The sequence below is a fragment of the Plectropomus leopardus genome, chromosome 23 (genome assembly GCF_008729295.1).
Source record: "Plectropomus leopardus isolate mb chromosome 23, YSFRI_Pleo_2.0, whole genome shotgun sequence".
Lineage (NCBI taxonomy): Eukaryota > Metazoa > Chordata > Actinopteri > Perciformes > Serranidae > Plectropomus > Plectropomus leopardus.
The window spans coordinates 5,470,270-5,531,217 of record NC_056485.1 but is presented as its reverse complement, the minus strand read 5'-3'; the positions used below and the strand labels follow the sequence as shown (position 1 = coordinate 5,531,217).

Genomic DNA, 60,948 nt, shown 5'->3' with positions numbered 1-60,948 from the left:
CATTGATTGCAGGCTTTCTTTTTTTAAAAAAAATCAGAATAATATGTATTGAAAGACTTACACCTACATGTTTGGTAGAAATGCTTGAAGATTAAAATAGATCAAGATAGATGTGGAAAATATATATTAATGTGGTTATCAGTTATGACCTTGTTTGCCCATTATTATGATCAGTGTGTGAAATTTTGTCACCAAACACTGTCACCAATCATCTTGCACTTTACTTAATAATATTTTGGCCTGTAGGGAAGCCTATTTTCACCAAGAAAAGAAAAAATAAATATAAAAGTTATGCATAATGAAGATCCAAATTTTGACATACTAAATCCTAATACTCAGTTCATTATGAGTCAAATTTTAGACTTAGCATCTCATAATTTTAATCTTACTATGAGTACTATTTTATGTTTGTTTTTATCTTTACCATGCATGAGTTTTCATCAGTTTTCCCTTGTGGAAAGTTCTTCCATAGGCTGCAGTAATGATACAGTAACTCATATCAGAGAAGAGCAAATGTCTAGGCTATTCCTAAACATTGCATCACATAACAGCCATAGTTTTTATTTTTTTATGAGGAAGATATGCAGAACTACTCTGCAGAACTCTTGTGTTTTTACAATAAAAGATGAAATTAAAAATGACACTGAAAGCGGGAGTATTCTCCCCAGAATAAAACTTTTAAATGAGCTACATTTGACTTACATTAGACTATTTTAAGTAGAACTGTACTGCAGTAAATCTGACTCCACTTCAGTGAAATTTCAGTAACAGCTCTTCCACCTCAGTCGGGTAAGTAGCCCATCAAACTGCATAAAGAACATTAAACCAGCGGTATGCCAAAAGCACTTTAAAATGTGTTGCTTGAGGAGCGGCTTGGAACTCCTTTTTTCTTTGTTCAAAGTAACACCAGACAAAAGAAAACCTTCAACAAATGTCTCCTCACAGAAACCTAACAGCAGCACTTGATCCTCTTTTCTTTGACCACGGGGACAATTTTAATTAACTATTGTCCTTGAGTATATGGAATGAATGTCACTAAAGCACAGGCTCATATCTCAGCACTGTACTGTGTTGTGTTGTGTTGTTGCAGTAGATGGCATATAAAAAAATATCAGGGTACTTTAAATAAATATAGGTATGATATATAAATACATTAAAATATAAAATATATGCAGAGTGAATAAAATAACATTACTGACAAAAACATCTCTGGAAAACTGAGGACAACTAGACCTTTGAAAAAGCAAAGTGGATTTATAATGTCTGAATTTGCAGCATCTTTCAGGAAAATGGTGACTTTTAGTAGACATGCAGTTATTAAAATTAACCCACATTTATATATTTCTTACTTTATTAATGATAGTGTGATGTCTTTTGGTAAAAGTTTTTGAGGCTTTATCCTCTCGGGCTCATTTACCACCTGTTACCTCAACTGTCAAGTGAGCTAAAATAAACAAACAGGATTTCTAGGGTGGATTTCAAAATAAAAGAGAGACCAACTGCGCTCTATGGTTAAAAGAAAATCGATATTGAGAAGAAATAAATTGAAGCAGCGTTTTCCTCCAAAAATGTGAGAATCACAACATAAGATAATAATGAAATTAATGTTCTGGCCATTTCAACACTATGATAGCCTAACACTGCTATAAATATGTAACAAATTTTATTCTTTTAATTTGAAGGCGAATACATAGGCTTTTTTTCTGAAAACTTGACATACCTCCAGCAGTCTGCCCCAGTATAAACGGTAGCTAGACAGTTAGCAGGAAATAAGCAATTAAAATACAGGAGAATTAATTCAAAATAAAAGTTTCATACATCCATACATACATACATACATACATATGGGTTGTACATATAATTACTATTCGATAAACACCACGAATTAATAATTTACTTATAAAGTAAAGAAAAAGAAATTGAAATAAATAGTCTTAGCATATAGCACTTGAAGCTTTTTTTGAGTATTACAACTTGACAGGATACTTTACTGTGCATGAAATCACATTGCTGTTGTTGTTATTTATTTTAGTTGAAAAAAAAAGATCAAAACTCATGAGAGTTAGTGATTTTAATAATTTATTGTCCACATCATAATATCTTGACATACATAATAATGTCATCAGAGTTGGACAGCATTGTTGTTGACTAAATGAAAGACATTTCCACTATAAATTGATGCAAAAAACAAAACAAAAACGATACACAATATTCATCAGAATGCAGGCAATTAATAATTATATCTGTTATTGTTTTTTATCACATTGGACTGCTTTTGCATGAAAGGGGAGAGAGGAGATGACATGCAGCAAAGAACCAGAGGTTGGACCTGTACTCAAGGACAAGGACACAGCCTTTGTTCAGGGACACCTACTCTTCCAGGTGAGTTATTCGGTGTCCCGCATATTTGACAGTTAAAATGTCCAAAATGTAATATGTGTTGCCTTCAAAGTTGGAAAAAAAACCTTAGCCCTTCACTCTATTTTCATTATCTCATTTGATTCAGTGGTTACACTTTTGAGGCAAGAGAGTTATAATATACTATAAAATGTTAGCGTGAGCGACTGTTTTATCTTTGTTCCCATGCAGATTTTTATCGATAATTTGACGACAAATATTCCTCCAGCAATTTGCGTCTCACGAGCGCATTATCCCCGTTTTATTTTGAAAGGTAGAGCCGGAAGTTTAGGTATTTATCGCGTGCAACTTGACGGTGGCCTGTCATCTGACTCTTTTTCCTGTTGGAAGAGAAAAAGTTTTGAAACCCCACCCTCTTTACTGACTGTAAGCACAGACGTAGAAGTGGTTCGAGGTCCTGGCGAGAGAACACTGACCGTGAAGCGGAATATGATAATAAGTAATGATGGAGTTATTGCGCTGTTTGGATACCGACGGTAACAACGACACCACGGAGCCACACCAGGCCACGCGCTCAACTCCAATTAGGAACTAACGGGATTTGTGTACATTGCAGGTTCTCTGTGGAAAGTTAAGTCAAGCAGGTTTGGATAGCTCTTCCTGTTGTAAAGTCGGCGGTTTCTACGTTTTTGTGTTGTGATAAAGTCCAGCTCGTTGTGTGAGAACATCGTAAGTATGGATACCCTCGCTCAAAGGGATGCGGGATTTCCTGCGCGAGCGCCGCAAAGTTGCGGTGAGACGCGGTTACTGGAGATTTAGGCTTTAAAAAAAAGTCGGACTGGTTAGCCCTGAAACTTGTCGTAAAACACTGGTTGGCTGGACTGAATGCTCCTTTCCTGCTATTCTTCTCCGCTTCGCAGCGCTTCCTGCTTGTGGTGGCCACTGCACTTAATGGCTAAAAATACATAAAAACTCAAAATGGACAGCTAATGTTGTGGGAATTTGGAGCACTCGAGCATTTTACAAGTCTTGGAATCATTTTTATTTTTGTCCTCGTTTTTATTTTCTCCCAACCAGAACTCAACAGGTGGCAATTTTAAATGAGGGAAGAGAAGAGCTCATTTAGCCTTAATGAGGTGATTCAAGAGCCTCTTAAACACAGGCCGGTGAAATGATAATGTGTTCAAACCATGTTGGGAAACCACACAGCACATCACTTGAACAGAGAGCTGAGACAGCGCTGCCTTTTTGAGCTTTGAAACACTTATCGCACAAAAGCAATCTCCCAACTGATTCTGTATTTTCAAGTGCTTCGCATGTAATGTCAAGACGAATGAAAGACACTTTCGGCTCAGTTATCTTTGAATCCTCTCCTGCTGCCCACTTGTTGGTTGAGCTTTTGAACACATTTCACTGGTCCCTGATGAACCAACAAGAAAGACAGGAAAGGGAGCGAGGCGCAATAAAGTACTCCTTTGTACTTTATTTTCAAACCCTTGGGGTGCAAAATCAGATCCAGTTTAAACATCTGCTTGAGGCTCCATGGAGCCACTGAAGAACATATTCAGTCGTGGCCCGCTGTCCAACTGGAAAAATTTGGAACAATCACAAAAAGGGAACTTCACCAACCCTGTGTGGACCGCCTTGTTTGACTATGAGGCGTCCTGTAAAGATGAGCTCACCTTGCGTAAAGGTGACCTGGTGGAAGTCCTGTCTCTGGACTCTGAGATATCAGGGGACGAGGGCTGGTGGGCGGGGAAGGTCAACAACAAGGTGGGCATCTTCCCATCCAACTACGGCTCCTTCAAGCCAAGCGGATACGGGAAGCTTCCGGGCAGTGGCGTGGTCGGCGAGCTTGGACCGGCCGTGGTGAGCGAGTTCGAACCCGACGTGCTGGATTTCCGGGAGCTGTGCCTGGAGGAGGTCATCGGGGTCGGGGGCTTTGGAAAGGTATATCGCGGTACATGGAGAGGCCGGCTTGTGGCTGTGAAGGCCGCTCGCCAAGACCCGGATGAGGATATCAGTGTGACGGCGCAGAACGTCAGGCAGGAGGCGCGTTTGTTCGCCATGCTCAATCACCCCAACATAATTGCTTTGAAAGGCGTCTGTCTGCAAGAACCCAACCTGTGCCTCATCATGGAGTACGCCTCCGGTGGGGCGCTGAGCCGGGCGTTGGCGGGACGTCGCATCCCGCCGCACGTCCTGGTCAACTGGGCAGTGCAGATAGCCAAAGGGATGTTGTACCTGCACAGCGAGGCCATCGTCCCCGTCATCCACCGGGATCTCAAGTCAAACAACAGTAAGTCCTTTAAACACTGCAGTGCAAGTCATTCATCCGTCAAACCTTGTCAAGTCCCAGTGTGTCAGTGCTACACTGATAAAAATAAAGGGCACAGATGTATTTACTGGGTCCATTGTGTGGCAACATTCCCCAGGACAGTGATAGAACATGGTGTACTACATATAAAGCTGCTGAAGGCTTCACTTAGTGTTTACAAGGCCACATCTAGAACAAAGACAACATTTTTAACTCCCCCAACATACTGTACAGCATGTGCTCCAGTAAACTTAGTAAAGGCAGCGTGGAGGATTTAATAGCACCTAGAGGAGAGGATTGCAACCAGTTTAGACTTCTCCTATGTGCCAAGCGTGAACTCCTGGTTAGAATACCCTCAGTGTTCTGGAGGTTGTAACCGGGAGCCAAATTATTTTTCTCTGATAACTCCAGATCCAGATGTTCAGGAGGTTTTAACCAGGAGCTGAATTATCCGCAGAGGTCTTTTCCTCTCTGAAACAAACGAACCTGGTGATTTAAAGCGGTAGAAACACTTAAAAAACAGTTTCACTTTAAAGTAGTTGTTTTGAGATGCTGTTCGTTTCTTTGTGGAGGGGCTGCTTACTACAGTGGCTGATGCTGAAATGTGAAAAGGGCAAATTGTCCTGTCTAGAGCCAGTGTTTGGTTTGTCAGTTCTGGGTAGGAACATGGCAGTGCAACATGGCAGCCTTTGTGGATGAGGACATGCTCCCTGTGGAGACATAAACGGCTCATTCCAAGCGAACAAAAAACAAAAAAGATTTCTTTGTCAGGCGATTAGACACTAAAGAAAAAATACTTATTGTATTTGATTTCTTTCAATATATCCTCCTGCATACTAAACACTGGACCTTTAATTCAAACATTTCAATAGCCTGGGAAATTCAATTATATCTCTACTTTTAATTAAACTATAATTGGTACAGTCCAAGTCATTGTCTGAGGGTAATAGATCAATTATAGCCCAAGATCATGACAAAGCCTTATGAGCTAAGATTAGATGCACAACAACAACACATCTTTTTGGATGGCCGCCCAGGCACGTGACTCTCTCAAATGTAGGCCAAGGCTCCAGAGATGCAAATATGTGTTGTTGATTGGACAAAATGCCATGCTTTGGTAGCAAAGGTCAGGAATTCAAGAGGAGGCTTTCCGTCTCAGCGCCGTCACAGCTCGCTCTTTGGACTTTGATGCCGTCCGGGGGTCATCTGGGAAGGTCTTGCATCAGTGTTTCGGGCCCTCGCGGCAGACACGTACACACTGAACCTTGTCATTAAAGCCACACTGCTGAGTAGTATTGCTGATAAAGCTTTCTGGCCCCCCTCTTTTGAAGCAGAACAAGTGCCTTTCTCAGCTCTAACAGAACATTCAGCTGAACACTGAGCCACCTGAATTTTACAGCAGCCTCCCCTCCTGTTATTATCATTCTTGTGATGCAGTGTATAATCCCTGTTAGTGGTTGTATCTGTTGTACTCCAAAAGACTTTTAACCTTTCTTTACCCATCCCTTTAACTGCAGATCCTGATCGCCAACATACACCAAAATAGAAAGAGATCATGGTTACTCCTTGTTTAACCGACTGACAAAACATTCAGTGCACAACAGTTCTGAGAATGTAACCTTGGTTAGGTTCACTAGAAGGTTAACTCCCATGATTCATGCTTTGCAGGGATACTCAACTTGCTTTGCTTAGGGCCCACTTTTGAAAAGTTACAACAGCCCAATACATGTTTCTGAGATTTTATGACATTTGCAGGACTTCAGGACATTTCTAGAAGTTAAAGACATTTCTAGGATTTTAGGACGTTTCCAAGATTTTAACACGTTTCTAGCATTTTTTTGACATTTCCAGGACTTTAGGACATTTCTAGGATTTTAGAATATTTCAAGGGTTTTAGGACATTTCCAGGACTTTATGAAGTTTCTAGGATTTTAAGATATTTCCACCATTTTAGGACATTTCAAAGATTTTAAGGCGTTTCACGTTCCAAGGATTTTAACACATTTTAAAACATTTATGATTTAAGGACATATCTATTATTTTAGCACATTTGTAAGAATTAAGGACATTTCCAGGATTTTGGGACATTTCTGGGATTTCAGGACATTTATAGGATTCAAGGACATTAGAGGCTTAGGTAGGATCTCTGTTTCAGGGTTTAGCGGATCCTCAACTGACACTTTTTTGATGAACAAGCTCTATTTTGATGCTGTTTTATGCACTCTGACTAAGCCTTAAAGGGATAGTTGTGTATTTTAGAAGTGGGGTTGTCTGACATACTTATGGAAAGTCAGTGTATTACATACAGTAGCTGGTGGTCGACACGCTCCCAGTTTACAGAAACAGCTCAGCATCACCATGCTGTATAGAGAAGTCAATATCAAAACGTGTTTAAGCCACTTTTAAAAAGGCCGACTGAAAAATGCTAAGTCATCCTATGTGTATGTTGTTCTGAGAGTGTTTTCAAAATGAAGTTTCGTTTCATTTGTGTCATGCAACAGCTGCTAACGGCATTTTCTGATCCAAACAGCTGACAAGTGGCGGATGACAAATGAAGTGCCAAAGTGAAATCCTCCACTGGTTCTTTTTTTGATAAACAAGCTCTAATTTGATGCTGTTTTATGCACTCTGGTACCTTATGTGTACTAAAGGCACAACAACAATTCCAAGTGTGAATCACTTTATTTCAGTGTGAATTAGAGAATGGGTTGGGGCCACCCGGCACCCTGTTGGGGGCCTGATTTGGCCCGTGGGCCGTAAGTTGGGTGTCACTGGTTTAAAGCTTTCCTAATCTTTTTTACTTTGGAACAAGCAGTACATTTTTCTGTCAGTCTTTCTCACTGACCAGTCCTTTTTCCATTCCCCTCAGCATCTCACACTTTCTTTCACCCTTCACTTATCTCCACCCTCGTGTCAGGTTCTTTCCCGTTAAGACCTCTCAACGGGAAAAAATGTCTCCTGTAGCGCCAAAGAAAGTTATGTCAATATAGTGTTTGTATATGAGGCAGGCCAAACACAATCCCTCTCTCTGTGCGCCAGGAGATCATATCGCTCTCCTGCCTCTTGCTTTTTTTAATTCTTCTCTGAATCTTTGTCCCTGGCCTGCCCCTACATGTCTCCATACAGCCATAACCTGGCTAAGCAATATCCTGTTGAGGTGGTGGTGATGGTGGTGGTTGGATTGACAGGTTTTTTGCACACATGCATATTGACTTGATTTCAAAACCATGGTAAGAGGGCAATGAGCAATGAAAGAAGAAATTACCTAAAAAGTATCAAGACAATACTAAAAAGTACAAGAAAATTACCTGAAAACTGCTAAAAAAACCTCAAACAAACAAACAAGGAAATGATCTAGATTAGGGGTTAAAAAATGATAATAAGGGGTGCCCAGTGGCTCAGTGGATAGAGCAGGCACCCCATGTATAGAGGCTGTGTCCTCGCAGCAGCGGCTCCAGGTTCAATTCCGGCCCTGGCCCTTTGCTTGCATATCACTCCCTCTCTGTCTCCCTATTTCACACTTGTGCTTTCCTATCGATTAAAGGCAAAAAACACCCCAAAAATACATATAAAAAACCCCCCAAAAATTAATAATAAATTATAATTGTTTTGTAACTTAATTAACATCATTTTAAATAAATTGTTTCCCAAGATTTTTTTCCCTTACACATTTTCCCTAGCTTTTAAAAAATAATTTTCTAAATATGCAAATTACTTCTGGAACATTACTTGTCAAGTTGCTCATAGCCTTTTTTTCCCATGTTTTTTAGAGAAATCACACCAATTAACTCAGAATTTGAAGTTTTAAATACTACAAGAAAATATAAGAAAATTGATGTTGCTTTAGGTTTTAGAGAGGACGGACGCGTCCTAAAATAGTGTTTAAAAATCAGATGATGGCTGACAGTACAAAGTGTACTAAAGCATTGAGGGTAAACCTCGGACTGTGATGTAAGTTCCTCAGAGTAGTGGTGCAAGTTCTTCTTTCAAGAGTTGGTGTTTTGTGTCAGCGCTCTGCAGTCGTACACAGAGAAATCTGTTACAGAAAAGGCAGATTTTTCCAACTGTAGCCTTTAAGGGATAGTTCAGATTTCTTTAAATGGGTTTAGTACTTATCCATAGACAGTATATTACAAACAGTAGATGTCAGTTGTCATGCCCCTAGTTTGGTGAACAAACAACAACAAAACCTAATTGTAGCCACCTTAAAAAAGTCTCACCTAAAAAATTTAAAATCAGTTTAAGTGTATGCAACACTGAGAGTATTTTCACCACTTTACCTTTTTGTCAGACAGCCCATTGCAATGAGGAAGCTGTTATTGACTTCACTTCCTCATTTATGCTCTCGTCAAAGCCACCAGACTGCATTGAGAAAAACAGTTATTATAGCTCGCTGAACACAGGAGCTACTGGTCTACCGCTGCTTTGATTAGTTAGTTTGTTTGCTTAACTGTGTGACTTTGGTGAATCTGAACTAACCCATTTTCACACAAATGTCACCCAATAACACAGACAAAATAACAGTTTGATGCAGGCCTTCACCATCAATGTGTGATATTAAGGTAAATCAGTAAAAATATAGTGTACTCATAAACTGGTATTGATTCTGTTTTTGGTAGGACTTTTTTCAGTTGGCTAAAATACTTTTTGTTGCCGGCCCCCATCCACAGCAGTACACTGCTTGACATCAATGCCAGCTTCTCCAAACTGGAGGCGTGCTGACTGACATCTACTATTTGTAATCTACTGTCTATACATAAGTACCTCCTACAACCCCACATCAAAAAAACTGAACTATCCCTTTAAGTGGACCATCATCCAATAGGGCAAAAGACATGTATATAATCAGAAATGTGCAAAATATTGATAGTAGAAATAGAATTCAAGTCTAACTAAAACACAAGCTGGAGAAAGTGACCATCGGCATGTCCCCTTTTTTTTGGCTGGCTGCTACAGTGATGGATTAAGGTGAATAGTCATTATCCCTGAAGGGCTTGTAAACAAGAGCTAAAAGTTGTAGCTAATGACCAGTGGAGCGCTTTAGCCCGTTTGGAAGATGCTGATGAAACAGGATCACTGAAGAAAGTGCATGGTGGGGCACTTGGGTCAGAGCCAGGGGCCATAACTGGAATTCCATTGAAAGTAAATACAGAACACAGAACACAGAGCAGAGGAGCCTCTTTCTCTCACTATTGTGTGCATACATCAGGGGACGAGAGTCTGAGCCCAGGGACTTTTCACACCTTGTGCACTCAGTCGTGTTTTTGTATCCGGTAATCTAAATGGGGTTTGAGGGCTTCACGCAGCTCTGCAGGATACACAGAATCCTTTTAAAAGTTCTACTGAAATTAAATTGCATGTGGTCACAATGCTTTCCATTTTTATCAAATTATTTTCACCCTCATTGGCTAACACAGACTGACTGCCAGCGTCAGCTGTTCAAAACCTCAGACTTTGAACCTCAACCCACATCAGCTTCTCAGTTATTGCCTACTTCTTATCTACAAAAAAGGCACACGTCTCACCATGCCCCTAGGTGGGATGAATATAACTTTTAATTTCATGAATTTCATTTTGGAAGACTTAAAGGTTCTGTATTAGGGTTTGACCAATATTTCAGGACTGACACCGATGCCAATTATTAGTAGTTAATGAGACCGAACTAATATTTGGAACCAATATGCATTTGCAATAAAACTGAAAATCTTTTCACCAGAGACGTTTTCAAAACAACTTGGCACAACAGGGCTTCAGGGCACTTGGTCCTTAATTTTTTTGGAGATAAGTGTAATGCCTTTTTCCTGTGAAAGCAATGTTTTGTTGACTATAAAACTCCACCAGACTTTCCTTTAGCATGAGGATGAGTAGATAATGACTGAAGTTTCATTTTTGGGTGAACTACCCCTTTAATGCACAGACATGAAGTTGATCTTGATTGTCTCATTTCATTTTCAGAAAGTAAGCAAAAACACTGTCTGTAATCAGTTCAACACAATATAAATATATTTATCTCACTGCTAATGGAGTTAGCACCTTTAACTGCTTACTGCCAATTCAACCTTAATGATGAGAACTGTGTCCAGAAAACACATATGCTCTGATTATGCATAAAGCAGCAAAAAAAAAAACATTTTTGGCCACTATAGGGGCAGTGGAACAACATGTAAACATAACACTGACATATCTTAGTCTTAGATAATTGTTGTGGTTGCTTATTTTACACATATGGCAAATTAGTAACATTAGCATTATTTTGGAGGGATGTATCAAGTTGCCTGGCAAATGTTTACTCTTCTGTTGTCTCTGTTTTGGTCTCCTCCACCCTCCGAGACAGATATCCGGCTTTTTAGCTCCTAAATGTCCCGCTGCGTTTACCAGCTAGTTACTAACTGTGTCTGTCTGTAATTTATTGCTCCATAGTTTATATAAAAAAATAATTACTGTTGCTTTAAGTTTTCTGCTATTGAAATATCTTGCTATCAGTAACAGTCCTCAAAAGCTCATTCAGTCCAGCTGCTGTCCTCACACTGTCAGTTATCTGCACAAAGCCTTCATAGATGCAAAAACAGCTATAGGCATCACCGCACGCCATAAAACTCTGCAGAGGCTGTAGTTAGAACTGGTGGGGAAAGTGCCAAACTAAGCACTTGCTGGGCTGGAACTCACAGGCCTTTTTTTCAGGAAGAAGCCACAGTTAGATCTTGGATCAACATGTCTTTTTCCTTTTTTTTCTCCTTTCCACGAGTGGACAAACATCTGATACATCCCACTACCAGCATGTTTTCATTCAGGGCCCCCACTGCTCCACACTGCAGCATACTCAAAACATCCCCTGTGTGTGTGTGTGTGTCTGAGTGTCCCGGCGACTGGGTGTGTGATGTTTGCATGTGTGCGGTGAACTGCACTCCTGTTACTGCTGCAGACACACACCATCATACCCTTGTTCAGCAGGAGGAATCATGAGGGCAATTTAGGCATTTTAGCTATTTTGTGATTGCACAGAGTGATTTTGTGAAGGGAATGGGGGGGGGGGGGGACTTTGAACCAGATAAAGTCTGAACATGCACCTGTGTTTTCTTAAGGTATTACCATTTAGCATGTGTAGTTTAGGTTATAAATGAGCCATTAGCAAAGTTTCACGCCATTAGAGAGAAAGAACACGATAAGAACTCCTATCTGCAGATGGAAATTTAGCAGGGAAGGATGTCATGAAAACTTAACTTTTGCTGTCAGTTTGCCAGTCAAATCTTTTAAGACTGCTGTGCTTCACTTTAGCAGTGTATGCATAAGAGGCTGTGTTATTTCATGCAGATATGGTTCTGATTTAGAAGGCATGGTTCTTATTCCCACTATACAACGAGGGTGATTTCAGCAGTGAAGTGATCTTGGGAATTGTAGTTTGAGAAAATACATGATTTTCATCTGTTGATGGCTTATCTTTCCTTTTTTTTTTGATTATTTTTTTGGGCTTTTATTGCCTTTAATTGACAGGACAGTGTGAGTGTGATAGGGAGAGAGAGAGGGGGAGACATGCAGCAAAGGGCCGAAGCCGGATTCGAACACGCAGCCGCTGCAGCTAGCACACAGCCTTTGTACATGGGGCGCCGTTATTATTATTATACATATGTACACTTAAGCGTATATACTCGTGTACATCTGTCCATGTGTGTCGATGGCTTATCAAGCAATTTCACTGTCACTGATAAATTTCCCAATGTCAAAATAAAACCATGAGAAGTTGCTAGAGTTTTGGCAAGCTCCTGTAATCTTGTGGTTGGTGTAAAGAGGTCATAACACTAAGTCTGAGCTATCTTAAGTCTTTTATCGTCTTGATATTCCGACAAAATCAAATATTATTGTATAACCCGTATTCCGAAAAGCAGTGGTTTGCAAATCCTTTTTGACTTACATTCAACTGAGTGCAGTCCAGAGACAAGATATTTAAGGTTCAAACGTGATGCCAGCAACGGATTCCAAAACGTTTGGACAGGATCATGTTTGCCACTGTGTTACATCACTTTTTCTTTTAACAACATTTACTTAGTGAATGGGAACTGAGGACACTAATTGTTGAAGTTTTGAAAGTGATTTTTTTTTCATTCTTGCTTCAGTTGCTAAACAGTCTGAGGTTTCTGTTGTCATTATTTGTGGTACATAACGTGCCACACATTTTCAATAGGAATCAGCTGTGGCAGGCCAGATTAGTAATACTAAGCCACACTTTTGCAAAATGTGTCTCATTGCATTGCTAGAATAAGCAGCGACGTCCCTGAGAAAGATGTCGTCTGGGTGGCAACCATGTTGAGTTGGTGTTTAATTTGGCATGTATCTGATCTACCAACTAGCACTTATTTTAGTGAGAAATCTTAATTTTTGGAACGGTTTGGCACTCATTCCCATGGCCTACCCTCAATGAAACAACAATTTATGTTTATGGACTATATTGATGCTGAATTTGCAAAAATACTGTCAAAATATGACACCTTTTATCTTGTGGTATGTGTTTTTGCAGACATTTAAGTAATTGTTAGAATGTCATATTTCTTAAAGGGAGTGTGGTGTAGTACTTTCCGTCAGGAGCAGGATCAGAAAAATAATCTCAAAAGGAATCTAGTTGTTGTCAAATAGTGACCCTGCAAGACCCTCAGTCTTTGCAAAATTTTGTAGTGTCTGACTAAAAACTCACATTGTCTTCATATGTGAGTGTCAGTTGCTAGTCTTTGGAAGTCTTTTTAAAGTCTTCAAGTGTATGTTAGGCATTAGTTATGAAATGACCAAAGTGTGGACCTTTGGGCACATGGTGAAAATGTTATATATGGAGGCAGTTTTTCTATTTAATTAAAAGAAGAAATCAGCAGTTGGCATGAAAATAAAATATAAAAAACAAAATATGAATAGAAATGAGGAATTCTTGGGTTATCACTGTGAAATTGTGTAAAAATGTCCCGTCAGAGTAGTGAGATCTTTCAGTAACAGTGAATACATTATAATGTACAATATACTGTACACCATGGAGATTTTAGTCCTGGACACTGCAATGAATTACCCATTAAGTATCTGCTTTCAAACTTTCCTGAATTACTCAACTAGCCCAACACTTTTGATCCATGAAGAGCAAATTTATGCATAGGTTAAGTATTTTTATTCAGCAGGAGACGTAACCTCAAATGTCAAGTGTAGCAGAAAATGCACCGTCATGAAGTTACCCATCCATAAACATGGCTGCATCTTCAGCAGCAGTTTGCTGATTGGCAGATCCGAGGGATGCCTGGGGTGTCCTGGCGGGGAGAGGGAAGGGGTCACCAGGGGTAGAGCTCAGCTGCATTGCTGCTGGCTCAGACTGAGTGTCAGTGGGTGATAAGGCAGAGGGGGGGTCGAGGTGTGCAGCCTGGCCAGCTGCATTGTTTCTTGACTTTCTTTCTTTCTACTTTGGAAAGGACAGACAGAGCCTAGACACCATAGGCTCACATTGGATTGAAGAGCAGAGTAGATCTGGAGATTTAAAAGATTCAAATATGCTTGGACAGAATTCAGCTTTAGGTTTTTTAAGACAGTATATTTTTAGATTAAAGCTTCCAGACCGAATTTTTTAGGTCAGTATTATCTAGAATTGTGACCATTCTTAATTCTTCTATTCACCTTCTTTCTTAGAGTGAAATGAGACGATCACTATCGACCTCATATCTGTGCATTAAAGGGTCTATGTACAATATACAGAGCATTAACCCTTAGGAACTGTTTGACACATTTTAAGCACTTTTCATAGTTACATTCATACTGTTAAGTGCAAAAAATGCATCATTGAAAGCCATTAAAACTGCAATTTTTAATCACATATTTCTGGGTGTCATTCTGGGCTTTTAATTGGAATTTATCATTTTTATTATCTCCAACCTAGTGACATAATTTTTACCATATTTGGCATATAGAGAAAATTCATGCTATTTCCACTAGGTGAAAGAATGTTTTTGGACAACGTCACCTTTTTTTCAATTTTTTTTGTCATTTTAAGTGCATCTTTTTCATTAGTCTTATTGCCACTTTCTTCCAACTTTTTAATTAAACTTAAAGTGTTTTAAGTGCGGATTTTCAGTAGCGAGCAGGTACATTTTCATAGATTTTTCTTTTTCTTTAACCATAGGCCATTTTCTTTGGGGGATGAAAAGACAAAATTTCAATGAAAACTATTTATTATAATAATATTAGAAATATAAATGTGAACTATCCAAGTGTACATTAATGCACTCTAATCACAATATTGCATTGACAGCAGACAGTGTAGTGATTAATATTTATCCAGATTTTATCTATATGCAGACATCTTAATAAGTGACCATGTTCTAATATGTAGCCTGTGTCTTCACACATAATATTCACTATGTATGTACGTGCGAAATAAGATGCCCACACAATGACTGCACACCCACGCTTAGTCATGAAATCTGCAGTGTTTGTGTGTGTGTGTGTTTGTGTGTGTAGTCGGAGCAGGATGAGTGAGGGGGCAGAACAACAACTGCAGGGGAGGAGGAGAAAAAAAAGAATAAGAATAGCAGACACTGGAAGGTCAGAGCTCACAGGAAGTAGAGAGGTTTCCAGAACTCAGCCGGAGTGCAATCTGTTTTTTTTTTTTTTCTCCCTCTTCTACAGTCTGAAACCTCATTCTGAGCCCAGCCTCTTTTTCGCCACACAGATCACAAGACAGTTCCCATGCTAATGAGAAGAAACCTACATATCTGTTTGTGGAAGAGAAAACGGCTGTGAGGATTAGGAAACATTTGTTTTGAGTTCAGGAAGGAAACCAACGTAAGGGATGTTGTTCACCAGAGTTGTTAAATTGTTGACTTTGTCATAGCTGGTGTGTTTGAGATGATTTGGTGGTAGTTTCAGTTGACCTATTGGTGCTTAAGTAAGGCACAAGGGGAAGTATGTTTTTTCTTACAATAGTTTTGTAATATACTTCTTTATTTCAGTTGAAAGTTACTTAACCAGACAAACAAGTCGCTCCGAGGCTTTATCTAATGTGATTTAATTAAAATCATGCCTTTGAAGCAGCTATGCTTCTGAGATAAAAGTTCAAACTCCGCTCTGCTCACCACAGACAATTTTGGCCCCCGATAAGAACATCATATTAATGCCAAAAAGCACATTAATTTTAATGTGAGGTCACCACTATCACACACAGATGTGAAGTCATATTATAGCCCCTTTCCACTGAAGGAACATTTCTAAGAACCCAGGAATCTTTTTAGCATTTCAGAAACCTGCATTTTGACCCAACTTATCAGGGTCTGAATTTAATATCTGAGCCTGCAAAACATTGGCGCCCGGATTTCGATTATGGTGTTGAAGTTTAAAACTATATCAATATGAAGAGTTACAGAATACCGATATTATTTGTTTTCTTATTTTACAGCTGATATTACTTGATGTGACTAGATGTGTAAGGACTAATACTGCTGCAATTAACATATAAAGTTCCACAACAGTCCAGCTTTAATGTACATGTTAGGCACTTCATTGTTTTTCAAATAGGCTGGTTATCCTTTTCTTTTCCTTTGTCTCAACATGTGCACTGAGAGGAAATGCAAAAGAGTGATATCACTCACCGCCAGATCAGATGTCGGTTAAACATGCTGAATCGGACGAGCATTTGTAACTATAATCGTATTAGGGTGATCATGACCACCCCTGCACCACTGCTGCAAACGGCTCTTTGTACCTGGTTGTGTTTTATCTGTGATTTTCCATCCTCAGAACATCAGCTCTCCCTCCCACCTCTACCTTGACCTCAGAGCTTCTGGGGTCAAGCCAGTAACGACCCCCTGTCTGAGTCTGTAAGGAAACAGCACTAATGAAGGTTAAATTTCAACACATGAGCACTGGTTTGTTAATAAGTGACTGTTTTCAGGACCTCACAGCCTTTTTACCTGCCACCAGATAATTTGCACAAGGTATCATGTATAAACCTGATTGCGGTTACTTGGCCACACACACAGTTACACATTACTACGTTTGAGGACAATGTTGTCGGAGTTGTAATAAATTGTAGTTAAAAAAAAAACAGCCCAACATTCAAAGCAGTACAGTTTGTTATTGACTTAAGTGATGATATTAGACGGCATTGACATTGTCAATCTGGAGAGGTGAGACCTGACAAACCTGATTAACGTTTGCCAACCGCAAAGCATGAAGTGTCATATGAATCATTTTAAGTGTGTCAACACACTGTGGAGATATAGTAACTACGTAGTGATAATAACACAAACAGTACGAAATACAGGTTTAACTTATGGAAGCGCTGTGGTGTAGACAGTGAATGTGAAATCCACTAGAACCTGAATCACAACTTTATCTTTACATACATCAAATAAGGAAGAAATGCCACCTTAGACTGATACAGAGCCATCTATTCATAGTTTTCAGTCGGCTGTGGCCTGGTTTTTTAAACTCTGCCTAATTCTTACACTCAGTGAACTTATTGCGTGCTCCTGAGCTAAGACGAAACTCCAGCGTTAGTTTCATCTTCTGCACTGTGATTATGCCCTATCATGCTGTCTCTCTCACTCTCTCGCTCACTGGTTGCATGGTCAGAGGTTGCCAGACTGTCTGTCAGCCTATGGCCTCGTCCCTCAGGGGACAAAGCTCCCGTTCTTCCTGGGGAAAGCCCCCACCCTACCGGAATTCTCCCTTCGCCTACGGGTGCAGGGCAGGGAGGGGGGAGCGGGAGGAAGGTAGAGAGAGCACAGAAAGGGTTAGGTTGAACCGATATGGGTATTTAAAAGCCGATAATGCCATGTAAATTTGACTATTTCCATTAATAGGATTTGGACTTTTGTTAAATGTTTAGCTTTTTCTGCAGATATTTTAGGCTCGGTCTTATTTTGTGGTTAGAAAAATGAGCACAAAATATCAGAATTTTTGCCATATCAATCCTCAGACACTCAGTCCAACTACCAGAGATTGGAGGGGTTGGGGAATGATAGCACAGATGAGAAATATGCAGTGAGAGAAGGCGATGGAGCTCCAGCATTAGATTATAGAGAAAACATAATTAAGTGAGGTGCAGAGTGACGAGGCAGAGCGGCTCTGTGAAGCTGACTTTTGCATCTGGCATGTTATCGTGACAGGGCTGGACGGTTAGAGAGAGAGAGTCCTGCAGCTGAAAGGTCACAGCCTCTATCACTGCATGTACTGTATGTTCAGCACCAGCCACATGTCCTCTCAAATGTCCTTGAGCAGGACGTTGACCCTCTACGAGCTTTATTCCTGGCATGTCAGGTGCAGTAGATGTTTGCTAATCCCCCCGAGGTTACTGTACTGTACTTGTATGCCTGTCAAGCTTTCCTTTCTCACGAGGCAAAAATGCAATTTACAAAGATTCTTGGTCATCAGTTATTTCTGAAACAATTGGTCCTTGATGGATACTTGGTTTCAGACAGAAGTAGGTAAAAGCAGACTTCTCTTATCTTGCTGGCAATTATCCATTTTGCGAGCTAAAATGACAGGTGGCCGCCATGTTTTATCACATGATGTAGTGTTAAAAGACCTAGGCTAAAGCTAACAGGTCCCAGGCATGAACTCAACATACTCAAAGACCTCTAAATTAAGAATAGCATTGTTCTCGTGTTGCAGTCTAGAGCTAATTAGTCCTAGTTTTAAGAGTATGATATAGAAAATGTGAGATCATACTGTTATTTTTTCCGAACACTATGTCTTAATTTTGAATTTGAAAAAAAAAAACAACCCAAAACTACAGCTCCCGGGATGAGGACTCATCTACCAAACTTTAAAAAAAATCTTTATCTGTAACCCTTCATTCTAATGGAACTTAGTTCATGATGAGGTTCTTGACCCTCTAATACCTAATTTCCAATGCAGGGTTTGGCTCAACTTTGGTACCAGGTCCTTTTCTTTATTTCCACACTGCTGTGAAATCATCTTCACCACTGAATCTTTTACCCAGCAATCAAACAGAGGCATGTCTGCTTGTTATTTATATGGCACAGTGTACGGCTAAGTGTACAGCATAGTGTACAGTATAGTGTATTGCGTAATGTACAGTGTAGTTATGGCTTAGTTTACACAGTAGTGTACATTGTAGTGTACGACATAGTGTACAGTGAAGTGTATGACATAGTGCACAGTTTAGTTCCCAGTGTAATGTACATTTTAGTGTATGGTATAGTGTACAGTGTAGTGTGCAGCGTAGTGCAGTTTAACGTGAAGTGTAGTGTACAGTTTAGTGATTTGCATAATGTACAGTGTAGTGTATGGCTTAGTTTATATCGTAGTATACGACATAGTTTACAGTTTAGTGTACAGCATAGTGCACAGTTAAGTGTAACGTGTAATGCACAGTTTAGTGCACAAAATAGTGTACAATGTAGTGTTTGGTGTAGTATACAGTTATGATGTGCACAGTGTAGTGTTCAGTGTAGAATACAGTGTAATGTACAGCATGGTGTACAGTGTAGGGTACTTTGCAGGCTGCCAATTTTTAAATTCTTGATTAAGTAAATAAAACAATCACAGTCACTATTGCCTGTAGCTTGGCTGTCTAACAACGGTGAATTTGTGTAGGAAGTCCCCAGTCATGATCCTAGTGGTTTTATCTCTGGCCAATCAGTAGTCTAGTGTTTAACTCCATTTTTGCGCTCAGCTTGCATGGAGCCTGTTATTTTAATCACCACCCTTCTGCTAACAGTCATTCGTAAGCATTGGCATGCCAGCCATCTAATTTAGCAATTTTATCCTTTGCTAGCCATGACTTTCCTAGAAATAAAAAGTTATACACTTGAAATGATGTCAGAGCAACTTCCCTGAAACTATTTCACTTCATTTGCAATGTCACAATATTTGTTATCCAAGGGTTGAACTGATTTTTCACATTAGGCTGATTTTTCCCAGCTGTTATGAAATCTCAATAATCTAGTTTGACATGTGAAGAAGGTTGTCAATTTAAATAGTGTGTGTTTGCTCAGGATGGACGTGGTTATACTTTATCAGTCAGATAAGCTCATGTTAAACCAGCCCTGCAACGCACCACACAAAAATCCCTGACACTGGGATTCTTGCTAAGCTAACTGTTGAGTTGAGTCAGTCGCAGCACCAAGCTCAGGCCGCTGCTGGTAGGAGTCATGTCTGCAACTGACACACTCTTGTTTCTGAACAACAAACAATACCAAACAGAGTCCCGTTGCCATAGAAATCTGTCACGGTGTTTTTGTGGTGACATTGTTGGTTTCGTCTCTCTATCAGGAAGACGCTCTGTCTGGGCAAGACTGATCGAGTCATGATACTCGCCGTTATCCTTTTGAGGGAGAGGTGGATTTTCCGTTGTGTTTGCCACTTTTGTTCACACACCTCCTCAAAATGTGATACCAGGTGAGAGATAACAGAGGACACAGATACAAATCTTGTGTATCCCTCATGTATTAGCCCTATTTAAGTTTTAGAAAACCAAGTTTATTAAGTTAAAACTATCTTTTTTTATGTCTCCAGCCACATTGATCTGAAGTTATCCTGTTCATTGCACTTCATTAAACGTTTTAAACTTCTTAGTTTTGAAGATGTCAGCTGCAGACTCCATGTTATTTGGGTCAGTGGCTGATCAGGACAGTGTGTTGCCACATACCGTCCAGTAAGCAGCTGACTAATGCGGCAGTCGTCGTCAGTGTGATGGTGGTTGTAGGAGGAGGGAGGCTGAACAGGGCTGAACTGTGGATGCACTCTGCCTTAGCTCAGGAAGTAGAAGAAGAATGTGGTATGTATGTGTGCTGAGACTGCGAAAACTCTTTTGTCAGTGCGTGGATTTGGATGTACATTTCTATGTCTAGTTGCGTGTGTGTGTGTGTGTGTGTGTGTGTGTGCATAGGTAAGTGCTGATGACCAATATGTGTATGCATGAATGTGTGCGCACAGGTAGGCTCTATCCATATCCAAGTGCAGAGACATTTGTATGCATTGGTTCTGTATATCTATTATGCATGTATGTATTATGAAACTGTCAAAACCTTACCAGATATCTGTGTGTGTGTCTGTGTTTGTGTGTGCATTTCACAGAGGAATTGTGGACCAATCAACTTTTGAAGAGTTATTTGATGCAGTAAAACCTCTTGTAGCACCTGCTACATCATGAGGTAGCCAGTTCCTATTGACAAGCACATAGCCATAGCATCATGTGACCTAAAAAAGCCAAAAAAAGTGTTTACACTGCATGAAACATGCCTGAAATACCACCTCATGCGAGCATAAAAACTCATATGCGATTAATGGGAGTTTTTTTCTAAATTGATTACTTTCCATTACGCCTATTTTACACTCCTAATTTCAATTTGCCTAATTTTAGGGTAATGGAAACCCACCTAATGAAACTTCAGTAACTGCATGTAGCTGTTGTTCTCCAAGAAATACTTACATAATAATTACAAGTTGTTTTTTTTACATTTCTGTTTAAGTATAAAAGTTATTAGCTTAGCTTGCTCTTTCTCTCTGCTCACAGTCCATTAAGCTAGGCTAGTTGGCAGCAGCCCTCTGCAGAGGTTAACTAAGCTGTTTTCAATATTATGCTAACTTCATTGTCAGTAAAAGTAGATACTTATGCTCTTATTAGTTTGGAGTTGAGAATGGTTAATGCCACTCTTTCTCAGGTCATTGTAAACGTAGCCTAACAAAGTTAGCTCTTTCCCCCCTGCTTCCACACTTGTTAAGCTAGGCTAACTACATCCTGACATTTCATCTCACAGAAAGCATTTGAGCATATTTTGTAAAAATTTGATCCATTCTTTGAAAGGTTTTAAAAACCAGTGCTTGATGAACTATTTTTTTTCAGCACACAACTTAATATTGCTTGAAAATGTCATACTCTCCCTTTAATTGGCTTTAATGAGCTGAAAACAACGTGCCAGCTGCCCTCTGAGGTGGTTAGCTAAGCTGTTCTATGTATAATGCCAACGTCATTGTTAGTAAAATAATTATTTATGCTTTATTAGTTTGAAGTGCTTATTTCCACCCTTTCTCGTGCTTTTTTGAACTTTAGAGAGAACAAATTTAGCCGTTTCCTACAGCTTCCAGTCTTGCTAAGCTAAGCTAATCATGTCACTGTAGGCTACTTAACACACAAGCCCTAGACTGATGTGCTCAGCTGTTGTTCTCCAAGAAATACTTACATCATGCAACTGCAAGTTGCCAGTTTATATCTCTCATTGACTGAATTCGACGACCCACGCGTATTAGTGAATTTTAGAGGCGTTGGCAGTTGTTATTTTAAACTTTGTACAGAGCCAAGATTGCCGTTTTCCCCCTTGCTTCCAATAGTTATACCAGCAAGGCTAACTAACTTTCCTGACATTATATAAGCATATCTGTCACTAAAATGTTGAAATATTCATTTAAAAACAAATGCTTGATGAAATCTTTTTCGAGGACAAAACTTACTTTTGTTTGAAAATGTTAGGCTTTTGCTGTAATTGGCTTTAATAAGTTAAAAACAGCATGCGTCAGCAGCCCTCTGAAGTGGTTTGCTAAGCTGTCGTCAATGTTATGCGAACTTCATTGAAAGTTAAATTTGATATTCATGCTCTTATGTATTAACTTGGAGCGGTGATAGCTGGCAACAAACGTAGTCTGGGAATTTGTGGCCAAGTGGCCCTAATTTAATAGATCAAATTAAACAGTCATAACATGTTCTTCAATCAGCGAATCATTTATTGAAAAGAAAAAAACACGCACAATCTGTCTTTGTTGTTCGTGTTAGGCTTATTTGTAAAATGACAAAACTAATTTTCTAAGGTTTTCCTCCCCTTGTTTGTGTGTACAGTAGGCAAAAACAATCAACAGTGTTTAACCCTTTGAAACCTCGGTGGACATCAGTTTTTCTTGTGCTGCTTTCGGATGTCTTTCAGTATTTATAAGTATAAGTATTTGAACCTTTAAAACGTGAACACAAAGGTTTAATTCTCTTCCAAAAAGATGGGAAAAGGCAATGAGCATATTCCAAGAAATTGGTAAAAGGTGACAAGAAAACAACCTGAAAATGAATTTTTAAAAAGAGAGAGAAAGAAAGAAAAATATTTGAAAATTATCAAAAAAAAGGGAAGATGTCCAGAAACTATATTCATGATTATTAGAATTATATATGCAAAATATGTTACAGAATATATATCATATATATTTTTAGCATTTTTTGTGTGGTAATTTTTAAATCTTAAGTTGCTCATTGCCTCCCTTACATTTTTTTTTAAAAAAGAAAAGAAATCAAGCCAATTTGTCCAGGTTTTAACGGGTTAAAAACAGAGATTTACTACAACCAGGAGACAGGAGAACACGGGTCTATTCACAATATATATTCACACAATATTTACAAAAAAGTATTTTAACATAAAGACTGATTTTATCTATACACACAATATCACCCAAATGTACTGTATTCACACTATATTCGTATGCGTGTAAGCAAGCACCTGCTGCTTGCTCACCCTCTTTCATTTCTGCCTCTTTGTCCTCATCATCACCTGCAGAACGCTTAAATAAATCTGTTATCTTTGCACACTTTGCAGCGTCAGCCAGCAAAGCCTATTTCTGTTTTTTTGGCGCACCTTCTCTGCACCGCAGGCTGTGGGTTTTTTCTTGAGTGCTTCTTTTGACAAGACACTCTCAGTTTCATTTGTGATGCGGCTGCTACCTGCTGATACAGATTGCACTGGCCATGTTGCTGCAGTCAAAACGTATTTATTGTATTTATACAGTTTAAGATAACAGGGACAATGCACGTTAATACACATTTCTGTAATTGTGTCAGTGGCAACTACAGAAAAACACATACAATAAATAAAAGCAGGAGCAATAGTACTGAACACAGGACAGAGTACACTGGAAAAACAACACATAAAGCATAAAAACAAAGCACACTTTAGATTTTATATAAGTTGCAGAGTATGGTCACATATGTGATTAGATGATCTATTGAATGTCTTTACATAGGCTATATAATGCCGAAATTTGGGGGAAAAAAGAGTGGCCCTCAAAAGACTGGCTCACAGGGAAAATTATCAAACTTGCTGACAGTACCGGACAAAGCACATCTGGGGCCCTGGGCAAGCTTCCCCTGGTCCCTGACAACCTCCTGCCAAAAAATTAAAATTGAAAGAACATATGTATGTATAAAATTATTATCATCAGTATTATCATTTGTATTTATTACAAACAAGAACAAGAGCTAAAGAGAAATCAATGCAAATAAAAACAGTAAGAAATACGGTATAAATTGGCAAATTTTGTTTTAAAAAATTTAGTTTTTTTGCTAGGTTAAAGATTTAACAACATTAGATTATTATTATTCTGCTCTTAACTAGTTCAAAATAAGCCTGTTATTAGGTGTGTGCAGAATGATATTGTTCAAAAAATACCAGTATACTCTTTAATATAATAAAAGAAAAAATCATATGGTTATAATGGCAATACTACTTGTTAATATAATATAATTGTTAATATAAATACCGTTACGCACCACACCAAACAACTGAGAACAAATTTGTTATTGGTTACTGTTGTTCTTTACAAACGAAAAAAAACGAGATTATTTTTGTTATTTTTTTTTACTGAATATCTGAAGGCAAACTTTAACACCTATGCTAACATATAAAACTGTAACAGTTATTTTGTTGCAATTGTACGTTCTTGTAATTACTAAAATAAAACATAACAATGGAATAAACATCTTATGTTTTTCAGTATTTTATCATGTCATCAAGAATATTGTTATCACAAAAATACCCTGAAATATCATGATATTATTTTAGGGCCATATCGCCTACCCCTGCCTATAAAACATATCTTAAAATATAAAAAGTAATACATCATGACTGACGCAGACACACTTTGAGCCATATTTGATAATCTACAATATGTCAACAATTCAGGTCAGGTGACTGATCAGTCTTTAGATGGTCCAGCTGACATAGCACACCCTTTACACCCCTGGAATTCAGCCCAAACATCTGTGTGTAGCTCAGTGGTGTGTATTCATGCATGTCCTTCAACTGCATCTGTGTGTGTGTGTGTGTGTGTAGAGATTCCTTATACTTTGTGTGCAGCTTGATTTATTGCTTAAAAAATGGACACAGAATGTAAGTGTGTCTGTGTGTGCATCTGTCGGTGGGATGAGTGCTTTATATGTGTACTTTCTGCTTTCTAGGCCCAGGCGGCCACTTTTAGCTGCGCCCCCCCCCGTCTCCCTCAATCATATGATAGCGATCGACATTCGGCACCTTTCTCTGTCTCTGTCACCTCTGCTCGCTCTACCACAGCGCCTGTACCCCCCCTCCCCACGTCTCTGTCTCACAGTGCCTAGTGCCATGTGACCCCTCTTAACCTCACTTTCCAAAAATAGCGCTCTGCTTATGGTGCAAAATGAACAAGCAAGCGACAAAATCGGCTCCTGTTGTTTTTTTGTTTTGCTTTTTAAAAGGAAGGGCCCAGCCACTGGAGGCTAATTTGCAGATGCCGGCGTCACTTCCTGGAAGTGGGGTCACAGCGCTCGAGCGAGCGCCCAGTTGGAAATAGGGGTGACTGACCGGGGCTTGTTTTTACCAGACACTGACTGGCAGGCGGACAAAAGAAGTGGAGTAAGGGTTCAGGGCCTGTTGCAGTAATTATCAGCACCCCCCTTCAACACCAACACCCCTCCCTGAGGGGTCTGCACAATTGACAGAAACAATGACTCAGCTACAGAACAGACAGAAATTGATTTTCTGCAAAAGGTTAAATGAGCGGGCACTTTTTTCTCTCACTGTAGAGGCTGTTTTTGTTTTGGCCATTGGCTACTTTTGCCATTTTGTTGTTTGTGCCTTCCTCTTGAGGCAGAAGTCAATGTGAAAGTTTGTGATGGACTTACCTTGAAGCCATTTATCCTGCTGGTAGAATAAAAGCAGGCTGTTGAGGTCTTCAAGTCAAAGCCTCCATTGATTGTGTGTCTTTGCACCTGTCATCATCTCAAAGACAGAATGGACAACATCACATGTTGTCACATGTGTCAGCATCTGTGATTTTAACACAGTAATACTGGATTTACAGCTCAGGGGCCAAATCTAGCCCCCGATAGAATGCTGTGCCCCCACCCCCTAAAAATACCTCAAACATTTTCTAATCCTTAAAAATAAAATGGTACAGTGATTGACACTGGGAATTGTTGTTGTACTTTAAGTATTCATAAGGTGCCAGAGTGCATAAAACAACATCAAATTAGAGCTTGTTTTTCAAAAAGGTGCCAATAGAGGATCCACTGCACCCCTCAGCAGAGGTCCTAGCTTAGCCCCTAATGTCTTAAAGTTCTAGACGTTTCCTAAAATCCTAGAAACATCCTGAAAACCTTAAATTGTCCTAAAAACTAGAAACATCCTTAAATCTTGGAAAACTGTCACATCATAGAAGTGTCCTTAAATCATAGACACATCCTAAAATCTTAGAAAATTCCTCAAATACTACAAATGTCTTAAAATCGTAGAAATGTCCTAAAATCTTAGAAATGTCTTAAAATCCTTGAAATGTTCTGAAATCCGAGAATCATCCTAAAATCCTTGAAACATCCTAAAATCCCTGAAATGTCCTAATATCCAAGAAATGTCCTAAAATCTGAGAAACGTCCTAAAATCCTCAAAGTGTCCTAAAATCCTAGAAACATCCTCAGATCCTCAAAGTGTCCTAAAATCCTAGAAACATCCTCAGATCCTCAAAGTGTCCTAAAATCCTGGAAACATGTATGGTGCTGCTGCGACTGGCCCCCGGCCTCTTGTCATTTTGCAAAAGTGTCCCCCAAGAAAAGCAAGTTGAATATCCCTATTTTAGCATAACTGGGTGCTGAAATTGTCGTGCAAGAATGTTATGAAAGAACCAAGTCTCCCATCCTCTTCAACGTTCACACTCACACACACAGAAGACAACACAACCTCTTGTGATGCATTCCTTTGTGACGTCAAACGCGCTGCCTCTGGGCTACGAGGCACAGCACAGGATGTCTGAGAGAGAGAGAGAGAGAGAGGGACAAAGGCGTAGATCACAGACAGAAAGAGAGAATCGCTCATATGTTTAGAGAAAGATAAGTTCATATTTGCATGGTTAAAGAAAAAAGGGCCTAGAAAAAGTGGATTTTTGTGTCAAAAGAGGAGGAAAAAAAAAAAGGAAAAGAGCGCCGAGCCCAGAAAGTCAGAAAGTGACTGCAAATAGCAGGAGTCCTACTTCCCTATAATAAGTCAAATTCTTTGCTGCTTCTCCTCCCTGTGTTTGATGGCCAGCCGTGCCCTGAGCGATGCCCGGCCTGCCAGCAAAGGGGAAGAGAGGCATGGCTGCCGATCATACCGAGACATGTGATACAGAGTCACACCGCAGCAACCGACATCCTCAGCATTATATTCTATTTTCATAGAAACAAAGCCTCCCGACGCTGTGCGGTTGCATAACACTGGCTGGTTACCAAGATGTGTTTACTTATAGGTTATTACATTTTACAGTGTATACTTTTCTCATTGTGGATTTCTGTGTTTGCGTCTATGTTTAGAAAGCCATTCTTGAATATCAGTCATCTGTATCTGATTGATCCGTGCTGCAGCTGTCAGGTGTGTCCCTCTCTGTCAATAAGGGTTAATTAACTCAGAAAAAAACACACCGTTCTCTGCAGATTTAGGGTTTAATGAAGTCCCAATAAGCAAAAAACAAACTTCACCAAACACTTTGATGCTAGACCACCTTCCCCCCTGCATGAAATCATTTTTGCTCAGAAATTATACACGACTGTATTCTTTGTCTTTTGTGAATGAAACAGCATGATAACCTCTGGGGCTCCAACCCCAAATGTTTTTTCAAAAGCCCTTAATCTTTAAGGTTTTTAAAATACAGTCAACTTTGTGTCACTCATATAATAATATACACCCATGTTGTTTAATGCAATTTCCTACAAACTAATAGAATATAGTAAATGTTTTTCTGTTTGTCTAATTTTTAATTACATTTTTGCCTGTTAATAGGTGGTAGGAGTTTTTCCATTATTTTTCCCAAATGATGCACAAATTTTTAAGGTGAAAATGGCTTTAAAAAATCATGTATATAGCTGCTGTACATGGGAAAAAAATTCTCCTCAAGGTTGTCTGAACCTCGACCCTCTTAGATTTGTGCTAACCTCAGATGTTTTAAACATCTGGCTCCGGCCCAGTTAGGAATCCTAACAATACTGGTTTTGACTAAATATTGTTCTGGAAAGACATTTTAAGATCTAAAACTTCAATTTTAGTTCCAACTTCAAGGCAGCTGTTGATCTATCTGGGGTTAAGACATACGCAATGCTTAGAATTCACTGTAACCACACCAACATTTCTGGGTTTATACTGAAGTCTGAAAGAATTTCAGAAGGTTATAAACCCTCTAGTTTTCTCAAATCAGCAATCCCTGCAGAACTTGACAAAACTTGTATGTTTGAAAAACTGTCTCACTGTCTCTGCAAGAAATAGTTAAATATGCAGAGTGCTCAGAGTCGTGGATCTTTTTACACAGACAAAACATAACAAACTACATCGTCATTGGTCCATTGAACTGCAACCACTTATAGGTTTTGTTCACATAATTAGTGAAAGTGGTTGGATTGACTTTCTCCTGCATTGAAACTGCAGTATCGTTCTTGTTATGTAGCCCAAGTAAAGTCACACAGAAGAGTAAGGTTCGCCTCTGACATAAATGAGAACTTAAAGTGGCCTTAACACCATCACGTTTGAACAGGCTGCTTCTGTTTGCTGTGCTCTGTCTTTTGTGGCAATGAAGGCATATTACACAGTACTTCTTTGTTGCAACTTTTTATTCTCCGCACTGAAAACATGATAACCAGCACGGTATTGCCTGCTGAAAAAAGAGGCCGCAACCTTTTATGAAAGGAAATAAAAAAAGCATCTGTATCTTAATGATTTCTTCACCCTTAAAGCAGCATTATGCATCTTTTAGTTGATTGTTAAGTCTCATTTGCAGGTCCTCAAATACCGACCCGTTTGGTTGATGGTTGGACTAAAGCACCCACCCAAAACGTTAGGAATAAGACTTAACAATCAAAAAAAAAGTTGCATAATGTTGCTTTATGTCAATTTAAAGCAAGACAGACCTAAAACTTTTTAAATCCAGCAACATAATAGATGTTGCTTTCCTCCATCAAATGGTAACATTAAATTGACTTGCACTTGTGTAGCACCTTTCTAGTCTTTCTTTTGTTGGAAGTTTAAATTTACTCAAATAAATATTATGCTATACAAATCTTTTGCTTTCATCAAATCAGCTACTGCTTCTGTTACCATTCATCCCTGCATTATTAAGAACTGATCCACTCACACACACACACAAAAAAAATGCTGATAAAACTTAAAAATGCTGTAAAAAGCTGTTCTACCTGTATGGCGTCCCTAAGTGTTCAATATTAAATACATAAATAAATAATTATTAAATAAATAGTAATTTAAAATAATCTAAAAAAGCAATGATTTGTGGTTCATTGGGGGTTCATTAAATAATTAATACTCAACTTGTTGTTATTAAATTAATAATAAATTAAATAATTAAATATTTTTTGTCTGAGTTCATAACCATTCTTATTCCAAAATGCCATAATAGCATGTCATGCATTAACACTTTAATTATATACCACTTATTATTTAACACAGCAGTGTCAACAACTACTACCAGATTTAGCCAGCTAGCTCTTTTTCTTTTCTTCTTCTTTTTTGTTTATGCAAGTAAACTGTGTGGAAGGATATGTTTAAATGTATTTTATCACAGCCAAATTGGATTACAGTGGCATAAGAGACAACAGTGCTGAAGCTCAGTCTAACATGAAGAAAACTGCAAAATGAGTTTTTGCTGTGATGCATTTTATTGTATTTTAATGATTTAACATATTTTACTGTTCCTTCCCAAGGTTTACCTGTCTTTCTTTCCTCTCCTCCTCCTGCAGTCCTTCTGGCTCAGCCCATAGAGAATGAATGTATGGAGGGTTTGACGCTGAAGATCACAGACTTCGGCCTGGCGAGGGAGTGGCACAAGACCACCAAGATGAGCACGGCCGGCACTTACGCCTGGATGGCCCCCGAGGTCATCAAGTCCTCCACCTTCTCCAAGGGCAGCGACGTCTGGAGGTAAGTGTTTGTGTGTGTGTGTTTGTATGTGTGCACAAAGTCTCTGCAACCCAGTCCAGGAATTGTATCATATGTGCAGGAGTGCTTTTATTGTATTTATGCACCTAAAAGAAATGGTTCCACATTTCTCAAAAGATTTAATGTCTGTTCCCTAAATATGGAGCTAGAGCTACGGAAGAAAGTGTGTTTCCCTAAATGTCACACTCTTCACTTAAAGGACAAAAATAATCCATGTGTCTCTTCGTCAATTTGTTTTTCAAAATAAAACCATAAATTAAAAAAAACAACAACAAAAAAAGAATAAATGCTTTTCCATAACCAGAATGGTCAAAAGGGATAACGACTTGTTTTTCCAATTTCTGATTTTGTGCTCAAATTTAAAAAAATAAATAAATAAAAAGAAGGAAAAAAACAGATATGTGTGGTATGTGGTGTCCTGTGTTGGAAAATACCATGATGAATTTGTACTTCCCCCATTTGAAGGATAAACTGAACACGATTTTCTCTCAGTACATCACTTTTTTAAAGCAGAAATAAGGAGTAAAGATGGTTTTACTGATGTGCGAGGTGGCATGATTAGAACAGATACTGTATATTAGGGCTGGACAATATGGAGAAATATCCCAAATATCAAAACATTTTTGACCAAATACCTTTATATTGATATTGCAACAATTTTGCGGAGTTGACTGTTGGTGCTTTTACAAAATATTTACACCATGACATTTTTGATAAATAATCATCAATAATATGGATCTAATGACTAAGTAGTTAAAGGAAAAACAGCTGTAAAAGTCAGATAATTGAGAAAATGCCATCACTTCACTGTAATGCAGCATTTAAAAATAGGAAAAGACATTAAGACATATCCAAAATGCTAAAAGATATTTAGTCTCATGTCAAGCTATTGATATAATATCAGTGTATCTGCCAGCCCTTACTATAAGTTCTCTTGATTTGTTTCATAGCCATAAACATGTATGTACAGTGGGGCTGGGAAATATAACTTTATTATATTGATACTGATATATAAGAGAAGATATTGTGTTAAATTTTGGATATTGTTAAATTCTAAATGTCGTCTTTTACTGGTTTTAAGAGCTGTGTTACAGAAAAGTGATGAGTGTAAAATACCAATAGTCAACCGTCCATATTTTGTAAAAACACAAATAGTCAATTCTTCAATATCAATATCAAGGTATTTATTTAGTCAAAAATATTGTGATAGGCATAGTTATGCAAGGTATATTTGATAGATTTGGCAGTTTAGTATGCTCAGATGCCAGCAAAATGTTCAAAAGTATGGCAATACTACACGCCTGTATCAAATGAAGTACTCTATTGGTATTGGTATCACTTCAAGGGAATTGGTATTGGAATTTTTTTATACTAAGCCCTAATTTGAAGTCATAGAAGATGCCATTATTTTTATTATTACATTATAATGCATTGTAATACATTTTCTCTGATTTTTGTAAGGAATAAGAACAAATGGTGGCCTATATTCAGTTTTAAGCCACTAATTTAGTTAATTGGGTTAAATCCTGAAGACGTTTTATTCAATAGAGTCATCAAACTTCAACGCAGTAGCTTGGGCACTAGACTGTAGCTATTAAGTCCACAGGGAGATGATATTACAACGGCACACTCCTTCAGGTTGCACTAATGTTGACTGAATTGTGCCTGACCTCAAAATACAGAATGAAAAGCATGCGATTAGAAAAAATTGTTTCTCTTTAAAAAAAATCATAAATATAACACAAATTGTATTGTAGTATTATTGAAAAACAACACAGCCTTGTTAGAGATCAGCGTGGTGTGATGTTTGTAAGAGGCCAGAGGGCAAAGGGTGAAAGTGCAGTGAGGAGCGATGGTGGGAGACGGCCCTGATGACGAGACGGAGGCACAGAGTGATGGATTGCCGCAAAGACGGCCGCAGCCATGTGACGGCGCCTCTTCAAAGAGCTGCTCTGTGCTTTGTTGTGGGACATCTGTACTGCACACTGTCCCATTGTCTCCAGTATAGACAGAGAAGGAGGCCACACACCAGACCTAACCACAGCCCTTTATCTGGGAATAGCTCTGTGTGTGTGTGCGCGCGCGCATCTACGCAGAAACAGAAGAGTCCCCTTGATTATGGTTTGTGGTTTCATAATAATGACTTAAACAAGTGTGTGATTTGTTGAGAGGAGGTTCATGATGGTGTGTTTGAATTTGCATTTGGAATGAAGCAGGCAGGGCTGATTTTTCATCAGCAACGGGGAAAAGATAAATAATTTATTAAAGCAATAGCACACATTGATGGCTTTGCTGCACTGTGGTTATAGCAGTTACTCTCATATGCTATGGTTTAATTTTAATCCAGTGGATTTGGACCATTTAATCCATTCTTAAATGGCTCTTTGCAGCCCCACACAGAGCCTATGTGAAACCAATTGAGCATGCTGTTACAGAGAACCTTTCTGAAAGCGTCCTTGACAACATCAAAAAAATGATCCTCCTTTGGTGCCAGCTACTTAAATTTTCTGGTACTTTAAGGCACCTTATTTAGTAAGGATGCATTTTTCTTTTTTTACTACCCTAATGAGTTCAGTGTCATCTCACTGTCTCACACACATCCTCCCCATCTCCCCGTCTATCAGCAACAAACCCACGCAAGCTCATTTTCACAGCAATCACTGTGCAATCTGGAAAACAGCACAAAAAATGAGCAAGTAGCGGGCGGGCAGACAGGCAGCCCCGCTCTGAAAATGAACGGTAATCTTTGTTCTACTATTCCTTCTCATCTGTCCACGGCCGCTCGTCTCCAAAGCCGCCACGCGAAGACGGCGACCGCCTCGGGGGAGCAGCGAGCAACGTTTCTGCACAGTCACAGTGTGTGGAAGTTGTAATTAAAGAACTAAATAAAAAAAGGCTGCGGCCTGCGCTCTCCACTTAGCGAGCCTCCACAGTGCGTTCAGTCAGGTCCGGGCGAGGGCTAATTGACAGTGTGGGAGATCCAAGTCCTGCGCCACGCTTCATCTTCTTAGGACACAGGGCTGCTCCCATTGTGTGGGCTCAAAAGTCCTGTGTGTGTCTGTTTGTGTATTTGTACAAGTTTTGCATGCATGAGTTCACATTGCTTTGCAAGCACATGGTTCACCAAGCGAAAATATTCCACTGCACAAATGTGTCTTGGCCCTGTATTGTCAGTGCTGTGATAATGAATGTATAATGTCAGTTCATCTGGACTGAATGAGCAATTATACTTTTAAATAAACCACTGAAGACAGTATTTATATAATCTGGAAGCAGGTGATGTTCATGTTAGAAATGTCCCATATTGCTATCTATGCTGCAAATGTGCATAGGCAGTGCCGGACTTAGCAAAAATTCAGCACCCTGGGCAAGCTTCCCATGGGCCCCCATGCCTCTCAAAATATTTTTGTTATTTTTATTGTTGTATTTATTACAAACAAGAGCAAGAGCTAATGAACTATTAACATAAATAAAACAAATTCCTAATGATAATAATAAATAGCAACTAATAAAAAAATTTGCAAAATATTGTCTTCTTAACTTTTATGTGAGTTAACTTTTATGTGACCCATTTAGCTTTTGCCTTATCAATTTCTTTTACTCTTTTAGAAATTTTGTTTGTCATTATTTGTCAAGTGTTATCTCTCATGTAACTGGGGCTGACAACTCTGTGTGCCCTATTTTGTTTGCCATTCTTTTAATTTATCATGCAAAAAAAAAAGGTCAGTGTATATGTATATACCACCCATAAATTAAAATAAGCTTAAAGTTGCACTAATTTTTTTTTTTTTTTATTAAGGGGACATCCTAAGTGAATACTGTAAAACTTTGAACTAATAAATGTCACCAAGTCTGCACTTCTCCAGTTGGTTACTTACATTAGGGACACTTATTTTAAGTTTTCAGAAGTTTTATGTTTAAATACACAAATGATGCATTGTTACGTGTATTGATACTGCAGTTGTCTGATTTAATATTATATAACTGTATCCTAAAAATACGGCTAGTGCTTTACTGTAAGTGTTGTAAAAATACTGTAAGAAGTCTGTTCCAGGACATATCCTGTGTCTAATTTTGAGTGTCCTGTCTCACGCCTTTTTGCCTGTGTTTTTCCCCTCCAGCTATGGTGTTCTGCTGTGGGAGCTGCTAACAGGAGAGGCGCCCTACAAAGGGATTGATGGACTCGCCGTCGCCTATGGAGTCGCTGTGAACAAGCTCACCCTTCCCATCCCTTCCACATGCCCCGAACCCTTCGCTCAGCTCATGTCAGGTGAGGACACGTGTTTTGGAAATGTAAGCGAATGCACTCATTGCACAGTTTAGGCAATGACTTTCAGTTCAGTGGTGTGAGAGTACTCTTGCGTGAGATCAAATTGGTGTCCCCGGCACGCTCTCTTTCCATTTCCCCAAAGCTGGGTTGAAATTGAGAAAAACAAATTCCTGTATGTTGTTAATAACGTGGCCGTGGAGAGGAAGTGTTTTGTGCCGGAGCCACCTTGTGCAACGTGTTTGTGCCCACTTATGCTTTCCCTTTGGTTCAATTTCCAGTTACAAAGACACGCTGCCAGCCTGTTATCTGCTTTTGCCAGAAAATAGACAGTTTTCACTATTTCCACTCAGCCTCTCCTCTTGCCTTTTTCGGTTGTATTTTTTAAAAAAAAAAAAGAGATCAGTGCACAAAACCACCGATAGCCACCTCAGTGGATTAATTAATTATCGGATTGGTTTTTGATCTGCTTGTAATGCCCAAAGTGTTGCAGCAAATTATGCAAACCCCCCACGGCAAGTTAATTAAGCATAACACTTTGAATAAGTGATCAGCTTGACTCTAGATTATGCTCACACAAGTGCCTGGAATATGGGTAAATAAAAATTAGAGGCGTCGCAGGATACTCATTGGACATGAAGTGTAATGAGTGCAGAAACATCCGTTTAGGAAGTGGTTTGACCCAATTTGAGGTCTTAAAATTCTAATGAACGCCTTTTAATAGAGTGATAAAATTAGACTTTTTGAAATGCAGAGCAGTACGTCTAAGGATTACAGTGAAGCAGCGAGGTACTTCCTTCTTTCAGGTCCCTCGATTCAAGAAAACACTAAAGAAGTGAAACTGCTGGAAATAAGTGAATTTAACGTCAAATGTTTTCCGATCATTTTAAGGAAACGACTCTAACAGACAAAATAACCGCTTTTTGTTTTACATGATTCTCCTTAATATCCATTTTGCTCTGCTTGAGTCCACTACTTCCTTATTTCTGTTATTTTTTCATTAGTGTGAAGACAGCCGTGCTTTCATGAGAGTGCAGTTGTAGCAGAAATGACTAAAAAATGTACTGCTGATATGTGTGTGTGTGTGTGTGACACAGAGTGCTGGGACCAGGACCCCCACCGCCGACCCAATTTCAGCTCCATCTTGGCCCAGCTGACGGCCCTGGAGCAGCAGGTGAAGGAAGAGATGCCGCAGGACTCCTTCCACTCTCTGCAGGAGGACTGGAAACTGGAGATCCAAGACATGTTCGATGAACTCCGGGCTAAAGAGAAGGTGAGAGAGGCGGTCAGTGCATGATGCAGTAAAGTAAACACGTGTGGACTTTTTTTTAAAATTCATCTATCCATCCATTCATCTGTATACGGGGTCCTCATTTCTTTAGCTTTATTTTAACTTTGCATACTCCATACAAATCATAACCCTCATGTAACATTTCTTTCTTTTTAAATATTTTTTTATTTGGAAATGTTGGAATACAAAAAAAAAATACAGTAGGTGTATACTTAAACTAACATTTCCCTTTTTTTAATACATGAAAAAATTATCTATCCTAAATTTCTGATTTTAGGAAGCCTGGTTTAACACCTTGGCCAACAGACTGCAGGTGAAAAACAGCCTTTTATAGGCTTTTACAAGTATTCTTTATTTAATTGGCTTCTTTATACCTTGTGTGTTTATTTATGTATTTATTATTATTATTATTTATTACTTAAATATAATCTACTAATATAACTACTTAACCCTCAAGATCGGGAGAGCGGGGGGTCTCATTCTCAAGAGAGACACGTTTTTGGACAACATACAATATAACAACAATTAGTTACAGACAGACAGATTTATCAATGAAGTACATAAAACATTTAAGTGAAAGTGCCAAGTGGAAGCAGATTAAAAACACTAAAAAACAGAACAAGTTTCCAAAGATGCATTTTCCAGTGTCCTTAAAATAAGTTTGAAATCCCCTCCCCTTCAGATCCTGCTGTAGCATGTTCTGGGTTGAAGGGGCAGAGAAAGAAAATGCCTTTTTGCCAAGCTCTGTCAATCTGCACCGTCCCTTCTTAAATAAACTCAACCTAAACATAGTTTACATCATGATTATGCTGATCTTTTCTACATTAGGAAACCATTTATTAATTGATATCCACTCAATCAAAGCAAAACAGTTGAAAACAAAGCTTACACTCATCCATGTACACCCCTGCACAACAATGCATAAACTGTAATGTACACCGGGCATATCTAGGATTTGAGGACATTTGGGACCTCTGATAGGAGGTCTGGGGGATCTTCCTCTGGCAGGTTTTTTTTAATAAACAAGCTCTATGTGCTAGTGCTTTTATTTCTCCTGAAAAGTTGGGCAATTTCACACAGGGATTGACCCACTCTTGGAGCCAGTCTCAAGTGGCCAATTGATGAGGTGCGATTTTAAGAACTATTTCAGTGGCCTCATTTTTCAGACTGCAGGTTGCTACTTGATTGCAAGCAGCTCATTTCTCGCTGTAAACCTCACTCACACATTATCGGGACCTGCTCATATTAAACACCTCCTCATGTGTTTTACACATTTGTCCTTCCTCTTCAAAAAGGAGCTGCGATGCCGTGAGGAGGAGCTGAAGCGAGCGGCTCTGGAGCAGAAGTCCCACGAAGAGTTCCTGCGTCAGCGTGAGCAGCAGCTGGCCCAGTGGGAGCAGGACGTGTTCGAGCGCGAGCTCAGCCTCCTCATCCTCCACCTGAACCAGAACCAGGAGAAACCCAATGTCAAGAAGAGGAAGGGCACCTTCAAGAAGCACAAGCTTAAGTGCAAGAACGGCGAGAAGATCAGCATGCCCCAAGGTGTGTGTTTGTGTGTGTGTGTGTGTGTGTGTGTGTGTGTGTGTGTGTGTGTGTGTTTGACTTGTTTTTGAGCCTCTCTGTCACAAATCAGCTACTAGTGGGATTGTGTCAGCCGACAGTCTTGACGAGAAATTCCATTTCAAGGGCCATAACTGGCTCAGTCTCAAGAAGCATCAAAAACAACAACAGGCAAAAAAATACAAGAGAGCGGAGAGGAGGAAGTGAGGGAGAGAGTTTTTGCGGTGCAACTGTAATTTCGTAGCTCGGCTCTGCTGAAGGTTCCTATCACGACTGGACTCGTGTAGGTTCAAAGGCTGATATTTAGAAAAGGAGGCTGCAGAGAGGGGCTGTTTTCAGCTGTCATACACTAAACTTGATATTGTTAACTTGTATTTCCATCACAAAAAAAGGCAAAATGCCTCCCGAAAGAACATTCGGACCGCAGTTTGGCATAGACATGACTACAGCTTTGATTGTGTAGAAAATGGATTGCAGGTCTGATATTTACACTGACCGACACACGACGTTTCTGCTCCCGTTTGTCCTCTGTTACCCAGCTGACTGTTCCTTATGTCTCTGCTATCACAAAGTCACACAGCCTGCAGCAGTTCACATCCAGTGTGTTTCAATGCGTGTGTGAGTGTATTTTAGGCTGAGCAAGCATGCGTAAATACACTTTGTGTGTGTGTGTCTGTGTGTGTGTGTGTGTGTGTATGTGTGTGTGTGTGTGTGTGTGTGTGTGTGTGTTGTGGTTAGGCCTTTCCCAGCAGCAGCAGGGCGGTGATGTGGTGGTGGTGGGGGGGTTGATGAGAGGGCAGAGTGAGCCAACCACGCCTTGTTACTTCCTGTCTATGGATACACTGCTGGCTGGCCTCTCTTCACTCTCTCGCTCTCACTCTGTGCCTCTCTCCCTTTTTCTTTTTAGGTATCCCTCCCTCACCCGTTTCTCTCTCCCCTCTAGCTCCCTTGTCTGTTTTTTTTTAAATTCTCCGTCTAACCATATCTCTTTGACTTTTTCTTTTTCCTTCGTGTATCCACCAATTTATTATTTTCCTTTTTCTTTATCCCATTTTGCTCTTGCGCTTGGCACCCTGTGGAATAACTTCTATACTACGCTTTATCCCGTAGATATAAATAAGAACATGCTTAGGATGTTCTTATTCAGGATTTAGGATTTAAATGTGGTATTTGTCACATGCACAAACAATATGTGCAGTGAAACGCAGTGTGCCATACTCCTAAGGCTGTGCTAAAAGACTATTAGAGGCTTTGCAGTTGCATCACAAATTTGGCTCCGTCATGGTTGTATAGTGGCTGAATATACAGAGAAACAAATAGGCTGGTTATGGAGAGATAGCTGAGCATAACTGCTGTGGCGTGGCTGTCATACTTTTAGTAAAAAGGATTATTATTGTAAAGATTGTTTTCTAATAAATACTATGTACATAATACAGTTTAACTGACAAATTCACACCCTTGAGTAACTTAATTTCTTTCCTTGAATTTAGAATGTGTGCAATTGAATGATGAAGTCATGATGTCAAACCATATAATTATTTCATTACCTCAAATTAATAGTGATATCTCTTCATTCTGTTCCTTGGTGCCCTCTTGACATCCTCCCTATAGACCTCTGCATTTAATAATACTGTAGGTTTTTGCAGTATAAGAAATGACATTGGGTCTTGTTAATACCCTTTCAGTGTGAGTCGGTGAGTAATTTAAAAACATAATTTAGTATTTTAAGGGCACAAAGCATTAATTAAAAGGGATGGAAAGCCAAGGGTACATATTACAGATTGAGAGAAGGGGATATCTTGAAAGCACGTCCATTTAAGGTAATTATTCCTAATTTGAGGGCATGAATTACTTACTTAATTAATAACTAATTAGATAAAATGTCCCTCCTTGTACCCCCAGGCTGTGTAACTCATTAACAGCAAAGTTGCTTTCTACTCTCAACAGCAAGTAATCAGCTTGTTAGCTTGTTGCTGCTACTGTATGATAGTTACTGCTAGTAGCTAAATCTTGAGAAAATTTGCCTTCAAATTTGTAGATGAGTTAATTGAATCATCTCATTTCAGGTTAATTATTAAACATTTATCTCTCCTGACACTAAGTGGTCTTCTCTCGAGTGTTAGCTCACAGCAGTAGCATGCTGTAAGTCACAGCTAGCCAGTAGTTCATGCTAGTAGCTAAATCCTCAGAAAATCATTTCTCAAATTAGTAGATGAGTTAATACAATAAAATGATTATTTTAAGGATGAAATCACTAATTTTAGGGAATTCTTTTTTTTTTTTTTTAAATATTTACCACTCCTGACACTTAATGGGCTCTGTACCATGTTATTAGCACTGTTGGCAATAGCAAGTAGCAGCATGCTGTTAGTTACAGCTAGCTAGTAGTTACATGCTAGGTTGAAAAAAATTAAATGGCCAGTTCCACCAAAACACAGCAGAGAAAATAGCCATGTAACTGGGGCTGCACCATTACAGAATAATTATTATTATAAGTTACAATGACCCCTAAAAGGAAAGAAAACAGTTCTTGGTTAGAGAAAAAAAAACTTAAAACCATTTTTAAATGAAAGTATAGTCCCCCTATTGAAAATAACCAAAAAGGTGACATTCTCCATCTAGTTGGGTTTTTTTCCATTGCCTAGTGCAGAAAAGCAATTGTTCACTGTATGATAACCATTAATTTTCATACCACAATATACATAGAAATGGGTATATTGCTCAGACCCTGCATGTAAAATAACTAAAGTTTTATGTATATAAACCTAATTTGTTGCCAATTTCACCACCATTTAAGTTAGAAGAGACTGCTTTAGAAAAATAAGGAACCTAAAAATAGGTGTAAAAACCTCCCAAAGAAGGAGCACCTAGTAGCTCAACTGGTAGAGCTGACGCCCCATGTACAAAGGCTATGTCTTTGCTGCAGTGGCTGCAGGTTCGATTCCAACCCATTGCCATTTGCTGCATGTTATCCCCTCTTTGTCCACCATCTTTCATTCTAAAAGGCTGTCCTGTCTAATATAGGTGAAAAGCCAAAAACATTTTTCTTTAAAATAAAAAAGAGATTTAGTAATTACATAAAGAAAAACTCTCAAAGAACTGACAACTCTTGAATGAATCAATGTGAAATAGAGCGAGGAAACCAATACTTATGGCACATACCCTGGTTGGTGCCTTTAACACACATCCAGGTGGTCTAACATCTGTCGTTTATGTTTGTGTGTTGCAGATTTCATCCATAAGATTACGGTGCAGGCATCCCCAGGCCTGGAGAAGAGGCGGAACTCTCCTGATTTGGGGTCAGGCTCCTCGCCCTCCTTCGGCCCACGTTTCCGTGCAATCCAACGTGAGTGCAGTCATTTTTCCCTTGGATAAACACAAACACACACACAAACACACACACATACATACATACACATACACACAGGTGCACATGTGTGCAAGCAGAGACATTTAGAAAACAAAGAACGTCGCCTTCTTGCGTGCACACACAGATTCTGTTGCAACATTACTTCTCTCGGTTTCCAAATTCTCTCCTTTCATGTGCTCTCAACCACCCACTCGTCTTTTTTGTCTTCCCATGTTTCCCTGTGGGCCCCCTCTCTCTCTCGCTCTCTCTTCCCCTCCCTGCTTTAATGCGCTCTCTCTCACACACACACACACACACACACACCCTTTTCCCTTTTCAACAGTCTGTTCCAGTCCAAATATTATCTGACTTCCTCTCAGCGGCTCAGCACTTCTCAGAGGCTTTTTTTTCCACTGCAGCCCCTGCGCTGCTCCCCCTGCCTGCAGTGTCCTGGTTACAGCAGCGGGTGGAGCCATTGAGCTGTATTTTCCAAGCGGAACATGTCCACAGTTTTATATGCATGTAGTGGCTACAGTGCGGTTTACTGAATTAAAAATAAGCAGGGAGGAATTCATTGCTCCAGGAGAAGGGGTTGAGAAGGGTTGCAGCAGCAGCAGAGATTTACAATACTCTCCTGCTTGTCAGGCTCCTAGACAAACGCCTAGAGATCATTTCCCTTCAGAGGGAAATTGTAGCCAGTAGGTCACAGGGCGTCTTCGCAAAACCCAAAAGGAAATTTGTGGTGTAGCAACAAGCAATGAAATGTTTTTTTTTCTCTAAACAATTACCACCGGGGGTTTACATAAAAGCACAAATTGCAGTGAAACATTTATCTGTAAAAGTGGTTAGTAAATCCAAAACATCTGCCAGCTTCACTTATTCATCAAAAAGAGGGCTGGTTTTCTTTATTTCCTAATGACTTTCCTTAATGGCTATCACTAAGCCACGAGTGTGCCTGTCATTAAAATGTGTTTAGTGGGTATTTATGCTTGCCCTCTCAATAGCAAGCAGTGATTTATTGCCGGGGCCTCGCAAACTTATTTGTCTAGAGAACTGCCAAATTGATTTGCATTAGTCCACAGAGTTCCATTCAACAGGATTTTTGTTCTGCTAAAACAAATGAGTATAGGAGGGCACAATGAAAGCTACAGGATGATTGATTGTCTGAGAAGTATTTTTCAGGGACTTTTTAAACTCGGGGACTGTAATAGTTAGCATTTTTATCATCTCGGTTGGCTGGCTATATCATGTGCATAGATAGGGTTGAAATTAGTTTTGGCTCTTGTGCTCATTTTCTAGTTCTATTCTGCTTTCCAGTACCACTACTTGGGGTTAAGAAGTGTCTCCACTTATATGTTCATATAATGATGTAAATGCTCTCTTTTTTCGGCAAACTAGCAGTCTAGCTTTATGGATGCCAGTTGGTTGGTCACTCAGTTTAGTTGGTCACTCAGTATCTCAACATCTTTTCAACTTGGATGGAACTTGGTACAGATATTCATAGCTCCCAGAGGATGAATCCTTAAGAGTTGCACATGCCCTGAAGTCTTCTCTAGTGGTGCAGTCATCAGGTTAAACTCACTAGTGAAAGTTCTCAACATTTACTTGAAGGACTAGAGAAATAAATTGGTATAGTCTTTTTCTGTTCAAAATGATTTGTAATAACTTTTTTTAACTTCATATCCAGTATCATGGCTTTTACTTTAGTCTATGACCAGATACCTTCAAAATGAATTACTATTAACAACATCAACAGTGCTTTTTGTTTAGTGCTAATTGGCAAATGCTTTACCCAATTAAGATGATGTGCCATAGACTGTATAAAATAATAGATAGCTGCTAGCCTGATTAGCACAGTGCATTTACAGCTTTTGTTAACTATGATAAAGCTAATGCTGATTTTTGCTAGCAAAAAAACAATGGATCTTGGGTTACACCATGGCTAACCAGTGTTTTTGTATGGTGTCGTCAAAAGACAGCACCAACCTTTCACTTACAGTGGCCCCACCCTTAATTATGCATAACTTTAAGCGTTAATAACATTTAAATGGGTGAATTGTATAAAAATTCAACCCCTGTGCAGTTTTTAAAACAGCAATAATTAGTTAAAGAGAACAAAATTGTTTTTGTACCAGACTGTAAATGTATATATCTGCTAGTCTTAAATTACCGTTCTGTGAACTGCAGTTTTTGGCACTTCAGTGTTGGCTTTGTTTTTTCAGCCCTGCAGGTTGCCGCTTGCTGTGAACATGCTAACATAATACCTACTGCTAGCATGCTAGCATCATAATTGTGGTCATCATAACACACTGACGTCAGTATTTAGCTTCACCTTACAGAGCCAATAGCATGGTTGAAGACTGATATTCTTGTTGTTTCATGCAGTATATTAACAGTAAAGGAATGCCACCTTAGTCATTGATCTGATGATAAAGGTAGCCCTTTTTTCTTGATTTTATTATCCAATGACAAGGCCATCAACATGAGGCAGATTATGAGCAGAGGAGCAAATTGTGAAATATACAAAAATATTACAACCACCAAAATATATTCCATCAACACATGATGATATCAGCAGTGACAAAATTGCAAAAAGAAATTGTGTTTACCGAGGAATATGCTGGGAATGGGGATTTTTTTGAAGCAACTGCCGATCTTGATGAAATTGCAAAGCTGACACCATCACCTGACCCCTGTGCTTGCTTTGAAAACATTGTGTTGGAGAGTGATGGGCAGTAAAGTGCATCAGCCAGGCCTCCAGTGGAGTCGAGGCCAAAGAAAATAATACAACATGTCCATTCAGACAGCATATTTACTTTTTCCTATTTTGAAGCTCAAATAAAATGACATGAATGGGAGAATCACAGGAAATAAGCAGAACTCAGATGAATAAATAAGTAGGTGTAAAGTTTTCTCCTGGCAGAATATTACTGTGATGCCCAGACCGCTCTTCTTTTGACTAACATGTCAGGTGTTATGTCGAGAAGGCTGCATAAGGCTTTTTGAATAGTGTGATGGAGCCTGTATGTTGGGAGAGGTTGTGGCAAGAAGCCCAGCACACATGCTATGCGTGAATAAACGTTTACACAATGTTCACACGCTCTGTGTTAGCAGCACAAGCCAGTTGGTGGGGAGACGAGTGGAATGAGATGTGGTGCCAGAGCCTAGCTAAATCGTGTGAATGGCAGGTGAAATCCCAACTTTTATTAGCACTCTGCACCTCCTCTCATCTTTTCCCAGCTGACTTTGGCTCCCTCCTCTCACACTTTCTGCTTGTGAACCACTTGGCGGCTACCACCTAGACTATATCCATGTGATGAGGTAATTATACCTCCTCACTGGCAATAGTTGTGGCTGGAGGCAGTATGTTTTTGGGTTCTCCATCTGTCCCATTCTGATATCTAAAGAACCCCTGGAAGGAATTTCTTCAAGTTTTGCACAAATGTTCACATGGACTCAACAATGAACTGGGTAGATTTTGATGGCTGTAGGTCAAAGGTCAAGGTCATGACAACCTTGTCCATCTTATTCACATGAACCTAATATCTCAAGAATACCTTGAAACAATAAAGCACCTTGAGGTTGTTTTTTCTTCTAATTTGGCACAAACGTCCAGTGTCACTATGACCTTGGCCTTTTCATTCTTGTGAACATGATATCTCAAGAAAACCGTAAGGGAATTTTTCAAATTTGGCACAAACGTCCACTCGGACTCAAGGATGAATTGATTTCATTTTAGGGGTCAAAGGTCAAGGTCACTTTTACCTAGTATCAGTCTCTTTCTAGAAAAAGCGATATCTCAAGAACACGTTAAGGGAATTTCTTAAAATTTAGGGAAATTTGATGGTCAAAGGTAAAGGTCACTGTGCCCTCACAAGACATTTTTTGGCCATAACTCCTGAATTCATTTGTTAATTGTGACAACATGTCACACAATTGTCTAATATAATAAAATGATAATGTGATGATGTTTTATATCCAAAGGGTCAAAGGTCAACTAAACTGTGAAATCATAATGTTATGCAAAAAATACTTTTCTAACTATTACTCAATGTTATTACTCAGTAACAAGGAGGGGAGACATTTTGTCAGACAGTGAACTGGTGAAATATTGGCGGAGGCACACAACTGCAAGGCAGTAATTATAGTTTTAACACTGTTTAAGAGTTAATCATGACTTAAGCTGAGCAGAAATATAAGCAGAAAAGTGCAGTGAAGTTGCATGAATTTTAGCTAGAGTCAATTAAAGGTCATTGTGTTGGATATGATTGCAGGGCAGTGTCGATTTTATTGGTGAAACCTGCCTTTTAAAAATGCACACCTCATTAGGACACAGCTAAGCAGTGTGCATACTGATGACATGCAGGCTGATATTCATTTTCTCTCCCCTCTGCTCTCTGCAGTCAGCCCCAGCGACAACAGCAGGACGTTTGGTCTGAGCCCAGTCTGGCCTCTAGATGCTCCCTCTCTTAAACAACCCAATGGAGACCTGAGGTTGGGGCCCCACTGGAGGCCCCAGAGCCCGAAAAGTCCCAAAAGCCCTAAAGTCCTGCGCCTTAGTCCCCAGGAAAGCAGGTACAGCAGGATTTTCTTTTGCATGCAAAGATTTAAAAATGTGGGATTAGAGTATTTTAGCTCACCATGTCTAACCCCTTTGAGCAAATTGGTTTAATTTCTTCCAAAAACATGCAATGCAGCAGAAGAAAAACTGATCTTGATCTGGATGTTAAAGGGTTAAATATGTTTTTGTTTTCATTGTGCTCTCAGTCTGTCGATGAGGGCCAAGCTCCTGGAGTCGGACAGCAATGAGAGGGGGGAATCCAAGGATGATTTTGAGGAGTACAGACCCTCCGCGCCGACCCCTCCGCCTGCTCAGAATGGTACCCAGCGCCCTCCATCACTGGCCTAACCGCCAGCCACATATCCTCCATTAGCAGCTGTTACAATTCACACTGTCATGACCGTGAATTATGCATAAAAGCTAAATGAATAATAAATGCTTCGTCTCTTTCTCCTTTGTCTTTTTAAAACTTGAAAAAAGAAACATTTTCTCTCTCTGCAGGCTCCTCAGTGAAGGACAGCCTGCGGCTTCCTCTACCTCAGCGAGACTCGGTCGGCGAGGAAGGGGGTTCCTCCCCGGCTGGCTCCCCCAGGCCTGAGAGGGGTTCCCACGGTGGCCTCATTAAGAGCACCCACCGGGCCCTGCTGGGCAGTGGCTCCCTCCTGGCCTCTGTAGGACTAGGACGCTGCCTGGATATTCCCCCAAGGGTGCCCCCTCGAACTAACCTCCCTTCCCTAGAAAGCCGCACCCCCTCTGAACCAGAGATCTCTGCCCCCATGGCCCACATTTCAGACCCCCCTGTGGTGGATGATCTCATCACCTTCTCCAACTCTGAGGTGCTGCCCAGACCGCTCTTGGATTTAGCTCTGCAGCACCATGAACTGAAGCCCTTGCCCCTGACGCCGCCACCGCCAAACCCCAGAGAGAGGAGCGGTCACAGGACGCCGCAGATGCCGCACAGTCCGCACAGTCCTCAGAGCCCAACGACCCCTCTGCAGCACGGCAAGACCAGCCCGGGGGAGTGGACCCCAAGTTCCCATTCGACTAACGGGGAGCTGGGCTGTGAGGCCTGGGAGCACAGAGCTGACAGGAGGAGGAGGTCCAGCCAAGGCCTGCACAGCTCTCAGCTTGGTCAGTCTTACTTTTTCACCTTTAAGGGGTCAATTTTACATGTCAGTCAGCTAACGAGTCACTGAAATGAATCTACACATCTTAACAGAGTGCTTGTGTGACTAACTGAGGGTGTGGGGTTTGAGAAAGGGTGTGTTTTAACTAGCTAACTATTGTGGGAATGTATAAAGTTCAGTATTTTGGGAGTTGGACAAACACTAGAGGCTTAAATTCAGGATATATTGGCTTCTGCTGCTTTGTTTTCTTTTTTATGCCTCACCGGTGACAGCTGTGGTCAAAGGTCTGTTTTTGGGAAGTCCATCTGTCCGTCCCATTCTCCTGAACCCCATATCTAAACAAAACCTTGAGGGAGTTTTCCTCAAATTTCCTCACGTGTTTCTGTTCCTGTGCTGCTCACACCACACAGAAATGGCTCGACTCAGTCGATGAACCTCTAAATAACTACGAATAAAATGATCATTTCTGCCACTGTGACAGGCGCAGAAGCAGAATCACTCTGGCATTCGTCCACTGCAATAAAAAAATAAAATAAATGTATATCCGAATGCCTAAATTGAAACGGAATACTTACCCAATTAAGGAATACCCAAATTATTGAATATGTGGGTCCAGCCCATAAAATACACATTAAATGCATCCATAATATTGCGTCTTTCACAACAACTTACCGTGTGAAAGTGGAGTTTCCTCCCTCACCTACCTGAAAAGCAAATATAGGTTAAGACTGCAGCCTGAGGCAGCAGACGCCCTGTGCCTGACAACCTCCATCTGCCCAGTTTAATATACAAACTCAGTTTTAAACAGTATATGTAGATACCTGCTCCGTCTCTCTTTCAACTAAGTTCAACTAAGGGTCCTTGAAAAACAATGGAAGACCCCTGTGTTAGAGCTCTGAGCATGTTTTCAGGAGGCCCCACACTGCAACAGGATCCACTGTTTACCTTGACTAATGTGCCTTTTCAGCATTACACAGTTCTAGCAGAATTATTATTGTAACTTTTTTGTGCAAGATCTCTCTGGCACAAGGGAGGCTTCAATGCTGCGCAGGCTTTTTCATTTACATCAAAGCTCGTCTCGAGCTATTTGCATATCTCAGGTAACAGCTGGCCCTCCATACTTCACTGCTAATACTTGCTAAGCAAAGCTAGCATCCAATCCTCTGTTGTTTTCCCTCTTTCAAGCCAGAATTTTCCTTTTTATTGCAAAGTTAAAGATGAATGCAAAACATCCGGGGGCGCTGCTGAGGTCACGCAGACAGAAAGTGCCGGATTCAAAATTGCTAATATATTTTGTTATTCTTTCTGGCCGGTGCCGGGGAGAGTTTGGCTGGAGCTCAGCAGCGCGTCTTGGGTGTATTTACCCTCCAGTTTGAAATTTTCATATGGAGGCATGTCAAATGTTTGTCCATATGCCATAGAGGATGCACACATGATAAAAGCTCACATTCAGGAGGGATTAGCATTCATTTTCCTCCTCAAAATCACATGTGAAAGTGTCATTTTCAGATGTCAAGGGGGAATATTTACACTTTTGTTTTAATTCATGTTAACAGAGATGGTCTGCATATCAGCAACACTTTGATTTACAGTACAGTACATTCACATGTTTTCTCCCAAAGACCAATATGCATTTCTTAGAAGCACTGACACAGTTTAGAGCTGTAATGACGGAGGCGCGGGTATTGGTTGTTTTAAGAGCGAGTGGGCTTTACGAGGGCTTTAAGAGGGCCCTCTGGTAACATTTCACACTCTATATCTGGTCCGTTTGACTCACAAAGCCTTGGATTCTCCACAGAGAGCTTCTTACAGCTCTGCCCCGCAGGTACCGAGCAGACATGCCTCGCCTGTTCCCGCCGCTAACAGCCGTAAACTCACAAACCGCATGCGCTCATTACATCGAGTGCGCAGAGGCAAAAAGCCACACATAATTAAACAGCGAGTGTTTTAGCTAAACATCTTATTATGTTTATTGACTGTAATGACTAAGGCTCGGATGCATAGACAGACTGCCACAAGGTTGCTGGCGGTGAATGTGTGCTGAAAGAGAAAGATGAATACACAGGATTCCTTGGTGTTTTTCCTTTCCCGTGCGCTCTTGTGTGACTTCTGATTGCTCTTTCTTGTCAGCTGAAAAGCTCAGCAGCCTTGGAGAGTTGATGTTGATGTAAATAACGCCATTTGGCAGACACATCACATTTGGAAACAGCAAATGTTCATTCAAACTGATTTATTCTGAGTTTAATGTTCTTGTCAGTGCTAATTTACACTTGCTGTTTCAGCTCTGTCAACTAGTTACACAGCGCCACGTTATACTTAATTTAGACTAATGGCATCAACAATCTCTGCTAGTGACTGTTCCAGTTCTTTTTTTGCAACAATATTGTAGCACTTTCATGTTTCTGTTTAAATCACTTTCACCGTACAGGTTTATGTATTTTGCAGAATATGAAAATGCAAATTTTAGATTGGTGAGGAGTGCACAGGGGCCACACTACAGCGGTTTGAGAGTATTTGTAATTTTCACATAAACAATTAAAGCCTCCTCAAGCAAGGAGGTGAAGGAGAGGATAGTGAACATGTTTAATATGTCGAATACGCAACCTTTCTCTGAAATAGTGTCTTTGCTGAAAGGAGAACCTTGCTGATTTTTCGACATAAAGGTCAGTTCGCTTGTCATGGGGAGGTTTTCTCAGGCTGTGAAACCACATATATAATGTCATCTCTGTGGCGCTGGAGGAGAAGTCCAAGCAAGAAAAAGAAAAAGCGCTGATATTTTCATTTAGTTCAAGTCTCTGACAGAAAAACAGTGTTATAAAGTGAAATTCAGAGTTTGAAGGTTGAAGGAATTTAACAGGCAGGGGCGGTCTAATGACACATCCTCTCGAGTTACATTATGGGAAATATAGGACAAGTGTTTTTAAATTTTGAGTCATACTAGGTACTAAAAGACAGGATATTTTGTCCCCAACTGCTTTGATTTTGACCTATCTAATTAAAGTCTCTTGCAAGTGCATCAACCCAGTAAGACACTAAATGTGGTGTGCTCTTTTAAATCAGTCAGCTGTTGCAATGGATCATTTCTGAGTAAACAGGTTTATGTCAACATTTTTGTTCTTTTTTAAAAGAATTCAACCATTTGAAACTGAGAAGACGTGACCCAAAAATTAGCCAGAAACTAGTCAAAGTACGAGAAATGACCTGAAAATTAATAAGTCAATATATAAATAAATATAAATATACATAAATTAATAAATATAAATTATTTAATAAATGTATATTATTAATTTCTCTTTCTGTTCCTTGCAGTTTTAGACCTGCCCTTGTGCCAAGACACACAGGACTCTGATGACAAGCCCTCTGTGCCCTTATCTCTCCACCCCAACCCTGCCTCTGGAGCCCCACCCGCCGCCTGGAAGTAAGTGTCATCCCCCGGCCCCGCCCGTCCCCCATCCGCCCCCGCATTGACCCCTGGAGCTTCATCTCAGCCGGTGGTGGAAACTCAGGTGGTGGCCGCAACCCGTACCGCGTGGACAGCAGCCCTCTGGGCTACCAACCCTCCCCCACCAACCCTTTCACCAACTGTGACCCCTTCCCCTCGCCGGACTGCGACCCGTTTGCCCTCAAGGCTGACCCCTCGAGTGGCTCGGACACGGCTTCGCCTTTTGACCCCTTCTCGGCTCCCTTTTCGGCTCCCTTTCCTACATCCCGTTCTGCCCCGTGCTCCACTAACGGCTCCCCAACACTGCCCTCATTCCGCATAGCACCCCTGAATCCGGCCGACTCGCCCCTCATTGACCTCGGCTGGGCAGCATGCAGCAAGCCCCTAGATGGCGCCAAAGAGAGAGCTCACCCTCGCAAGACACTGGGGCTGAAGCCTTTTAAGTCCCCAACGCAACTCAGAGACGATAGGTTCTAAACCTGTGCCTGTGGCAAGGCGACAAAGTCCATGACCCTTTCCACTACTATGTCCTAGCGAAGATTCGGAAGAAAAACGCACACCCATCAATCAACCCATTGAGGGAGGTTTCCCCTGTGGGAGGCCCGGTCATTGCAGGTCTTATTTATACGCCAGCCTGCTGCTTTGGAATCCTGAAAGCCAGTGAAAAGGTGGTACATTTGAGTGGGAAAGCTGCCTTTGAACCAATAGCTGGTGCCCATTTCATTCTCCCCCTTTCTATCTTGGTTTCTCTATCCCTTTGAAGGAGCAGAACACAGATCACTAGCCCCATCTTCAGATTCTATCAGACTGCTCATATCACCCGCTTTCATCTCCCCCCTTGCCTTTGAAGCATTGTGACAATGCAGAGGTGGATAAGGCGACTTGCACAGCTTCATCTGCCTCTACCTCTCTGCAGACTGAAAGCATTCAGGACAATGGAAAAATTGGAGTGCCTTATTTCGTGAAGTGTTTTTACTATATATCTTTTCAAGATTTCTTGAATGGTTAATCTGGTGCGTAGGGAAGATGCTATGAATTTGGCTTCAATTTGCAAATCAGCTTAGCGCTGCTGTGGATGAAAACGTCATGTGCGTGTGTGCGTGTACGTCTAGACTCATTGTTCAAGGAAAGCTTACTGTTTTTGTTTTTTGTTTCAAACAGCAGCTGCCTGTTGCATTATGGGAGAAAGCACTCAGAGTGGATATTCCAGGCCACTCGTGAAATCCAAGACAAATCCATGACCCAGACATTCCACTTGGAAGCAGATAAAATTCCAGTCACATTCCCCTTGAAATGCCAGGGGTTGGACAGATTCATTGTGCTGGCAGGCGACACAGCGCCGGAAACAGGACGGGGGAGCCCTCTGCATTCCCTTCATATGCCAAAGAATGCCACTGTGACAGTGTAAGGGCTGGGACAAAGAGTGTTTGCAAATACATTGTTTTTACCTCCATGGAGTGCCAGACGGGTGGGGGCTGCCACACTGGATGGTGCAGAAAAAGTTGAAACAATCACAGATCGGATTTAAACACAACTTTAATACACTTTTTTGTGATCTTTTAAAATATAAAGGCTGTCTTATCACTACCCGTCTAATGCTGTAGGAAGGTCCAACCAAATACTTAAAAGTATTTGCCAGTACTACAATACATCTATATGGAAGCTTCATTGAATATTAATTTGTTTGTACAGTCCACCGGAGTAGCAGTGGCCTCGCAAAGCCAGCCCATGATTTGACAGACACTTAACTTAAACTGACTGGACGAACATGCCATAACATAACTGTTACTGGAAAACCATTGAGGTTCTTTTGTAAATGTTCAATTTCTCCTGAAATGATCCACTAAATTTAGTTTCTAAGATTCTTTTAACCAATAGTTTGACATTTTGGGGACTACCGTTATTTCCTAAGTTGTTGAGAGTGAGATGAAAAGATTGATATATGTGTTAAATTGGCCCATTCAAAATGAAGCAAGAGTCAACAGACTGTTAGCTTAGCTTCGCATAAAGGCCGTGGGGAAACAGCTAGCCTGGTTCTGTCCAAAACTAACAAAATCTGCCTTCCACCACCCACAAGGTTCCCTTTTAATAAATCATATCTTGTTTGTTTAATAGCAGTGACTTCCTGGAGTTTTGTTGTTACTGTACGGTGGCCAGGCAACCAGTAGAGACTCCAGGAAGAGACAAAGAAATGCTGGTAGATTACTTTGTCAGCTTTAAACTGAGCCAGGCTAGCTGTGTCCCCCTGTTTTTTACTGTTTATGCTAAGCTAAACTCAACCTTTTTTGTGTCAAGGATCCCTAAATTGACGCACAGTAGTTCACAGACCTTCATTTTGTAAGATTTTGCTTTGTGACCCTCCATCTGAATGGTAGACATGAATAACAACAGAATTCAATCGTTGTCAGCTACAGTTGAGGTGAAAATCGTGGAGGAAGTGAAACCTGTGACTCAAATACTCACTCTTATGACTCTTACTCACATTGGGCTGACTTCCATTATAAATTAAATAATGAAAATAAACTGTCCCAATTTTTCTGAGGACCTTTGGAGTTCCCTTTGAGGACCCCTGGTTGGGAACGACTCAGCTAAGCTAACCATCTAAGTGCAAGTGATGGAAAACCGGTGTAAAAACAATTACTGCTGATTACTCACAGATCTGGTGGTGAGATGAAGGCTGGCTTTGCGAGACTAAAGAAGCAGGACTCTTAACTGTCGGACCCTCTAGTTTTTAAAAAAATTTTTAAAGATCCAGTGTGTAGGATTTAGGGGGACATGTTGGCAGAAGTAGTATGTAATTTTCATTACTATTTTTCCAGTCGCCTAAAAATAAGTATTGTAGGTTGTTTGTTATGTTAGAATGAGCCCTCTACATAGGGCTATTCTTGTTTTTGCGTCGGCCACTGTAGTTTCTGTTGGTTGTAATCTGCAACCTCACCATTAGATAGCACTAAATCCTACATACTAGACCTTTAAAATCCACCTTATAACATTTAAACACAGCTAAATAGATCTGGTAGGATCCTGTAAACAACTGTGACATCATGTTGAGATACTCCGAGATCAGATACAGCAGAAAAGCTTAATTTTGAACAATAACACAAGAAGAAATTCATTGTAGAGACTCTAAAATATCCAATTTTCCACCAGCGGCCGTCTCAAGAGACCTGAACGCACTGGAGCAACAGCTTGCCCTTTCACTCTTGGTTCACAATCATTACCATCACTGATCGCTCTACATACTAAATGTTCAGGAGCTGTCTCAAAAAGCATCCTGGGAAATGTATGACATGAGGCAGATTGGGGGAAAGTGGCTGCAGTATCAAAAAAATAACCCCTGGAATGGGCTGAATGTTTTTTGTTTTTTTTTAAAGGCAGTCAACCAGTTCTCAAGCATGTGGTGGTGTATTGGCATAATTGGTATAGGTCCAAGCATGTAAGCACCTGAAAGAGACCCACTTATGAAAAGCGCAAATTTGTCCTGTTAGCCTCGTCTTTTCTGGAGCCTTACGAGGTACAAATACTGATTGGCTCCATCAGCGACACCGAGTCATTGGAGGACAATAATGGCTTTGTTCTGGTGAAGAGTGAAAACCTTGTCTCCAAAGGGGGAAAGCTTTGTGATTAGCCTAATAATCCTTCTGACGAACAGAGGAGGCCGATAGTGATAATTAGCCTCTTGATAAGAGTAGAGAGCATTAACAAAGCATTCAGATATTTGGTTAATTAATTTCCCCCGACGTTGCAAAAATGCCCTGCGTCCTCCTCGCAAGGTATATTGAGTCGCCTCCTACATGAGCTTACGTCTTGATTGAAGCCCTTTTCTATGCATAAAGTTTCAAAGACGGGTTGAGCTATCTTTGCTCCCCTTTCTTTCTTTTGCCACTGGCTTCCCAGCTGCTGACCGGATGAAATCTTCAATGCCGAGGCTCACCTTTTTCTTTGTCCTCCGCCTTCAGGTGATGTGGGAGATTTTCTTTCTTTTTCCTCTCACTCCTACTCCTTTGCTTCCTTCCTCTCTGAAAAGTTTTCTTGGGGGCAGTTTTGTCCTGACACTGCAAAGCATTCAATTCAGTAGCAGCAAGGTTTCTATCCCGGTAAAAAAAAAAAAAGAAATAGCATTTGTTATAGGACAGAGTCCATTAAGAGAGGAGTGCTCATTTTACACAGGCAATTGAATTTGTTTGAATTTGAAACAGAAGCGCTACTGAATATTTCTATTGCACCTTAATGTGTCTGTTCATCATCTATTGGGCATCCAAGTAATACTCAGCAGTAACAAAGAGACAAGCTGCCTGTAAAGGTTTCAGTATACTCAAACGGGCGTGATGGTACAATTCATCATCCAGCAGGTCTCATAGAAAACATTAAATGGACACAAAGTCTCAATGTATTACATAATGGGGGGCATGAAATGTGTTAAAGAAACATGCTGGCAACATGAAAACAAAGCCAATGCAAAGTCTATGAGGATCTTTTGTTGTGATTGGCACATGAAGTGTCAAGAATGAGAGAGTCTGCATTGAGCATCTGATGGTGGTCAATGGATCAAACAAAAATTGACTTTATACCAGACTTTATACCCTTACACCAGGAGACAGCTGTTTGTGTCCTATGTGAAACCAAAGGTAAATGTAGTAAAGTGACTTTATTGACTTTAGGTAACTACGCAAAGTACTTTATATAGGTACTTTATGTAACTATGCAAAGTACGCAAATTTGTCACTTACGTTCCACACGTACTTATTTTTAACCGAAACCACAAACTTTTCTTAAACTTAGTCAAGCATTTTTTGTTCTCTAAACCTTGACCAGGTGTTTTTCTTCCCCTAAACTGAACCAAACTGTGGCCATTTCACAACCATTCATGTTGCCAGCAGGTAAAACACATTAAGTGCCCACGCCACAATGAGTTTTTAAGAGGTCATGTCCATTTTATGCATTTCTGTGAGATTGTGCTGCATTCACCCACATCTAGAGGCAAGCTTTTCTGAATGGCCACACTGAATAGTGTATTCCAGGAGTACTCCTAATGAATGGTCCAGCTCCAAAAATATAAAATCAATACGTGGCAGCAGATATTTTAAGAGTGGCAGGCCGCCACAAAAAAGCTAAAGTATAGTGCCACAATTGAAGATGAGGTAAAGAACCTTTTGTCAAAGAGAAGGATAAGATGTGATAAATGGGTATTAGGCACATGTTTTCATTTCTTATTTGTTGTTGCAATTGACATAAGTACTTGTGTAAAGAGCTTAAATACTACTTTTACACATGTTCTAGAGGCTGTCAAGCAAATTAACAAGCACTTTGTTTGAAGCTGTAAATTCCAAGGATCTAATTGATTTCAACAAAATATATGCATATTATTGCTGCTTTGCTAATGGCATTTTTCATGTGTACTTGGAGTCCTCATAGATATACCCTCGAGAAGGCAGCTCAGGTCCGAATGCTCCCAGGCTGAAATATCTTTGAAGACATCCAATTTGCAAAACATAAAGACAGCAAAACTTGGCAACACTTTAGGAGGAGACCATCTAATGTTGGCAGAAAAAGTGGCACCTGCAAAACTGTAGTTTGGTTGTTTACCTTTAAAACCTAGGTGCATTTCTGAGAAATAATCCATCCAATGTAAACAGCACGTTTATTACCCACCATTCTTAATCTTAATCTCAAGTTTACAATCAAAACCTCACCTGCCATTGTTTAGACATAAGCACTGCGGCTCTTCTTCCCAGTGTGCAAAAGTTATAGGTTTGATCCAGAATTTGCCTCTCTCAGCAGTGTTCTCCACCTTGCCTTGCTCCCCTGTCCTCCTCACAAACGTTCTCCGGTTGTGACAAGTGATGAGTTATTGCCCCGTCTCCTCGTGTCAACACACAAAGCCACGAGAGCTACCTTGTGATAGTCATTAGGCTGGGATGGCTGTTATTGTCAACAGAGCTCTGTGAGGAGAAATGATACATGAAGGAAATTGAGATGATTGAAACGTCTGGCAGATTATTTCTGTCACAAATTCAGTTTGTGTGTCAAGTATCCACTTCAAACTGCCACTCATGTCTTGTCTGTATGTTCGCTCAGCGCCAGACTTTAATTTTCCTTCAGACCTGATGTTGAAAAGTGTTGCCTGCCGTTCTCCATCTAGCTTGCGCATGTAGAGTAATTGACTTTATGAAATATGACTTGCAATAACAGGAGTAGGCTTTTCACATATGATTAAGTTGTTGCAGATAGTGAGAGTGGGTTTCCTCTTGGAAGTGATTCCTTTGAAGTGGGGAAAAAGCCCTTTGCTGCAAAATGAAGTGTGCATAAAAATGCATTAGAATACTTCAAATGTATGCTTAGATTACCATAAACAAAATACTTTCACCTCAGCTCTTAATCTGTCAAAACTCGAGTTTGGTAGCTGATGGATTGAGTGGGACACATTCGTAAGAAGTCTTTTGTGGTCAGGGACGTCCGATTTTTGGTTTTGGCTGTCAGATTTAGGAACCGTAGCTGCCACTCCTCTTCCTGAGCTGACAGCCGGCACTCCAATAAGAAAGCATTGATGAGTTGTTTGTGATGCTCTGCTCTTCCAGGCATTCCCCCATCCGTCACTGCAAATCAGCATCCCGAGTACAAACTGACAGGGAGAATAGAAACGAATTCTCTGCAGGAGAGAGAACGATATCTGGCCACCTGTGATCCGCTTTCAGCCCCTCACAGTGGGAGGAGGCAGACATGATTTGATGATCTTAATCTTCAAAGTTCAAGCTCAGACCATTGTACCTAATCAGTGAATGGCAAATGGTCAATATATTACATGAATGAAAGCTAATGAGACGGCACAATGGAGGAACCCAAAGGCCCTGACCTTAATCACACCAAGAAGCTACTTGTGATCAGAGGTTGTGTTATAGAATTTCAGTTGTGAAAATTCCAGGGCCTTTACCCACGGGGGAAAAAAAAGGAGACAAAAACATGTTGCGAGCAGCTAGCTATCGTTGCCTAATGCAGCCATCCATCAGGGTCACTCTCACACTTAAAGCTTAATTTGGCTTTGTGAAAACTGGATATGTTTACATGCATACTAATTATTTCATGCACCCTTATTAAGCAACTGATTGAAGTTGAATGCCTTTGACTAGTTTGAATGCTTAAAGGGGAGCTACGTGCATGTTATTCCTAAGGTCCAAGACAGTTCAGCAGATCTCAAAAATCCCAAATCGTTTAACTCTAGTGCTAAAACTCAAATTTATGATGTCATCAAGTGTGAAGTCTGGAGCTGCTCCAGAGACAATGAATTGTGAAAGATATTATACACGATACTGAGAGCATCCAAAATGAGGTTCTGAGTATATGGGTTCATTTTTTGTTTTACAACTGAGAAATCGGCTATAGAATTAAACTAATTTTGGTATAAAAACAAGAACATTATCTGCGTCCAAAAAAACAGGCTCCCATTCATTGTCTAATGAAGCAGCCCCAGACTTAAAACTTGATGACATCACAAGTTTACGACTCGTTAGCATTCTCAGTGCGTTAAATGCTGACACTTTGTCCCCCCTCCGGCATGCGATATTGAAGCTAAAGGGCAAAGGCACCCTGTGGCTTCTTTATGAGATGCACAGAGCTTTAAGTAACTCAAATAGACACCCATCTGCAGCATTACGCAAGAACAATGACCTAGAATAAGCGAGAGACTTCATGTAGATGTGGGTATTGGTGGGCCAAACAAACCGGACTTTCACCCAGAAGACCACAGTTTATGCCACATATGAAACCAAAAGTAATTTTTTGTTTTAACATAAGATTACGTCACTTATGTACCTACATCTCATGTGAAACCAAAAGTCAATGTTGTTTTTATGTAATGTTACACAATGTACAATGTGTATGGTTATCAAACATTGACTTCATATATTTACATCCATCACATACAAACATACATAACAAACAAAGTAGTTTTGTTGCTTAAACCAGGCCATTGTTATTTCACAAGATTGAGTAACATCATTTATCTGTGCGCCACAGTTAGGATAAAGGGAGCCCTATTCAACATTATGAGGTGCCATGGGGTGTTACAAATTGTCGGTATTTGACGACCTGGAAATATGGACAGTTTGGACTTACTTTTCTGAAATTTGTCTCACAGTGAGAGCATATTTTTCCACAAATACTGATTGAACTTTCCAAGGCCATGGAAACAATATATTGGAATTCTTAATGTAGGTGGTGTTCCCCTCTAAATTGAACTATCCTGGTAACTCAAAGTACCAGGGCACAGTGTACACGTAAACATACCCATCTCTAATGTTTGACTTTAACAAAGTCAAGTCAGGAGGGGACTGTATTTCTTAAATTGCTGCAGCTCCGGTTAAATCATGTTTTCTCTCCTTCGTGGCTACATAGAAAATTGGAGAATCGAGCTAAAAAACTAAGTCTGAACATCTTTTATTTTATTGATGAAATCTTACCTTGGCAGGTTAGTGAAGAGTAAATTCTGAAACGACAAAATAGATGGCCTGGCATTTCAGTGGCTTTCACCCCATTTACCATTGCTGCCATTGCTCGCTTGTGTTGAATTAAGTGGAGGTTACAAATATACCTGGTTATCAGCCTCGTTTCACTTGTCTCACGGCCAGCCGTCAGCGCCAGAGACACATTATTGCTCTCTCTGGCTCATATTAACTGAAACACCTGCCCAGGCCTTTGTTTGGCATTAACAGGCCGAGACCAAATGATCAAATATGACCTTCCGTTGACTGTACAGGAATTGCACGTCCCAATAGGGATGTGGACAAAAGCCACGTCTGTGAGAGGCGCTGCCAGGTGCGTAAGCTAATGCTTGGTCTCTCAAAGTGTGAACATTATTCCTAATTCTTTTCAGTCTGCCTCCAAGGTCACCATCTGCTGTCCTCTTTTTCTCTAACAACGAAAACTGAATGAATGGGAGCCACGAAAGGTGGACCAATTTGTTTCCAAGACCACAGTGATGGGTCTCGGAGAAGGCTGGTGTTCTGTTTAGCAAAAATAAACATGGATTTTTATCTATGAGGTTATTAAGTCCAAAGCCCGCACACTCACCCCCCTCCTCTCCACAGCCCCGTGGCCGTGATTATTGTTCCGCCTAGCTATTGACACTCAATTACCTTGTGATCTTCCTGGAATAGAAGCCGTTCAATCTGTAAATTTCTGTTTCTAGAATGTTGAATGAGTGTGCTGCAAACCAATTGGTTGAGTAAACAGCCCTTGTGTCTCGAATACAGACGCTGCAAATGATTTATTGTCTCCTCAACATTGCTTGCAGATGAAAGGACTGAAATTGCGGATATATCATAATACACTGTCATACTGCATGTCAGGGTGCATTGGCTATTTCTGGAAGTGCAACCTATTTGGCGTCCTTGAAGTGCGGTGATGTCGTTCTTCCATCTTCAACAGTAATTTCTCCCCACCTCACATCAATATTACCACCTTAAACATGTTGCCTAACCATTTCATGAGTTTGTATTTTCAAAATTCTTTCCAAAGCGTATGTTAGGAATGTCTTTTTGCTGAAAAATGAATAAATCTGGATGAAGTCAGCCATTGCTCTTCGAGCTAGCTCTGTCAAGTTCAAGCTAGGCGTTTCGTTGCTCCAATTCAAAGAAAAGTGAGGAAATTTGGGAAGAGTGCCGAAAATATGCACAGATCTTTCTAGACTAAATGATAGATTTATAGGGGCAAAACACACCACAATTAATTCATCAGCTACACGCTAAAATCGCTAAAATATGTGTTAATTTGCGAAGATTCTCTCGTTGAACAAAACCTTTTAAGGCTATCGTGAAGTTTTGCTTGCAGCAGAGCTTATTTTTGTCAATATCCAAAATCCAATGGAAAAATCTCAAAGGCTTTTTGCCAAAGACCCCATGGTAATGCTAATTTCCCATGAATACATATAATTTCTGCAGCATTCTCTGGTAACACATGACCAAACAAATAGGTGTTACATTGGAAATTATTTAAGTGAGATTTAAGGGTATTTAACAGATCGAGGGTTTTTAACAGTAGGTGGTTTCTTTCAGGTACACATGCTTGGGCTTTAGTAAGTCTAAATGATCCACAGAGGCAATTTGAAACGGTCCCCATGACTCACTGGTAAAATCTCTTCCACTCACAGCATCACAGTACTGTAAAAGGCTTTCCCTTCTGTCCGCCTCCTATCAGCCAGCTAAAGACATTTACAAAACTGATACACAGGGGGAAACAGTGGATATTTATAAATGGCCATCTTTTTTTACACACTGGATCAAATCTATTTCTCTTTCTAGATGGCCATGGACGCGGTCTACATTAGGATGACGGGTTGATTGCTTCATATGAACAAGACATTTAATAGGTTTTCACTGGAGTATTTAAGATGTATGTATGGGTGCTTCACAAGAGATTAACTTTACATTCCAGCTCTTTAATTTGACCAAAATGATTCCTCTATAAGCCCCAGTATTTGTGTGTAGCAGAAAATTCAATAGAATTTCCTGGTAGAGCTTGAAATCTTGTTCTTGGTGTACTTTACAGCAAAATCCCATACCTAAATCATAGTCTGTTGTCTCCTTGGGGCACCCATACTGAATTTGTATGTGCGTAAAACTGCTAGATAGAGATGAGGACTGTGTCGCTACCTTAAGTAGTAGACAATATTGACCTCCTCTCTGTCTTTGTATCTATTTGCTTTTATTGTAATTGTTCCAGATTCATTTCCGTGTCTATTTTGTGTCTTATTACAACCTAGGCGATGTGATAACACAATTGTTGCATTGCCCTGGCAGCCATTTTTACATCTCTCTCAGAACTGTCTCTGCTCATGCGAGTTGGAGGTTTTGCGGTCGTCGGGCTTTGAAAATTTGTTATGTTGCATTTTTGTGAAATCTCGCACTGGGCTGGGCCTAATCAACTGTTTTTATTGTTGTGTGTCAAGAGGACTATTTCTGTATACAGTATGTGAAAATGTTTTTATTTTTCTCTTGACTATTATAATGGGTTTTAACCTGTGGAAAAAAAAAAACAAAGGAAAAAGCTCAAAAAGAGATGAGACCAAATAAAATGTAACACTCCTGACTTGTCTGTGACCTTATTTGAATCATAGAGAAAAGGTTGAAATGAAAGAATTTTGCACCTTAGCAATAATAGCCATAAAACTTTCAAGGAAATTGTTTATTTTTTACAAGTAAGACTGACTGATTGTGTCGATGTAATTATATGAGGTAATTTTCATCCACCTTGTGGACTCACTGTCAGTTATCGAAGGCCGGCTGAGGACATGCATGTAATTATCTCTCCTGTGTTGTTCTCCTGTCATGTAAGGTAATTATTTTATGATCTCAACATAACAGTAATTATTATTTCTGTGATCACGAGGAAAGGTCTGATGTTACGCTGTCAAAAGTTTTATTTTGTGATTTTGAGAGTCTCTGGTTTGCGTTATCTCAATACTGTTTTGACAAGATCACAAAAAAACAGGAGAAAACGAGCAA

The 60,948-nt window shown here is 40.1% G+C and overlaps 1 protein-coding gene across 1 annotated transcript; it reads left to right on the top strand.

The window, feature by feature from the left end:
- The first annotated feature begins 2,808 nt into the window (after positions 1-2,808).
- Positions 2,809-51,236, top strand: LOC121961929 (mitogen-activated protein kinase kinase kinase 11). The gene is given in 11 exon segments (XM_042512043.1): positions 2,809-4,657; positions 29,655-29,835; positions 33,975-34,123; positions 35,218-35,393; positions 36,707-36,953; positions 40,201-40,317; positions 44,724-44,895; positions 45,088-45,200; positions 45,383-46,012; positions 49,318-49,395; positions 49,398-51,236. Coding segments are annotated over 11 exon segments (3,150 nt in total). The 5' UTR covers positions 2,809-3,900; the 3' UTR covers positions 49,928-51,236.
- Positions 51,237-60,948: the final 9,712 nt, after the last annotated feature.